Source organism: Trachemys scripta, chromosome 11, assembly GCF_013100865.1.
Source record: "Trachemys scripta elegans isolate TJP31775 chromosome 11, CAS_Tse_1.0, whole genome shotgun sequence".
Lineage (NCBI taxonomy): Eukaryota > Metazoa > Chordata > Testudines > Emydidae > Trachemys > Trachemys scripta.
In genome coordinates this window covers 36465187-36536581 of record NC_048308.1, presented here as the reverse complement: position 1 = coordinate 36536581, position 71395 = coordinate 36465187, and the positions used below count along the sequence as shown (strand labels likewise).

At 42.0% G+C, this 71395-nt stretch overlaps 4 protein-coding genes across 11 annotated transcripts in view; 1 reads left to right on the top strand and 3 right to left on the bottom strand.

The window, feature by feature from the left end:
• UBR3 (ubiquitin protein ligase E3 component n-recognin 3) overlaps positions 1 to 14422 on the bottom strand; it is a 171110-nt gene extending 156688 nt beyond the window's left edge. The window contains exons 1-5 of the mRNA XM_034786048.1: positions 14265 to 14422; positions 11617 to 11775; positions 9467 to 9610; positions 8748 to 8797; positions 2295 to 2361 (exon numbers count right to left, since the gene is read on the bottom strand). Coding sequence (XP_034641939.1) covers positions 2295 to 2361; positions 8748 to 8797; positions 9467 to 9610; positions 11617 to 11775; positions 14265 to 14385 — 541 coding nt within the window. The 5' untranslated portion in view covers positions 14386 to 14422. The remainder of the gene's footprint in view (positions 1 to 2294; positions 2362 to 8747; positions 8798 to 9466; positions 9611 to 11616; positions 11776 to 14264) is intronic.
• Positions 14423 to 34540: 20118 nt separating this feature from the next.
• Positions 34541 to 46611, bottom strand: KLHL23 (kelch like family member 23). 4 transcript variants are annotated; one of them, XM_034786251.1, is made up of 4 exons: positions 46377 to 46611; positions 44143 to 45357; positions 42044 to 42196; positions 34541 to 36779 (listed from the first exon to the last, which is right to left on the bottom strand). In XM_034786251.1, the coding sequence occupies exons 2-4, from the start codon at positions 45353 to 45355 to the stop codon at positions 36469 to 36471; spliced, it is 1677 nt and encodes a 558-aa protein (XP_034642142.1). In that variant the 5' UTR covers positions 45356 to 45357; positions 46377 to 46611; the 3' UTR covers positions 34541 to 36468. The 4 variants fall into 4 exon arrangements, with proteins under 4 accessions (XP_034642142.1, XP_034642143.1, XP_034642145.1 ...); XM_034786254.1 differs by lacking the exon at positions 46377 to 46611 and adding an exon at positions 38799 to 38884 and having other exon boundaries at positions 36695 to 36779; positions 44143 to 46057; XM_034786253.1 differs by lacking the exons at positions 34541 to 36779; positions 46377 to 46611 and adding an exon at positions 37315 to 38884 and having other exon boundaries at positions 44143 to 46057.
• A 13700-nt stretch (positions 46612 to 60311) lies between these two features.
• PHOSPHO2 (phosphatase, orphan 2) lies at positions 60312 to 63173 on the bottom strand. Of its 3 annotated transcripts, XM_034786218.1 has the most exons (3): positions 62987 to 63172; positions 61923 to 62074; positions 60312 to 61639 (listed from the first exon to the last, which is right to left on the bottom strand). In XM_034786218.1, exon 3 carries the CDS (start codon positions 61615 to 61617, stop codon positions 60892 to 60894), a length of 726 nt encoding a protein of 241 aa, XP_034642109.1. In that variant the 5' UTR covers positions 61618 to 61639; positions 61923 to 62074; positions 62987 to 63172; the 3' UTR covers positions 60312 to 60891. The 3 variants fall into 3 exon arrangements, with proteins under 3 accessions (XP_034642109.1, XP_034642111.1, XP_034642110.1); XM_034786220.1 differs by lacking the exon at positions 61923 to 62074 and having other exon boundaries at positions 62987 to 63173; XM_034786219.1 differs by lacking the exon at positions 62987 to 63172 and having other exon boundaries at positions 61923 to 62942.
• A 63-nt stretch (positions 63174 to 63236) lies between these two features.
• CCDC173 (coiled-coil domain containing 173) overlaps positions 63237 to 71395 on the top strand; it is a 14795-nt gene continuing 6636 nt past the window's right edge. The window contains exons 1-5 of one of the 3 annotated variants that reach the window (XM_034786214.1): positions 63237 to 63368; positions 64981 to 65204; positions 66565 to 66738; positions 66843 to 67036; positions 69903 to 70059. In XM_034786214.1, the coding sequence (XP_034642105.1) occupies positions 63302 to 63368; positions 64981 to 65204; positions 66565 to 66738; positions 66843 to 67036; positions 69903 to 70059 (816 nt within the window). In that variant the 5' untranslated portion in view covers positions 63237 to 63301. Of the gene's footprint in view, positions 63369 to 64980; positions 65205 to 65237; positions 65736 to 66564; positions 66739 to 66842; positions 67037 to 69902; positions 70060 to 71395 lie in introns of those variants that run through there. The other 2 variants (XM_034786216.1, XM_034786215.1) reach the window with 2 other exon arrangements.

Below are 71395 nucleotides of genomic sequence, written 5' to 3'. Positions count from 1 at the left end.
GGACACCAATAATGTATGCTGTTCACACACACTCATTATCCACTACTGAAGTGCAGCTTCCTCAGACCAGAAACATGGCAGTTTAATGGTGCATAACAACTCTATACAACAGCCTGAGGACAGGGAGGGACCACCACCAGATCCAATTTTACCTGCTGAAGAATTTAGAAAGAGGGCTCTTATCCAAGTTTGTCTAGGACATCAAAGCTATTACTCCTATGCTTGTGAAAAGTATTTTTTTTTTATTTTTTTATAAATAAAATGCAATTTTTTTATAAATAAAAAAAAATAGTGTCTATAGGGTTGAAAATGTCTTATAAATTAGATCGTTTAGATGGATGAGTGTTTTAGAAACAGCAAAACAAGACAAAGAGAAAAGAACAATTTTATAATATGCTGCTCAATACCCAAACCCACATTTTGTACCGAAGCGTCACCTAAGTCTTTTAAATCTTCTTTTTATTTTTCCTATCACCACAAAAAAAATAAATTTATAGCTGTTGAAAACTCTTCTCCTGGGATATCAGTGTTAGTATGCCAAAGTATCACGAATGCACAGACTGCTGTGAAGACTGTACCATTAAAGATCTATGCTGGGGCAGGGAATCTGCTTTTATGAAGAGGTAAAATCTGTTTTTATTCAATACTCAGTTTTCTAAAATTTTCTTTTAATACTCTTATTTTATACCCTATAGGACATAAAATACGAATACTGAAAACTTCAGAAAACTATGTAATATTTAATAAAAACAGAAACTTACCTTTCCCCCACTGGCAGACTCCCTCCTCTGGGGCTGACATTAGGAGCTATCAACATCACCAGCACAGTCCATGTTGAGATGCCTCAGAGGGGGGGAGACTACAAGCCTGGGGGAAACGAAAGGTTTAATTAAAAGAATAATTTTGCTGAAATGCCTTAAATGATGTCCATTTAGGCATTTGACAACTTCTAGGCCTGAATTTCCTGCCCCACAATACAAGTTCACTTTTATTAAGGAAACTGCATTATTTCTGGAGTCATGAGGATTTTACTTTATCTTTTAGGAACTTCGGTTAAACTGTAAAGACTCATAGAAGTGTCTTAGCTAGCGAGCTCCCTTCTCTGCTTTTATGTCTTGTCTCTGAATTGTAAGTTCCTGAAGAGCAAACTATGGTTTTCTTATAACATTTCAATACATTTCCTAAATTTTAATTGCCAATTACAAAAATTGCCATTGTTAAAACTATAGTTATGTCTTCTTTTTTAGCCTCTCTATCTCTATTCTGCCCAGTATATGTGAAACACCGTAAATTATAATTTTCATCTCCCACCATCACAACTCCTTCAAATCTCTGTGTTCACTTCCTGTACCTTTCCATTTCAAATTCAAACTCCACATCCTCACTTTCAAGTCTTTCCAAAGCTTTGTTCATGCCTTCATTACTGTTTTCCCTGCAGATATTCCCTTCTTATGCCTTGTGGCTACCCAGTGCTATCTTCCTGTCTTGTCACACCTACAAGTAATGGTATAATGTAATTTTAAAGAAAGGGAGGCATTTGTCTCTTGAAAATATCAGTATGGAAGGCATTAACCATTGCCATTAGCACCTTTTCAGAACAATGAACCTAACAACAAAAAGTGTAAGACATGGATATTCTCCCACCTACAATCCCCAAAGGGCTAAATCCTGATGTACTTTGTCAGTCATTCTTCAGATAAAACTCTCATTGACCTCAGTGGGAATTTTGCTTAAATTGGACTAGACATTGCAGGATGTGGCCTACAGAGAGGATTGATTTAAAGGCAAGATATAAATGTGAGTAATTTCAAAGGACTCTCCATTTGAAAATCTATTTCTAATGACACCTCTTTTCATAAAGTGTCATTACAGGATTGGTTTACTTTAAGACCAAAAAGGATCAGAGGGGAAGTGCTCTTGTCTGGCCCAAACTGCAATTATATTGCACACCAACATAAAGAAAGACATTGTCAGGAACAAATTAAGCTTTCCACTAGATTTTTTAATTTATTAGCATTTGAAAAACCTTCCACCTAAATACTGACAACACAATGAGTTTTTAGAAGTTCCCTTGCAAAACAAAGGTGACAAATGATCAGTTGACACCAAATACTGAATGGTGGTACTTGCTCCCTCATGAGATGAGAGCTGCAGATTAAAAATACTCACTGACAAATTAAATGCCTGTGTCACATGCAGCTTCCCAGTGCTTGAAAACAGACTAAGCGTTCTTAGATACAATAAGATAGACACAAAGCAAGCATGATAAATGGAGATCATTACGTCATAAATACCTTTGGTACTGCTGCTTAGTTTCACCCTCTTGCGCTTGCCCACACCTTGGCTTCCATCCTGGTCCTCCTGGAGTAGGGGAAGAGATTACAAAAATCAATAGCTGTACAGATTTTACTGCAGAGAGTAAATACTCTGTAATTCACTTCTGGATTAAACACATAGGTAAAAAACAACAGGAGACCCTGTACATATGTGGTAATAGGACAATGTTTTATCTACTATGGGAACCACAAACTCAATACATTTTAAAAAATGGTTTCCCCAAGGACAACATTATTACATGCGAGTTCAGACATTTTAACGTATTTTATTCATTTAGAACATAAGAATGGCCAAACTGGGTCAGACCAAAGGTCCATCAAGCCCAGTATCCTGTCCTCTGACAGTGGCCAATGGCAGGTGCCCCAAAGGGAATGAGCAGACAGGTTACCATCAAGTGATCCATGCCCTGACACCCAATCCCAGCTTCCGGCAAACAGAGGCTAGGGACACCATTCCTGCCCATCCTGGCTAATAGCCATTGATGGACCTATCTTCCATGAATCGATCTAGTTCCCTTTTGAACCACATTATAGTATTGGCCTTCACAACACCCTCTGGCAAGGAGTTCCAGAGGTTGACAGTGTGTTGCATGAAAAAATACTTTCTTGTGTTTATTTTAAACCTGCTACCTATTAATTTCATTTGGAGGCCCCTTGTTCTTGTATTATGAGGAGTAAATAACACTTCCTTATTTACATTCTCTATACCACTCATGATTTTATAGACCTCTGTCATATCTCACCTTAGTCGCCTCTTTTCCAAGCTGAAAAGTCCCAGTCTTATTAATCTCTCCTCATACAGAAGCCGTTCCATACCCCTAATAATTTTTGTTGCCTTTTTCTGAACCTTTTCCAACTCCAGTACATCTTTTTTTAGATGGGGCAACCAGATCTGCACGCAGTATTTAAGGTGTGGGCATACCATGGATTTATATAGAGGCAATATGATATTTTCTGTCTTATTATCTATCCCTTTCTTGATGATTACCAACATTCTGTTTGCTTTTTTGACTGCCGCTGCACATTGATTGGATGATTTCAGAGAACTAACCACAATGACTCCAAGATCTCTTTCTTGAGTGGTAACAGCTAATTTAGACCCCATCATTGTGTGTGTATATATATAACTATATATACACACTATATATATATATATAGTTAGGATTATGTTTTCCAATTTGCATTTATCAATATTAAATTTCATCTGCCATTTTGTTGCCCAGTCACCCAGTTTTGCGAGATCCTTTTGTAGCTCTTCACTGTCTGCCTGGGACTTAACTATCTTGAGTAGTTTTGTATCATCTGCAAATTTTGCCACCTCACTGTTTACCCTTTTTTCCAGATCATTTATGAATATGTTAAATAGGACTGGGCCCAGTACAGATCCCTGGAGGACACCACTATTTACCTTTCTCCATTCTGAAAACTGACCATTTATTCCTACCCTTTGTTTCCTATCTTTTAACCAGTTACCAATCCATGAGAGAACATTCCCTCTTATCCCATGACTGCTTATTTTATTACATTTTGCTGGCTACTTTACTTTCTTTCTGAAACGAATTGCTAAAAAATGTTTACATAGGTAAAATATTTAGATACGGTACATGTAACTATGAAGTTTAATTTTTATCCCTTTGTAGGTGTTTCTTTTGTTTTGGGTTTGTTTGTTTTTTGCACGCATGGCCTCTTCTGGCTTTTCCAGCCAAACAACAACTATGAATCTGAGATGGCAACACAAATAATTGAATAGACATTTTCTAATCAATTTAAATGTTTCTATCCAACATTGAAATAATTTAATTTGTTGGCAGCCAGTTACAATTAGAAGAGCCCTAGCAAATAAAGTAATATTTCAGATATATAAAAGGCACTTGTCAGCTGAAGTGCACAGAGCCCTTTATAAACAAGCAAGCCAGCCTTACAGAAACCAATTTAGATTAAAAACATGATCACCGCCACTTAAATGGGAAAGATAGGGCATAAAAGAAGAAAGTGACATGCAGACAGATATATGAGTTAGGATGCTGGATCCTGGCCTCCAAGTCTACTGCTCTAACAAGCAGATGACACTGCACCCACTATCATACTAGAGAAACAAGTTAAATATATTTGTCTTCATTAGAGTTTATGAAATGTGCGATTTTGTCCATTTAAGAGGATGAAAGCTGTGATCAAATTTGGGGAATAAAGTATCATTTTCTTGAAAAATATTTTCTTCAACTGAAATGTGTGCTGATTATTTGTCTCCCATGTCACAGTAGGTGAGGATTAAATCTTAATGGAAAGAGTTGAAGTTTAACAGCAATGTATCCTGAACACTAATCTTTTTAGATTCATCCTAAATACAAAAGGGAAAGTACCTTGTTGAATGCCATCTCTCTCCAATTAATCTCCCATGAACTAAAATACACTTAGAATTATAAAGGACAGAATAATTCACCACTCCTACTTATTCAGGAAATAAAAAAGTCTTACATGAGGAGAAAGCACGATCTTTTCTAACAAACTTATTTTCAATTTTGCTGTAAGGCAGTTTTGCTTTAGTGTTCTTGATGCAGAGTTACTGAAAAGTAAGTAATATTTTCCTTGCAATAATCTGCACTGTAGAAACTGAACAAGGTTAAAAGCTTGTTTATTAAAGTAGCTTAGAGTAAGTTAACTGGATTTATATTTACAAATGTGCATTTCAGGTCCCACATTTATAAAAGGCCCTTCTGTCTCTTTTTGAGTTACTAAAAAAACTGAGGGGATATGGAAGTTATTTTTACCCTCATCCCATATCATATTTACTTGTAATCTCCAATTTGTCTGAAAATATGTCAGGAAAATTAAGAAAAAAGTGTACTCATAAATTAAAATTGGTTGTGTTTTTTAATTGTTAATCCTTCTTGCTATAGATGTTTCTAAATAAAAGTCTTGGTTGAGATAAAGTGTGAAAATGCCACCCATGCTCTTTGAGATTACATTTCAATACGGTAACTGAGAACTTGACTCAGATCCCACATAAGACCAAATTTCTCAGTTTTAATAATAAAAACAACAACTGCATGCTTAACATAGCTGCTAGTTTGATCTAACATTTGGCGATTTGCAGCTTTATACTGGAGATTGGAAAGAAAGAAAGAAAGAATGAATGAAGTGTCTACAAGGTGTAACACTAACTGACAGGCATATTTCAGTTGCTGCTATTCTCTCCCCACTAACCCAGGCAATTCCTTTCCCCTGAGCCTTCCATTCTATTCCCCAACCTTCCTTTTAAACTGCTATACTTCACCCAGTGAAATAAATCCTTTTCCCTTTCCACGTACCAGTATACCTCCCTAGTCCCCAGTCACACCCCACCATCCTTTCCAAAAGGAATGCCATATCTGATCCCTCCCCAAACTACCACAATAGCGTCCATTTCCTTCCCTCACAATAGAGCAATCACAAACAAGGAGTGAGCATCATTTTGAATCAAATTCAGAATATTAAGATGAACTTTCTTTTGTTTCATTTAATATCTCATCAGTAGTATTTCTAGTTGTTATTTCATATTGTGGGGTTTTATTTGTGTAAAGATATGGTTAAAGAATAGCAAGCAGTGCTTTGAAAAATGTCAACTTATAAATAGCACTGCTGAGAGCTTAACATGCTGTGAGCTGGTGACAACAGAGGCAAACATCTGATGTAACTTATTGTAGGTATAACAAACAATAGATTTTTCACTGTTACACCTGTTCAAATAGATTTCAGGATAAACTAAAAGTCCTTGCCAACGATGATGTTTTAAAGCATTTAAAAAGTTTGTTCCGTCTCCCTGCTCAGATGTCTGAACAAGTTAGAAATGACTGTTGTCTGCTCCTGTCAGCTGGGACTAAGCTATCATCCGGAAGACGGTTAAAGGTTTAGTAAAAAAAATTAGGTCCATAAAAACAATATTTCAAGTAAGTTAAGAATACATTAATAAAGCAACTCTACAGCGACGTAACTATTCCCCATCAATTCTTTTTGCTGATTCCAGCTAACCTAAACATAGGTTTTTCTCCTTCTCCCCTACCAAACATGATTAGTAAATAAGGCCAGATCTACACCAGGGGAATTTACATAAGAAAATATTCCCACTGTTGCTATCACCAGCTCAGTTGCACCAGTGTTAGCATCGCTGGGATATCTAGTGCCTAACACTGCTCACACCTCTTTTAGCATCATTTGTATTAAACCTACTTAGAACAAGTCTAATGGACATGATGCTGAAAATGACTGCTGGAAAGAGAGAGCCACCTGTGCTAGATATAGCAATTTCCTGCCATATCCTTGGGTGATCTACTGAATTAAGTTTAAGTATCTTTGGGGCCTATGGTATTAAATTAATGGTTTATGTATTCCTGTGGGCTAGAATTGTATGTAACTTCCCGAGGGTGGGGTGGGAGAGAGATGTACTAGATGACAGACCTGGGTGTTCAAAGGACTATACTGAACAAAGTGTCAGACAAGAATGGACTTTTGCAACAAAAAGTGTTAAGTGAACTTCCTGGGGAATATCTGGGGGGAGGTAAATATAAATACTTCACCTCCAATTATGCAAATATCAAACCTTTTGAAGCTATGCTCTGAGTAGGTCACTTTCCGTTGATCACCTGTTACATGAGGCCAAAATCAAAGGACAAGCTGTATAAAGGAAAAACTGAACTGTTCAGTAATTTCCACTACATGCATCTGAGGAAGTGGGTATTCACCCACAAAAGCTCATGCTCCAATATGTCTGTTAGTCTATAAGGTGCTACAGGACTCTCTGCTGCTTTTACAGATCCAGACTAACATGGCTACCCCTCTGATACTGAGCTGTTCATGGTGGTTCTGGTTCTGAATATGAAACAGTTATGAATTTATAACCTGGGGGAAAACCCAGTTATGGACTTGAAGCTACCAGAGCTCAAGACTGGAGTCGGGTGACCTCTGGTTAAGTTTTTTAGCAAATGTAGGTTCTTTTACTCTTTTTAATGTTTTTTCTGTAATGCTTTCACTTTAAAAATAAATTTGCTTGCTTATGAAGAGCTGTGTGGTAACTTGTAACTGTGCGCAATTCCACTGTTCATAGCCATTAGCGAGAAAACAAAGCACAGATGCTGGCCTGTTTAGGCAGGCTGGCTTGCTGGGACATCACAGTGTAGGCAGGGAAGTGCACAGCCTAGAAAAAGCCAAGCCAAGAGGGAGAGAGACATGGGTCACTAATAAAGCTGCGAGTTTGTCATGGAGGTCACAGATTCCGTGACTTTCCGTGACCTCTGTGACTTCTGCAGCGGCCAGTGCGCCTGGCTCAGGGGCAGCTCAGGCAGCCCCTGCGCCAGTCACACGGGCCACTGCTGGGGCAGTCTTGGGCCCCCACATCCCGTCCCCCACCCCCACCCCTCAGCAACAGCAGAGTTTGGGTGTGGGAAGAGGCAGGGGCACAGGACGGGGTGAGGCGGGCTCCAGGAGGCTGTTACCTGAGGGGCTCCCTGGAAGCAGCGACATCCTCCCTCTCGCTCAATTGCTAGGTGCAGGCGTGGCCAGGCAGCTCTGTGAGCTGCCTCCACCCAGAGCACTGGCTTTGCAGCAATGGGAGCTGTGGGGGCAGTGCCTGGAGGGAGAGGCAGCGTGCATGCACCCTGCAGAGCTGCCTAGCCACGCCTCCCCATAGCGGCTGAGTGAGGGGGATGTCGCCATTTCCGGGGAGCCCCCCAGGTAAGCTCTGCCCAGAGCCCACCTCACCCCATCCCGTGCCCCCTCCCACACCCAAACTGTACTGTTTGGGAGGGAGGTGTAGGGCCAGGTAGGGAGCTTGCCGGCCCCACCAACCCCCACCGCCCCATCAGCAGTGGGGTTCCTGGGCTGCGATCTGCTGCCCACCCATCCCCCCGTCAGCATCTGGGTCGCCCTCCCTCAGCCCCCTCCTCCCCAAGTTTTAGTCAGGGGTATATAGTAAAAGTCATGACAGGTCACAGGCTGTGAATTTTTGTTTACTGCCTGTGACCTGTTCATGACTTTTACTAAAAATGTGACTAAATGTTTACTAAAAAGTTGCCTTAGTCACTAACCATGATGGCTGAGGACCTAGGAGCTTAGAGTGGGTGCCCTTGTTGGACCACGAGGGGAGAATACGGGTCGCAGTTGCCCTGAACTGTGACATCACATATCTATGTTGCTTACACCAGTTCAGCTGAAGCAGTATTAGCAACGAGATTTTTTTTTTTTTTAAATTAGAGTTCTTTAGTGGAGCAAGGGCATAAGGAGCTGGTCCCGTAGATCCCTACTAACAGATGTTCTCTCCACTGAACTAGACAGACATACACCGAGTATTAAAGATTTGCAGGATTGGACTAAAGTATTCTCTCTGTTTATATATTGTTACATTTCTATTTGATTTCTTTGAGAAAAAAAAAATCTCACCTCATCTGAAGACTCTCCTTGTCCTGATGTTGTTGTAGCGCCTGCTAAACCTTTTGAAATAAACATAAAATAAAATAAAGATTTCCTTCACAATTCTTGTACTGACGAGAGACACATTTTATGAGATGTAATGACTCATAAAGAAACACAAAACAATCTCAGCTATAGCCACACTGCCTCATACTGATCTCGTTAGCTCTCACAAGATAAGCAGTACTGGGCTTGGCAGTACTTGGAGGGGAGATCTCCAAGGGATATTCAGGGTACTTGAAGAAGTGATGCTTGTGATTCAGAATTAGGTCCCACCATAGTGCTTCACTGCACCGTGTTGGTGGAAAAACATTCTTTCAGAAGAGACAAACTGAGTTCCTGATCACTTCTGGCCATCAAAAATCCAGGGCACTATTGTAATAATAAGGATTTAACCCAGTTACAATCCCTAAATTCCAATATGAGTAATTACATCTTGCCTACTTGAATTCCACTAATTCTCTGATTGGATAAGGATTATTGTTCACATCCTATCCCTGAAGTACTATGTTTAGTTTTCTTGGTGCAGTTACAATGGATCCTGCATTTTGGCAGTATGTGAAGTGATCCCTACAAATAGTTTAATTCCATGAAGCACTTCAAATACTGTTTAGGACACAAGAGAAGGTTTTTTTTTTTTTTTTAAAAGCAAGATTCCCCCCCCACCCACGATGTTTTTCTACACAAACCTTGAATTGCTAAAGTGCTAGTCCCAGATGCTTGCTCCTGCATACCACATGCAAGTTTATCCTCAGGAAATGCCAGTCCAGAGCCTTTCAAAGCTATGAGGTACTTTTCATGACTTTTCTTTGCACATGCATTTTCTCCAACACCTTGAATATATATTTAAAACAACATTAAAGCAAAGACAAACAAGTATTCAGCTCATGTACTAACACAAGAGGCCTCACTTAATGAGATTCATTCCAAAAGCATTTATTTTACAAGATTAAAAATTTAAAAAGTGGTCCACAATATTTAAAAAAGATATGAACAAAAGAGTTAGAGATGCAGGTCTACAAATTTGACCCTAAACAAACACAAAGTCAGTTTGCCAGCGGATGAATTTAAATCCAAAATACAATAGACTTTTCTGATCCGTTATTTTTTCCAAATCAAGAAGCATTTTTCTTCTAATCAAGGCACCCATCATTTCCGTTGAAGCAAGACTGCTACCTACTATAATACTTCAGGCATCTTCAGCTCAACACAGGGGGGAGGAAGGGGAGGGAAGAGATAGAGACAGAAACCCCAAGTTGGTGGAAATAAAAGGATACTGAAGTGAATTAGGCCTGATATATAAAACTAATTTTAAAAATTGTCTAAATTTTGGCAGAGAATGTTCTAAGCGCATCAAACAGGAAAAAACAGCCACTTTATTTTTGGATCTCAAAATAAAAAAAAAAAAAGTTGAGTTGAGACTACTGCAGCAGCAGTAAACCAAGATTATTCCCAGAACTATAGACACTTCCACTCACATCCAAGTTGCTGGTTCACAAAGAAGTAAATAAATTGCACACATTGAATTAAAATCTTTAAAGACAAATGGCTAGGGAAAAAAAAATCAGTATTTCTCTAGCAAAAAAAAAAATTTATGGGGAAATAATTTTGTTTTCAAGTTTTTAAGCAAGCTATTAAACAATGAAAAGGCAAATGCCACAGAGATGACAACATCCTTTTTAGCGGGCCACCTGCTCCCTGCAGCCAGAGTTAACCTATGCAGCAAGTGGACCACAAAAACGCCTCAGGCCTTGCTATGTTCTGCCTCCATGGAGACTAGGTCTCCACTCATAGAGGTATGTTCCCTATTCCTGCAGGCATACTTCCTTATTCCACACAATCCTTCCCCTCTTCCAACTCCACCTCCACCCCCAGGGGGAGAAAACAAAAAACAAAAAAACAGGCTCTTCCACCTAAGCACAACATGCATAGGAAGTCTGCTACTCTGTGATGCAGGGTGAGCTTTTCCCCTGCAGAGTAAAAATTATTAAACTTCTTTCATTCAAAAGAGATCATGCTTGGCTCCCAAAAGACTTTTCCCTTAAAGCATGAAAAAGTGAATTTGGGAGAGAGAAGAGCAGGGCAAAGTACTTTTCAGCAGTATTCGTAAGTATTTCTCTTTAAGATAGAAGAGAGTGCTGTCCAAGAGTTTAGCCCGCCTTTAACCCACAGCTGCTCAAGATAATTACACTAACTTAACGCCAGAGTAACTCCTCTCTGCTTTGCAGTCATGTAGAAATAGGTTAGAAAGACTCAAAAATGAAAGCAGCAAGCTACAGAAAGCAGGGAGTTCATTTGCATCAGGTCCCCGTAACCAGTGACTGTGTAACATTTTGGGCTGGATGGGAGGGGGGAGCATCAGAGAAAGAAAATAGGTGGCTTATGTATCAGGCTATTTTTACTCTGAACAGAATACCCACAGCCTCAGGCAGCAACAGGTATTCTTTATGAGAGCAGGTCCTAAAATAAAATATGAGGCGTTTATGATCATATGTTTTTATGGTAATTAAGTGTTCGTTAAGTCAGCTCTGTTCTTGATCTTAGACCAATTATAAAAATATTTATTGAAATTATATGTCCTTATAAAAATACTTGTGCCACAAAAGACCCTACTCCACAGTTCTTACATCAGCAAAATTCCCATTGGCTTCTCAAGCCCTAAAAATAGCAATCAACTCAGATGTCAGTTTATAATTATTCTTATAATTATTTTTCTGATCTTTTTGGTGACATCGGAACAAAAGAATACAGTACACTGGGCAGCTAATGAACAAAAATGGCTTCAATTTAAATTTCTAATAATTTAAACATTTAACAACAGGAATATGCATGAACTCACCAGAGCTCAGATCTTTGTAAAACTGTTGGTTTGTCAAAACCTGGGTAAGGACTGATCGCATTGCTCCTCCCATTTTGGTCAAGTCTTCTAGAAAGGAAACATGAGGCTCCAACATCTGAAGGATTCTGTGAAGGTCTTTTTCTGATGGCAGATCAAGAGCTGGAAACCCAATAAAAGAAGTTTAAGGCAGAGAAAGACAATTGTTTCATTTCGTTTGTATTGCTTCAACAAAGGATTGTACTGAACATTTCAACAGATTAAAACACTAGTTAGGCCACCAGTAAAATGTATTTATAGACAGTCTAGTCTCCCTTAAGAATTATCTCCATTTGACAAACATACAACATTAGACAATTGGATTTATGATCAAGAGAGATCCAGGACTGAAACAACAGGGACACTAGTTAGTACTATGATGCAAAGGCAATAATACAAATACACAGTGAACTTACAGAGCAAAATGAATGGCCATAGCCAGTGTTGTCAGTGTATTACTTTCAAAGAAATAAGAGCTCTATACAACAGAAAATCGTATTTGACTGAAATGTAACCACATGAATCATGTGTATGTCAGTATCACTCCACAAGATGAAATTTCTATTTTTCAATTTGCTTTTTTTTAAAAAAAAAAAAAATAGTAAATTACATACAAAAAGCTATGTTAAAATAATATTACAATTGCTTGTGAAACCTTAATTTTGTCCCCTTGTGTGTAAGCATTACTAGAGACCTTAATTACAGTTTTAAAAAATTAGTGTTATGGAGGATGGTTAAGACTGATTCAGAGCTTTCTGTTAAATAGAGAATTTTCCAAAATGCTCTAAAATCCACATCATAGTTCAGGGCAACTGCACCTTTATTCCATCTCCACGGTCCACCAAGGGCACCCACTTTAGGTTCCCAGCTAATCAGGAGTCACCTCTCGTGGGAAGTGGCCCACATCTTTCTCTCTCTCTCCTGACTGGGAGGTTTCCAGGCTGCATCTGTACTTTGCTTTCTCTCCGAAGACTATGAATAACTAATTGCCAGCACTCAAAAAACACATAGATCTTTATAAGCAAGCCAATTTAAAATGAAAGCATTACAGAATTTTTTTAAAAAATAATAAAATAACCTGCATGCCAGTAAGCTTACCAGAAATTACCCTCTCCCCCACGTTTTAACAAGAGCTTTGATAGGAGTTAGTCCTTCAAACCCTAAAAAGGGGGTTTTCTGTGGTTATAAGTTCATAACAGCCTTAACTCAGAACAAGAAACACCATAAATAGTTCAGTCTTTCCTTTATACAGCTTGGGCCTTTGATCTTCAGATTCCAGGAACAGGTAATTGTAAGTCTGGCTTGACATGAGTAATTGGACATGGGTGAGGCCTCATGTCTTGAGAGAAAAGATTAGGGAGGTAAATGAATCAGCAGGATGGAAACAGAATGTCTGTACTAGCTAAGACAAGGGAGATACCCAAGAAGCCATTTACAATGGACAAGAGAAGTCGGGAACATAAAGATGAGGTATAGAGTAAGTAACATATGGACGGTGCATAGACAGAGCATGCTGCACAGGGATTGGTTCCTACAAAGTAACCAAGCCAATCCCAAAACATATAATGCAATATACAGTAAATGCAGTGCAACGTGTAAATGTATATAAAGGAAGAGGTCTGCTATGCAACTATGTATATGTGGTATGCCCTGCGCTCATCCCTATGCTTGAAACTGATCAACTCAAGAGTAGTTTGATTGTATGCCAATAAAGAAACTCCAGTGATGAGTTCAGAGTCGAGCTGAATTCTTGGGGAACTGAGAAGAAGAGGTCTTGGGGAAACCCCAACAATAATCAGCAGACAGTGGTCCTCTCTTTGGGATGTAGCTTCAAAAGGTTGATTTTTGCACAAAGTGGTATATTTACATCCACTTTCCCCTAGAGATTCCTCAGGAAAACTACACAACACTGTTCCAAAAGTCCATTCTTGTCTGGCCCATTCAATTACATTGTTCAATTACAGTCCTTTGAAGCTCATAACACTTCCCCAGGCTCATACATCCCATCTCTTCCCCCGCACCTCCAAAGAGGTTACATACAATTCTGCCCACAATAATAAATAAACTCTGCATTGAATATAATGGACTCCAAACATACTTCAACTTAATTCAATAAGATTCTTCAAGAATATTGCAGGAAATTGCCATATCTCTCTGACCCATGCACACAGGGAGCCTGTTATGAAATCTGATATGCCACAACAAGGATTAGAATAGACTTTATAGTGCAAATTTAGCATAGTTCTGTCAGATTAAGGAGATACAGCCTACCCCAAAGTGAGCTGATTTCAACTTTCAAAGTGCTCTGAAATACACAATACCCTCTGTTTACAGGAAGGGCACAAGCCAATGCAAGGCAAACTTAACTCCACATTAATAATTTTTTTTGTCAGTGACTAAAATTAAATTGAGCTCACCAAGTACTGGCCCATGGCACACACAAAAAAAAAAAAACAAAACAAAAAAAAAAAAAAACAGAGCTCTGATCCTTTCAACATGTGGTTAGGAAAGGATTCACTAGGTTCAGCACAGACTAAAGTTAGCATCTTCACAAAGAATTATCCAGAGACAGCAACATAAACCATGCTATCCACATGCAAATTCAAACATACCAGGTTCGTTATATCCTTCTCTTAAGTACTGAATAAGACTAAAGATGAATTGTGGAAGAACTAGTTCTGACATCATCAACAAGTCTTTTGGGACACAGGGAACATTTGAACTTGATTTCATCCGGTGGCGCTTACAAAACCTATAAGACAAATAGGAAAAATAAGTTAGCCAAGTACCAATACAGTTCAGAACAGATAAAAAACAAACAAACCCTGAGCCACCACTATTTTCAATTCCCCTTACTGAGCTGCACACTTATGTGCATAAAAGAGGGTACCATGGAATAGGTATTCTGTACAAAGTTAGTTATGATGAAGATATAATTGAGTTCACGTTCTGCCTGCCATATCCCCAGTAAAAATAAAGTTGAGATATTCTTTCAGAGGTTAATCAGAACATAGGATGATTTTCCACATTATGAGTATCTTCCAAAAAACTGGGAAGAGAATACGGTCATGGTATTTCTCATAATTAAAATGTGTTTATGCCAGCCATCCAAAATAGAAGTTGAAATGTTTTCCTCCAGTGAATCTGTACTGGTTTGCTGTATGGCTATTGATAAGCACTGAGCTGACGCAAACACCTCTTCGAAAGCATTAAAACGTTTATTTTTAAAGGGAAAAACACTTATGATCACAGATAGTTAAGAAAAATCTTAAAATCAGATGTGGGACCTACCCATTTTCACAGTCTTTTCAACTGAGAACAATTCGATATTTTATTCTCTTTGCTAAATCTGGATATTACAAGTTTGTATGTTTTGTTCACTGTGTGTAAAATAGGAGCAGGAGATTGTCACCCCACTCCAACATGCACAGGACTGATGTACAGGAACCCCCCAAACACTGAGTCCAGCCATGGGAGGATTCCCCTGGCACAGGAACTACAGAAGACAGCCATGAGGCTTATGGGGCTGACATAACTTAGACAGGCAGCCAGGGCTGTTTAAGTTGCACCAGGAGTCCCAGAGCACCCCATAATTAAGGAGACACAAAGGTGGCCAAAAGCCACCATACCCCACCTTTCCAACTGGCCTCTCGCGGTGTGAAAGGCACAGCACAGGATCACAGTCTGAGTCTTGATGTTATTTTAGTTCACGAATTTGCAGGCTTAATTCGGGGGGGAATAATCCTAAAGTATCTCTCCCCCGCACCTCCTACCAATTTTTAATTTAACCGGGGGGGGGGAGGAGAGGGAGGAATGTAACTACAAATCTCCGCTTAAATCCTTCTGTGAAATATCTGAATCACTACACAGTCAAAGAGAGGGACTAATCCTTCAGACCCTTAGGCCTTGGCCACACTTGAGAGTTACAGCGCAATAAAGGAGCCCCGGGCACACTAGCTCACCCCCGTCCACACTGGCAAGGCACATAGAGCGTTCTGACTCTGCGGCTACAGCGCTGCTGGTACTCCACCTCAGTGAGTGGAATAATGTTTGCTGCGGCACCGCTGGAGCACCACAGCGCCAGTATGGATGCCCTGGTCCTATCGTGTGCTCTGATCGGCCTCCAGAAGTGTCCCAAAACGTCTGTGCTAGCCACTCCGGTCATCACTTTGAACTCTACTGTCCTGCCCTCAGGTGACCAACAGTCAGACCCGCCCTTTAAATTCTCTGGGAATTTTGAAAAATCCTTTCCTGTTTGCTCAGCCAGGCGTGGAGTGCTATCAGCGAATCTTTCCAGGTGACCATGCTTCCACGTGCCAGGTGAGCCCCAGTATGGAGCAATGGCGAGTTGCTGGACCTCATCAGTGTTTGGGGGGAGGAAGCTGTCCAGTCCCAGCTGCGCTCCGGCCGTAGGAATTACGATACCTTCGGGCAGATACCAAGGGACATGATGGAAAGGGGCCATGACTGGGATGCACTGCAATGCAGGATTAAAGTGAAGGAGCTGCAGAATGCCTACCGCAAAGCCCGTGAGGTAAACAGCCACGCGGGTGCTCCCCCAGCGACCTGCCGTTTCTACAGAGAGCTGGATACGATACTTGGGGGTGACCCAACCTCCACTCCAGGGACCACCATGGACACTTCAGACCCCAGTGCAACAAGGCAGGAGGAGGAGGAGGAGCAGCAAAGTGGGAGCGAGGGTGCTGAGGCGGAGGAAGACCCGCAGAATCCCTAGATGCATGCAGCCAGGAGCTGTTCTCAAGCCAGGAGGAAGGTAGCCAGTGGCAGCGGACGGTGCTTGGGGAAGGACAAACACCAAATATGACAAAAAAACTGATTGGCTACTGTTTCTAAGATACTTGAGTTTTTATCTTTTGTCTATGTATATTGTGTAGATAGAGTTTTAATCATGAATTGTAAACCTAGGTTTTTTCATGTGTTTATGGTTACTTTACATGATAATATTTCACCTGTCCTGTTTATGTAACACTTTAAAAATCAGCAAAAGGGTTATATAAATAAAATGTATTATGAAACAAAAGGCAAAAACTATTATGTATATAGTTTAGTCCTATTCAGTGTCTACTCGGCGTTTCTTGGCTTGTCTCTTGTATTCATTAAATGGAGCATCTCTTGTCACTGTCCAGCAATAGTCTGCAAGCATTGATGGGCTCCATTTGCACTGATAGCGTTTCTCCATTGTTGCAATGTCCTGGTGAAATCGCTCGCCGTGCTCGTCGCTCACTGCTCCGCAGTTCGGTGAAAAAAAATCTAGATGAGAGTGCAAAAAATGTATCTTTGGTGACATGTTGCAACCAAGGCTTTTGTATGCCTTGAGGAGGTTTTCCACCAACAACCTGTAGTTGTTTGCCTTGTTGTTTCTGAAAAAATTTATTGCCACTAACTGGAAGGCTTTCCATGCCGTCTTTTCCTTGCCACGCAGTGCATGGTCAAATGCATCATCTTGAAGAAGTTCACGAATCTGAGGACCAACAAAGACACCTTCCTTTATCTTAGCTTCACTTAACCTGGGAAATTTTCCACGGAGGTACTTGAAAGCTGCTTGTGTTTTGTCAATGGCCTTGACAAAGTTCTTCATCAGACCCAGCTTGATGTGTAAGGGTGGTAACAAAATCTTCCTTGATTCAACAAGTGGTGGATGCTGAACACTTTTCCTCCCAGGCTCCAATGACTGTCAGAGTGGCCAATCTTTCTTGATGTAGTGGGAATCTCTTGCACGACTATCCCATTCGCAGAGAAAACAGCAGTACTTTGTGTATCCAGTCTGCAGACCAAGCAAGAGAGCAACAACCTTCAAATCGCCACAAAGCTGCCACTGATGTTGGTCATAGTTTATGCACCTCAAAAGTTGTTTCATGTTGTCATAGGTTTCCTTCATATGGACTGCATGATCAACTGGAATTGATGGCAAAACATTGCCATTATGCAGTAAAACAGCTTTAAGAATCGTCTTCGATGAATCAATGAACAGTCTCCACTCATCTGGATCGTGAACGATGTTGAGGGCTGCCATCACACCATCGATGTTGTTGCAGGCTACAAGATCACCTTCCATGAAGAAGAATGGGACAAGATCTTTTTAACGGTCATGGAATATGGAAACCCTAACATCACCTGCCAGGAGATTCCACTGCTGTAGTCTGGAGCCCAACAGCTCTGCCTTACTCTTGGGTAGTTCCAAATTCTTGACAAGGTCATTCAGTTCATCTTGTGTTATGAGGTGTGCTTCACAGGAGGAGGATGGGAGAAAATGTGGGTCCTGCGACATTGATGGTTCAGGACCAGAAGTTTCATCCTCTTCCTCGTCTGACTCAAGTGAGAATGATTCTGGTGCATCAGGAACCGGCAGTCCTTCTCCGTGGGGTACTGGGCGTATAGCTGATGGAATGTTTGGATAATGCACAGTCCACTTTTTCTTCTTTGACACACCTTTCCCAACTGGAGGCACCATGCAGAAGTAACAATTGCTGGTACGATCTGTTGGCTCTCTCCAAATCATTGGCACTGCAAAAGGCATAGATTTCGTTTTCCTGTTCAACCACTGGCGAAGATTTGTTGCACAAGTGTTGCAGCATATATGTGGGGCCCACCTCTTGTCCTGATCTCCAATTTTGCAGCCAAAATAAAGGTGATAGGCTTTCTTAACCATAGTGATTATACTGCACTTCTGTGATGCAAAAAAGTCACTTCACCACAAACATAGCAGAAGTTATCTGCACTGTTCACACAAGTACGAGGCATCTCTGCTCACTTTGGCTAAACAGAAATGTGTCCCTTTGCAAAATTAAACACTGACAAATAAGAGCATGAAACTGTATGATTTCTAGAGCTGATATAGGGCAATTTGTTCAGCAGAGTGATGTAAGCTTCGTTATGATTGCATCATCCATGACTTCTAGGAATAACATGATGCAATTCATATCATGTATGACACAATACCAGCTTCAGATTGCATCATTCATTGTTTTGCCTAAAAAGCAAGTACTGTCCAAACCCGGTCATAGATTTATTCATAGATCCAGTCAAAGATGTATTTTAGTCATTTCTGGTTTAAATTGAGATCCCTTCCCTTTATAACTCACTTATCCTCTGCCATTCCCAAGTCAAGGGTCGTATATACTGACCCAATAGCATATCCTGAAAACTAGAGCCAATCAACAATTTTAAGCATCATTTTCGTTCTCAGTGACCCAGAATTAGTAAAATTTGACTACATTTATTTCAGAAGCATTTTAGCTGTAGAGCAGTGTTATCGGCCAGGTCCAGCTTCTAATACAGAGAGTGGCAACGGCCCTTTAAACAGCCAAAAGTACACTCCACAGTCATTCTGCACCGGCTCAGCCTCTTGTTGAGCCGCTCCTTGCTGATGTCAAGGCTCCCTGTGTAGGGTTTCATGAGCCATGGCATTAAAGGGTAAGTGGGGTCTCCAAGGATCACAATGGGCATTTCGACTTCCCCTACGGTGATCTTCTGGTCTGGGAAAAAAGTCCCGGCTTGCAGCTTCCTGAACAGGCCAGTGTTCTGAAAGATGTGTGCGTCATGCATTTTTCCGGGTCAGTCTGTGTTAATATCAATGAAACGCCCACGGTGATCCACAAGCGCCTGGAGAACCATAGAGAAATACCCCTTCCGATGAAGGTATTCAGAGGTTAGGTGGGCTGGTGCCAGAATTGGGATATGCATGCCATTTATCGCCCCTACACAGTTAGGGAAACCCATTTGTGCAAAGCCAGCCACAATGTCATGCACATTACCCAGAATTGCAGTTCTTCTGAGCAGGATGTGACTAATGGCCCTGCAAACTTGCATCTACACGATTCCAACGGTCAACTTTCCCACTCCAAACTGGTTAGCGACCGATCGGTAGCTGTCTGGAGTTGCCAGCTTCCAGATTGCAATAGCCACCTGCTTTTCCACCGTCAGGGAAGCTCTCAATTTCGTGTCCTTGCGCCACAGGGTGAGGGCGAGCTCCTCACACAGTCCCATGAAAGTGGCTTTTCTCATCCGAAAGTTCTGCAGCCACTGCTCGTCATCCCAGACTTGCATGATAGTGTGATCCCACCATTCAGTGATTGTTTCCCGAGCCCAAAAGCAGCGTTCCACGGTGGTGAGCATGTCCGTGAATGCCACAAGCAAACTCGTGTCATATGCGTTACTCAAGTCGATATCATTGTCGGAGCTCTCACTGTCACTTTGGATCATAAGGAGTAACTCGACTGCCAAACGTGACGTGCTGGCGAGACTCGTCAGCATACTCCTCAGCAGTTCAGGCTCCATTCCCTCAGACCGAAAGGGAAAACAGAGTGCTCAGTACAAAAAAACATTGAAAGATGGCGCCAAATGTGGATGGAAGCAAAGGGAATGCTGGGATGCGAACCGATGCATCATGGGGCGTTGGGACAGTACCCAGAATGCCCCACACTCCACGCCCCCTTCCCACAAGCCACAGCACCAGAATGGGAAAAAGTGCTCTATGGGATAACTGCCCATAACGCACTGCTCCCAATGCCGCTGCAAGTGCCACAAATATGGCCACGCCAATGCGCTTGCAACTGTCAGTGTGGACAGACTGCAGCACTTTCCCTACTGTGCTCTCTGAAGGCGGGTTTAACTCACAGCGCTCTACATCTGCAAGTGTAGCCATGCCCTTAATCACAGAAGCAGGCTTGCTGACATCAGCAGAACAACTTGTGTGAGTGTAAGGATTCACACCATGCCCTATCTTTGACTGTGTAGCAATTCAGAGATATCTACAAAAGAATAATAGGCTGATCCTGCATCAACTTAACTATGCATATTGCTTACTAAAAGCCACTCCTCTTGTCCTTGTTGAGAAGCCCTGCAGACGACAGCACCGCAAGCCTGGAGGATTCCTTAGGCCACAGGTATAATCCAATGTCCACTGAAGTCAATGGAAAAACTCCCACGGATCTCAATGAGCACTGAATCAGGCCCACTTGCATTCTGCCAAGTTAGTGTTACCAAGGGTCTTCAAAAATCACACATCTGGGATGTTTACCCAGACCAGAAAAAAAAAAAAAAAAAAGGCTAAAACCCTGGAAGGAGTCTAAAAATATATGGTTTAAAAATAGTAAATTTGATTTGACAGTGTCACTTAGCAATAAACAGCTACTTATGTTTATCATCAATTGATGTATCACTGACAAATGGCTGTGCCTGAATATGCAAGTTATTTTCTAGTACTTTACGAAGAAACTCTGTTTTCTATAGAAGAAGATTCTTCAAGGAGAGGCTCCAAAGAACCAGTTAGTGTCTTATAGTGAAACAAAGTAATACAGGAAGGGGCTTACAAAAAGAAAAATCAGTTCTAAGGAAGCGGGTATCAGACTTTTAGGCCACAAACAGAGAGGCTGTCAAGTTCAAGGATCAACTGTGCATTAAGACAATTTTCAAATATTTCCCAGCTCACAGCAGCCCAGTTTCCAATAACTTCATCTTTACAAGAGTAAGTTTTCTCTCTTTATACTATTACTCATCTCATTTGTTTTCTCTTTTATTGAACAAATAATGCATTGCTTAAGTGCAACTATAGTTGAGGTTAGTCTGTTGATTTAGAGGGCTACAACTATTGCTTGTTCATCCCTGGGAACAAAAGTGCCCTCAGAGGAGGAAGACAAACCAGGTGATGTGTCTGTGATCTCTTGTCTGTGGGTTAAACACAAAGCCAGTGAAAAGGAATTTAGGAACAGGTGCACTCTGTACTCATGTGTATTACTACCTACAGATGGAGGGCCATGCTGGCAGAAAATGAACTCCTAGTAACCTTTACGTTGGAGGATCAATACCTCACTTAGAATGTTAAGATATTCAGTTTCTCTTTTATCCCAACTACACAGCCTTTTTATATGAGGTTTTTCCAAGGTCAATCAAAAAACATTTGTAAGATTTAAAGGCACACCAGCAATTATAAGTTTATTATTTAGAATGATGTATATTTTATATCCTTATCACTTTAATCAGTCCGCTGTACATTTTTAATTTTTATGTTCCTCAAATGTATTTTTGTAGGTAAGCATCTCACACTGGTGTTCTGAAGATCCTTGTAACTAAAAGCCTGCAAATATGCATGTAGAGCACAACCTCCAACCCACCCTATGCTGCTGACACCTCCTTCCCTTCTCCAGAAATAATTCTGCTCCTAGGAAGCCTTTCCAAATGTGAGATCCACTCATGAATCAGGCCCATTGCAACTAACCCACAACTGATCTACCTGGAGCTAAAGGATATGAGGCATGTCTCCTCCCTAAACGCCCCAAAAATGTGATTTATAGCAAATTTGAAAGGGTTTTTTTTTTTTTTTTTTAATATAGGCTCTGCAAGATCAAGAAGGAAAGCAAATTCCATCCACAGTGAATGACCCTTCATAAAAAAAATTTTTTAAATTTAAAATTAAATTAATAAAAAAAAGGGGACCATCTCAGCAGTCCCCTCCTATTTAAACTGAGGGAGATCCAGACATTGGATTACTTCCCAGATAACCAGATCCCAAAACTTACAGTATGTGTGCCAAAATCATTCTGTAGAAAGAGACACATTCCATATCTGTAGTTCATGGACTGGGAATATAAACATACAGTAACTCGTCACTTCAAGTCGTCCCGGTTAACGTTGTTACATTGCTGATCAATTAGGGAACATGCTCGTTTAAAGTTGCACAATGCTCCCTTCTAATGTTGTTTGGCAGCTGCCTGCTTTGTCCACTGCTTGCAGGAAGAGCAGCCCATTGCAGCTAGCTGGTGGGGGCTTGGAACCACGGTGGACCGGCAGCTCCCCCTGCCCCCCCCCCCATCAGCTCCCTGCTCCCCTAAGTTCCCTGTGCTGCAGGCTATCAATTGGCAGATCACTGTCCCTCCCCACACTGCCATGTGCTGCTCCTGCCCTCTGCCTTGCAGCTGCTCCCAGAGACTTCTGCTTGCTGTGCAGGGGTGGGAGGGCGCTAATGTCAGGGTGTCCCCATCCCCCCTGCTCCTGCACCCCGCTTACTCCTTCTCCATATAGAGCAGGGAGGGGTCTCTGAAGGAGAGAGACAGAGAGAGCTTGGGGCAGCAGCTGCTGTCTCAACTTCCTGATCCACTTAAAAAGACAATACACTTAAGAGTCGGTCAGCTTACTTAAAGGGACAGTGTGCATCTCTCTCTCTCTCTCATACACACAAGGTGTGTGTCTGTCTCTGTCTGCTATACTGTCTCCCCTCCCTCGTGTTCGTGCTGCCTTGTGCGAGAGCCTACATTAACAACGTGTTAACCCTTGAGGGCTCAGCCGAATGCTAGCTTATCATTTGGCAGCAAGGCATTCCCTGGGAAATATCCCTCCCTCGTCCACCAAATAACTTCACCACCTCAACCAAGCTTCACAATCATCATAGCTGTGAATTTGTTTGTTTAAAACATATACTGTGTGTATATCTATATAATATATAGTTTTTTGTCTGGTGAAAAAAAAATTTCCCTGGAACCTACCCTCCCCCCATTTACATTAATTCTTATGGGGAATTGGATTCGCTTAACATCATTTCACTTAAAGTCGCGTTTTTCAGGAACATAACTACAACGTTAAGCGAGGAGTTACTGTACTCTCCTCAATCCACAATGTCTATGAAAGCTTTGAACAATGATCAGGAGTAAAATATAGCCATTAAGTAGTAACTAAACTATGTTATTGTCACACTCAGCATTAATGGGAAAATATGCTGCGCTTTGTCTCTCTTCCTTTCTTCAGTTTCTCTCCCACTTCTCTGTCTTTGTATCTATCCTTTTTTCCCCCCTACACTTCCTTCCCTTCTCAATTTCCACCTCCTGAGTTTTACTCCTACCCCTTCCTTCATCCCATCTGCTGAAGTGATGAGCAATGAAACAGCTAAGCTGACATTTAGCTGACATTAGTCTTTAGAGTTGCCACTCCAAAGAGAATAATGGGGGCAGGGGAGATCACACTTCTCAGAGCCATTGTTTCAAGATGTCTGTAGATTCAGTGAGGCTTGGTCTACACGAGCAACTTACATCAGTATAACTACATTGCTCAGCACCGCTGAGCGACGCAGTTATATTGATCTAACTCCCAGGATAGACAGCACTATGTCAACAGGAGGTTGTCTCTCCTATTGACATAGCTACCGCCTCTCGGGAAGGTGGATTACCGATGCCAATGGGAGAAGCCCTCCTGTCAGCATAGGTAGCGTCTTCACCAGTGGTTCTCAAAATTTTGTATTGGTGACCCCTTGCACACAGCAAGTCTCTGAGTGTGACCTCCTTATAAATTAAAAACACATTTTTTTATATTTAACACTACTATAAATGCTGGAGGTGAAGCGAGGTTTGGAGTGGAGGCTGACAGCTCGCAACCCCCTCATAACCACCTCAATGATCCCCTGAGGGATCATGACCCCTAGTTTGAGAACCCAGGGTCTTTGCTGAAGCGTTACGGTGGTGCAGCTGCATCAGGGCAACTGCACTACTGCAGCATTTTAAGTGTACACAAGCCTTAAGACTACACCACACCAGTTCACACTCAGTTCATGTTTTCAAGGTTATCTTTGCACTCCTGAGGGCCACAAACTTGCCCTTTTATCAAAAGGGAGCTTAGATTCTGCAGTCTAAATATGCCAGATAGGCACATAAACATAAAAAGCAGGGTGGACCCAGCCCCCAGTCCAGGTGTTTGATACTCTGCTTTATAGCTTAAAGATCAACATCTTAAGTAACAGCAGAAAGCCATCAGACAGTGAAGATCACAGTAGGTCCTTGCTCCAGAGAGGAGTGGTCCTTAGTTACATCTAGTCCAGTCCATTGTTGTCTTTAAAAATCAGGACCAAGACTGAATCTAAACCAAGATAATCTAGAAAGCAAATTAAACACATGAGCCTGGTTTCAAAATAAAATAAGTTAAAGCAGCCTTTGGGTTTATAGTGCTGACTGCCAGACATTTCTTTTACCCATGTTCCAGAAAGCTTGTTCTACCACCATCTGGTACTTCAAATCCTGAAATATCGGTCCTATTCTCTATTTACAGCTCTCCTAACCTGTCATGGTTTTTTTTTTTTTTTAATGTGTATCTTAGCCAACACCCTGTAAATTGAACCAGGAACCTAAAGACTAAAAGCACGAGCTGCTACAGCTAGAGCCAGGGTTCTGTAACTTTTACTTAACACAGAGGTGGACCTATAACACTCACCAATGGGTTACATGTACAATAGATTCACTGGGAAAACAGAAGAATAAGCTATTCCATAATCAATCCTGCCATATTACTGTAAGAGCCCCATGGCTGGAGCATCAGTTAAGCAAATGCTTGACTAAATAGTCACACATTTCAAAAACACCCTGAAGACGATCAAAACTGTATTTTGATACACTAGGAAACTGAGCATATTCCACATACTGGACCTTCCACTTAGAACACTGCCACTAGTCCAAGAGTTCCAATGTTTGGAACTGACAAGAATACTGTAGCTAGTCTTCTCAAGTGCTGTAACAAGGCATTAGAGAAGTAACAGCCTCTAAGGTAGACAATATATCGAAATATATATTTTACCTTTATTTTTAGGCATCTTCCGCCATAGTGAGGCAACAGAAAACAGACTGAAAAGTAAAATTCTGTACTAGAAGACTGAGAGACAAGATAACTAATAGGTCATTCCCAGGTCTAGTTTCTATTACTACAAAGCACTCTAGTACCACAAATATCGTCTTTTTAGATAGGAAAATATATTACTTTTTATATGTCTTATGCTGCATGATTTTTCCTTTGTGAATATTTTACTGCTATAAATTCTCTGATAATCATATTTGAGAACGTGAGTATGTTAGAAAGAGACATTTCATTAGTCAGAGCTGTGCAAATCCCATTTAACGGGAGACATTTAATTGAGGGTTGGGGGGGGGGGGGTGTTTGTTTTTTTGAGTTACAAACCCAAAGACAAAGGGAAATACTGTTGTCCTTCCCTGTCCCTATTCCCTTCACCAGTAACTTGTTGAGGTTCATTTTTGTATTCTTTGCACTCCCCTTTCAGACTGGATGTTGCGGACTCTGCGCCTTGAACCATGGCCACCACCATTGCAATGAGGTGCAGTGCGTGGCTCCAGGTTTTGGGTATTCCACCAGGGGTCCGGAACACCATACAGGACCTCCCCTTTGACTGCGAGGGCCTGTTCGCTCAAAATACGGACACACGCCTGCATAGCCTGAAGGACTCGGGGGCAACTCTGAAGTCTCTGGGGCTACACACCCCGGCACCTCAGAGAAAGCCATTCCTTGGACGTTAGACGTGGCTTGGCATTTTACATTGAATGCACAAAGCCGTTTCATAAATCACCGCAGCTCTTTATTGCAATCTCAGAAAGAAAAAGAGGGCTCCTGATCTCATCACATCGCATCTCATCATGGATCATGTCCTGTATCAGGACTTGCTAGGACCTGGCTAAAGTTCCAGCCCCTCCACCAGAGTGCAGGCAGCGTCCGCAGCATTCCTGGCGTGGGTCCCTATCCAGAATATCTGCAAGGTGGCAACGTGGTCTTCAGTCCACACCTTCACTTCACACTACGCCATCACCCAGCAGGCGAGGGATGATGCTGTTTTTGGTAGGGCAGTCCTGCACTCAGCGATCAGGTGAACTCCGACCCCTCCCCCTGGGTAACTGCTTGGAAGTCACCTATTGGAATGCACATGAGCAATCACTCGAAGAAGAAAAAACGGTTACTTACTTCTCGTAACTGTTGTTCTTCGAGATGTGTTGCTCATGTCCATTCAAAATCCCGCCCACCTCCCCCCTCTGTCAGAGTATTCTGGCAAGAAGGAACTGAGCAGGCAGCGGGTCGGCAGGAACATATGTACATCGCCAAAAAGGCGCCACTCCAAAGAGTCTCCACAGCTGACCCGACGGGTACCACTGGAGAAAAGTTTTCCGGCTATCGTGCACGCGTCGCGTGCATGAGCAATCACGCGAAAAAGAATACCTTTTTCAGAAACATCCTTGAGCTAAGACCAAGCACATAAAGCTTCTGCTGAAAGAATTTTTGAGGAAGTTATAATTAATGAAAACAGAGGTTTACCATGGAAATGTCACTGCAACCTTAGTTACAATGTTTTCTCAGATTTATAATCACAATATATCGAGATTTTTCCCTGCAATTTCCTCTGCCATGTTGCACATTCAATACAGTTTATGGTATACAATAATAAATGGTATATGACAGTTCACCTTTAAAAAATAAAATAGGAATAAGAGATACTATGTATCATCAACATGATAATGTTAACATTTCATCAGAAACCTTAACTTTAGGATTTCTTGACTCGATCATTTGATTTCACAACCTTTCACATTACCCTGCCTTTTTTGTCTTTGAATTTCCCTTGTCAATTTCTAAATAAAATAAAGTGTCAGAAGCAATTTCAGGCAGACACCTGCCCAAGTCTCCACAACTGTTATAGTTTTACAAATCACATTAAAGTCCCAACAAATCCCCTCTCCACCCCCACCGCAATCAGGCAGTTCCCTCTGCATTCTCTTCTGGACAGTTGGTGGAGGAGCTTCAAAGACTCCAGCTCCCCTAACTGCCAGAGCAGCAAAAGTATATAGAGCAAGGAGCTAGGGCAAGTGCAGGGCCTGTCCAGCCGCTCCCCATCACAGGTAGACCATCAGAGCACAGGTCCATCATGAAGCCTTGTAAGCCAACTTGTCTATTAGTCTGCTAGGAACAAGTCTTAAAACTCCCTAATACACACAGCAGCAGCAGCCGCCGCCGCCACAGCCAGGGCACACTTTCACAAGTCCCAGACATTCTTATCACTGCAGCCCTCCTCACACCAGAGCCTGCACTGTCTCCAGTTTCAGCTTCATTCCACAAAACCAGACATATGATCATGCAGTTAAGTAGGCTAGTTGTTATTTTACCTTCATCTTCCCCTTCCCTCCTACTGTTCGTCACACACACTTGTTCCAAATTAGATCATAAACCTGCCAGGAACAGCACCATGTTTTCCAGTGTGTTGTACAACACCTAGCACAATGGGCCCTGTTCCTATTTATAGCCTTTGAGCACTACCAGAATCTAAATAAATAATGATTATTCATATGTTCTGCATAAAAGACCACACAAACAAGTGGGGGAAACCAACTACTTAAACTGAATTTGCACTAGCCAAGAGCACATAGTAAATGAAACAGAAAAACAGAGTAAATATTTATTTTATCTTAGTTTTAGTAATGTTAGGTGTTGCATATAATAAAGTAAAATAGTGTGATGTTTTAAATTGACTTCCTTTTAATGAAAATAATAAGCCATATAAATAACAAAATTCCATCCTGTTTATTGCACTGTTAACAAAATGCTACACTGGAAACTAATCAAAGTACTTTCTGTATTGAATAGCATGATAAGTTGCAAATAAGACTTAAGTACTAGCTTAAAAAGGGAGTTGGTGCAATATACAAACTATGAAATTCTCTTAAGCACTAAATTTCAAAACGCTTCTATACAACATAATTTGGTTTTTCATGCACATCTTCCCTATATAAGTAATAAATTCATAAGTTTTCTGCATTTCTTAACTGCTGCAATACTTCCTGAGAGTTCTTGTAAACTGAATTTCCCCCCATTTTCTTTAGTCTAAAGCATTCTCTGTATAGCTATTCAAAGTGTCTTTGCATGTTTTACAGTTCACTATTTAACTTTATGACAACTACTCTTATTTCTTCAGCACTAGATACAACTTTTTACTTCAGAAGTGGAAGATGTTATATTGGTAAATTAGGATGGTATATTAAGTGTGCTTTGTATGGGCTTGAATAAGGCCCTTTGACCAATCACTGGTGGCAAACAGCAAGTCTTCCCTAGAGAAGAGAGTAGAATAAGCCATCAATTTCTGCAGAATTTAAGATGTCATTTTAGTTAAGTTTCTAGTCCTCAGCTGTAAAGATAATGTTCCTAAAGTGAACCAATGCAGTGTTGACTTCTGAGCCTGGAGAATGCCCACTCCTGTACCTGTGCTGTTGTTCACCGCTTTCTCAAAAAGCAGGGGGATGAAACTGACATATGTGATAAGTTTCATTTCTGCAATTTAGGACTCTGTAGGAAGCCATAAAACTGACCAGAATCTGTTTCACTCTGCTGCTAATTGAGAAAGCTCTGGAGCAAAAATACAGGTATTAGAATTATAAAAGGAGAAGTGACCATGAAGTAAAGACTGGGAGAGCGATGCTCAGGAGGAGGCTTATGGAAGAGAGACAAATATCTCCTCCTTTACAAGTAAGGAAATTTCAAAATGGATGCCTACTAACCAGAGGCTAATATAAGCAGAGGTGAGGAAGAGCATCCTGGTGGCCTTTCCTCTTCTAAAATTAGGACTGGAGGTGGAGTGTTAGTCTTGTCACCAGGGCCTCCCCCAGACACACACCTTTTGTATCAGCCTCTTTTTCAAGATTTCCTGAGCTGTGGGTCATGACCCTATAAAAAATAATTCAGTAAGTGATAAAAAATTAACATACCATGTAAGCCCCATAGCTCTGGCACCTTAAGGCCACCACATTTTTGGAACCTGAAAATCCCACCTAGCATTTCAACCTAGACTAGTACATGATAAGGGCATGTGCAGCACACTGCTACAGACGCTCCAACTAAAACAGTAGGATACCTGTTGGTGTGTGTTTGCCTGGATTTTTTTTATGGAAAAAATAGTATCAGCTTCATTAAATACATGTATTAAGTACTCTGATAAATGTGGAGCTGGTATGTAATAATGTTATGAACGCTGTATGTGACCTGGTCAGCGAGGGGAAGTGGCTTATTTTAAGTTTGCTTAAGGAAATACAGTAAAGGCTGTGTTATCCGTCCCTGTACCAACCAGAAAGCTCTATAAACCGGCATTTCTAATCTTCATAGAAACTCCAGTTTATAGTCTGGTTAGCACGGGGCTAGCAGGCTCCCTGTCTGGCTTCGCGTGACTCCCCGGAAGTGGCGACATGTCCCTGCTGCTCCTATGCGGAGGAATGGCCATGAGAGGTTCGGAGTATGGAAAGGGGTGGGGGGTCCGGGATCTGGGAGGGAGTGTGGGGTTGGAACACAGGAGGGGGTGCAGGGTGCTGGATCTAGATGGCGCTTACCTTGGGTGGCTCCTCACAAGCGGCGACTTGTCCCTGCTGCTCCTAGGCAGAGGTGCAGCTGCCTCCGCCCGCAGGAGTTGCAGAGCCAGTGCTCGGGGCAGGACAGGAACAGCAAGCAGAGCCTTCTGCCACACCTCCGCCTAGGAGCAGCAGGGACATGTTGCCGCTTGCAGGGAGCTGCCCGAGGTGAGCGCCGGCCAGATCCGGCACCCCATCCCGCACCTGAGTCCCCAGCTCTGCACCCCCTCCTGCACCCAAACTCCCTCCCTCTTAGTTAACCGGAATTTGTCATTTACCGGTACCCCCCATTCCACCAACATGCCAGATAAAAAAGCTTTTACTGTATATATGTGTTGTAAGGAAAGGCCTTGAAAATTATGAGTTATTAGGCCAGAAGAAATGAAGTAGGGAGGATGTCTCGTTCAAAGAATAACTAATGAGATAAGGGGAAGTTTATAAAAAGAAGACCTCTGACTGATAGTAGTGACTGCAGATGGTTTTAAATAAAACAAAGAAAATCTGTCTTAACATGAGCCAACATGGCCTTTCTCAACCTACACACTAGCATTAAAGCCTATCTGAACCCAGGTGCGATGGAAAAAACTGCTGGTCAGCAAGAAGTAGGGGAGGAAAGACTGGGAAAAAAAGAGAGGTTGTAAATCTTATCTGTATTAAGACTGGAAATAAGAGCATACCGTCTCAAACTGGTTTATAGCTCACGTAATTGGCAATGTTATCATTTGTTTAAGGGTATAAAAAGTAAACTCTTAAAGAGTTCATTGCTATTACCTTCCTGACCACGTTAGAGCTGATCAATATAGGTCTAAGTACCCTGGGGTTTGGCTTGTATCTTGATCAAATGCTAATAAATGTTTTGTTACTGTATTGGATGTAGTGAGTGCTTATTTTTAGGATGCTAGACATGTTTAGAGCAATTGTATAAATACCATTTGGCTCTTGGATTTAGTAAAGGAATATATGATTAAACTTGTGTTTGGTGGTTTCCCATATCAATAATTTCAAATATTATTAATTCCAACAGGAAGTTACTATATATTGGGCGTAACAATGTTTATTATACACCTATAATGCACAAATTCAATGGGATCTTTAGAGGAAGGCAACACAATGGTTTCCCAGATAAGAACACCCAAGCACACACTTGAAAAACAGTGGCATCCTTCCAAGCCCTAGGCTGAAGTGACACAGCTGTTTTGACAGAGTGGGAAGCTAGAGGGCTATAAAGAATTAAAAAGTCTCTCCCCCTCCCTCTCATATTTTGTAGACCTCTAGAGTCACCAAGGACCATCAGTGAGCTCCGACAGGGTGACAAGTGGACACAGAAGCTCTGAGTAAGAATCTAGAGCTAGTCCTACTAGGATCCCCAAATGAAAGATGGTTAAGCACCTAGTAAGAGACTTGCATGTAGCATATTTTATTGTTTTTAAGATATGTTTTCTCTAAAATGCTTTTGTTCTAATCAATACTACTTTGCTTGAAGAAAGCTGTTTGGTCACTGCTTACAACTGTCATTTCCCCAGGGGGAACAAAATTGCAAGGTCTGAGCCTAAGTCAGATCTGCTAAGATTATCATGGCTAGTCCCAGGAGACTGCAACCCTGAGCCTGCTCTAAGAGCCGGAGAACTGGATAATTCCACCCTGAGCCTAGTGATGGCTAGAGGTCTGAGAGTGGGAGAACTTGATAAGACCTAGAGGGGTCGTGGTATATTTAGCCCATAACTCTGACATGTACAGCTGCAAGTATCCAAGCACACAGATTATGACCAAAATGTCACTGTTTTAGAACACTGGACAAAGCAGCTGTGATGGCACTGCTGAGCATCACACAACTGGACACCATGAGTCTTTCAGTCTTTCTTGGATCTCAGTTCTGGCCAAGGAGTGATTCAGAAAGACAGATCATTGTGCAAAAAGACAGCGGCAAGTTGTTCCATCAATGAAAAAGAAAACAGGACAACAAATATAGGACTTAGATTTATGCTGATTCAAAACCACAATAGGCAGTATTTTCTAAAGTGCTGGCTGCCATGAGAATGAAGCTTTAGAAGTCATTGCAACATTTAGAAATTTAAACATGTCACCGAAAGATGAAACCTGGGGGGGTTTTGTTTTGTTTTGTTGGGGGGGAGGGAAGGTTGAGGGGCGGGAAGGAGAGCCAGAGGGGAGGGACTCAAAACCTTAAAGAAATGAAATGAACATGATTTGGATTATTCAAACTGACAACATACATATCAATAAAAAGCAACAGAGGGTCCTGTGGCACCTTTGAGACTAACAGAAGTACTAGGAGCATAAGCTTTCGTGGGTAAGAACCTCACTTCTTGCATCTGAAGAAGTGAGGTTCTTACCCACGAAAGCTTATGCTCCCAGTACTTCTGTTAGTCTCAAAGGTGCCACAGGACCCTCTGTTGCTTTTCACAGATTCAGACTAACACGGCTACCCCTCTGATACTTACTACAAATGGACTTCCTTTTCAAATATATTAAGGGCTGTTATAGAGAGGGCAGCAATCAGTTGTTCTGCACCTCAGCTGCATGTATGATAAGTAGTTATAGGCTTAATCTGCAGCAAGGGAAATTTAGGTTAGATTTAGGAAAAACTTTCTAACTATAAGGGTAATTAAACTCTGGAATAGGCTTCCAAAGGAATCCCTATCAAACAAGGTTTTTAAGAACAAGTTAAACGAATGCCTGTCATGAATGGTCTAGTTTCATTTGGTCCTGTTGCAGCATGGGGGGATGGACTGGATGTCTTCTCAATGTCCCTTCAAGCCTTACATTTCTATGATTCTAAAGCAAAGCACAGTTGACTGTTCTAATAGAATAAAAATAAATGGTTGATCTCTGGTCCCACTTTGCTTGCACAGATGTGATCTAACGAGTTTAAGAGATACTGTCAAGTTAAAAAAAAAAAATCACATCTCTAGCTGAAAATGTACCTACTAGTGTTAGCTATTTTAGGGGCTACCTATAATTGAAAGGGTAAGGAAAGGAAATCTATATATAAACTGTTACTTGGGCACTTTGGTTACCATCCACAACAGTGCCTACGTGGAGAAGTTCTGCTTTTAGGTACTACTGCAGTCCACAAAACTGCTCAGCTACGGTCTAAACTGCTTCATTAGGTAAGTTTTTCCTTCAGGGCATGCACACTGCAGCCTCACTTTAGGCACCTATTGCCTACCTGATTTTATGCTGCTGCCTCACAATAGGGCTATGTCTACGCTGCGCACCTTACAGTCTAAAAGGCACCTCTCTCCCCCCATTTATTATAGAAGGAGCTTAAGTACCTAACTCAAGCTTTGTGGAGTGCGGTGTTGTTCCTGTGATTTTTCTAGGCAGTGCAACATTGAAAGTCATGGCACTAAAGTCCCTTTGTGTATCCGGTCTATAATTAACATCACTGTATTGTTGATTGCCCTATATCATGATCATGCACAGCTCTTCTCTTAGAGAAACTTATCTGACTATTCTCCAAGCTCTGTAACAGGGGGTTTACCAGTAACATTAGCAGGCTCTGTCAGAAGTTTTAACACCTACCTTCTTCATTAATGGTTTATACAGTATCAAAGGCTTTCGGATGTTTGAATTTTTGTTTCCATTAAACAAAAAATGGTGCAAACAACCTTCTAAACTAGTCTTGTACATAACAGGTATTTTTTAACCACAGAAATTTCTTCTGATTGTACATATATATCAAAAGAATAGTCTGAAGTCTTGTTTCTGTTTTAGTGGTGTAATGGCTCTCAGATTAATATTAAATCTATTAATATTAAAACCTATGAAATCTGTTGCATTGGGTGACTGAAAAAACGGCTATAATCAGCCTTTTGATAGTCCAGAATTCCCCCACCATAGTCCAAACAACACATGAAACATACAGCCTGGCATCTTACACCACACCCCAGCACAATCTTCTCCTATCCTTGTACAAGGACAGTCATCCCAGCACTTCCACCTGAAGTACCACCTCACTTATCCTAGCAGAAACCCCCACATCCTCTGTGCTGGGAGCATCATTGCCAGAGGAGTATCTCACTCCCCCTGGCCTTCTCACAGTTCCTCTGGGTCCAGCTCTGGAGAGGTGAGCTGATGAACTCCTTCACTGCCTTCAGTCTCCAGCATAGAGCCAGCAGGCAACTCCCCCTGCTGCTTTCTGGCATTCAACCCTCTCATCTAGTTCTCTGACTCGGGGATACTAGCCAGCAAAACCCTCTTACTGCTCTCCTACCTTCCCCCAAGAAACACCTTCTGCAAAGACACTGATGACTTACAGCTCCCCTCCTCTCACCTGCCCTTAAGTAAACCACTCCATTCTGACTCCCTAAGCTCCATTTCCCTCACTGGGTCTTGTTCTGCTGCTGAACCGCCCTGATCTTTTATAAGCCTCAGGTGCTACTCCAGTCTACCCTCTTAATTGTCCAAATTGGGAGCACTTTATCTGGCACAAAGGGCTGTCCTGCTTCATTTACTGGAGCTAGTCATCCTGTGATCCTGCTTTATGTGTAGTAATATTGCTCTTTAATCTTTCATTTAACTTTTTAAAAAATATTCTTAGAGAATAATTCCAAATAGAAGGAGAGAAGAAAATGGGGGGCAGAAATGAACTCATCGCAGATTTATGTCTCCTCATCCGTAAGCTTTTTCTAATGTCTTTGCCTTTCACTCCACTTTGTACTAACCTGTTTAGCAACCCCATTCAAAAGCACTACACAGTTCAGTTGTCAAGGGTTCTTTATATTTTATTTTCTTTAAGCAAACTATATTAAAATCATTCAATAGCTTTCCACCAGACTTTAAATAAGCATAGCTCACAATTCCCTACATGCACATGAGCCTCAGAATGGGAAGTTTGCGAACACCAAGACAAAAGTAAATAAATCTACTGTTTTAAATTGAAACTCAGAGTTTAGTGCAATATGCTTACTAGTGCTTAATGCAATAAACAGAGTAGGATGATATAAGAGGGTAGCAAAAAAAAAGAATTCAAAATTTTTACAGATTAGAGGGAAAATTACAAATTTGCGGCATATATGCTCTGAAATCTCCTAGAATATACTTACAATTTTTTGTAAATAAGGAGAATATTTTTCTACCTTTTACTCTCAATCTATCTCATATCATCAATGCCTATTTAAACATGTCCAGATACTACAGTGGTGATACTCAAAAAGAAAACAAAAGAGAGTATAATAATTACCCTGTGAGGTAGGTGTATATTTATTTAAATTATTGTATATATTATTTAAATTGTTGTATACATTATTATCATGACATCTGGGTGCATGACAGGGAAAAAGAAGCAAAATTAAACTCCCCATGTTAAAAGTAACAGTACACCATAAAAACCTCTGAAGAAATGATCAACAGTCAACCAAATGCAATTTAACAAACGTTACATCTTGTATATGCTCCCTGAATGTGACAGGGCACATTTTATACCTCAAAACATTTGTAAGAAGACTGATGATGTCTGAGTCAGAAGGTCATACGTTCAAATCTTTCATGTGGATTGTACCAGTACCTTATGCTGTGTTGAAACTACCTTGCTGCATTGTAGGGATCACAATGCAATATTGGATAGTTAAAATGATCTTTTTTCTGCTCATCTCAGACAGCTCTCCAGGCAGAAGTTAAAGATCCCAGATCACACTTCTGAAAGGAGTAATGGATAAATCTAGTGTCCTGATCAGTATTCTATCTCTAAACTTTTTGCTGAGTTCCTGTGGCTGCTGTGTTTGCCTCACTCACTAAATCATGTTTAGTGCTTTTGGAGATCCTGGTGTGAAAACAATTATATAAAATATAATTCTGTTTTTCTAGTCTGTAGCAGAGGTGTTTGTACCTCAAAGGGTCCATTAGAATCCCTGCCAGTCTTTTCCACTCTAAAATACATGTATCTTAACCAATCCTGCAATCAAGGATATAGCATTATCTGGAGTGAATCAACAATATTCCTGAATCAGCTTGAGAGGAGGTCATTGTGGAGCAATGTGAGGCCCTCTCCCATTGCTCCCTAAGTGCCTTTTCAATACAGGAATAAAGGAATGAACACATGTCTCAAACTTGAATCTTTAGTATCATAGAGCATTATTTACTTCTAGAGCACTAGGGCAAACGCCTTCTATGTTTTGTATGGGAATTTGAAAGCGGACTAGCAAAATATCCTAACAAGTCAATCAGCTTGTGACAGTCACTAAACAATAAGTGTTAATAGCCACATTCAAATTATTAAATGTTTCACTTGAAAACCAAGTAGTCCATAGAAGTGCAAAATCTTTTGTTTTTTAGTCCTCTTAGCAATGTGACAAAACCTTGAGCATGGTTCCCTCCAGTGGTTAATTAATACAAATTAGTCTTTTTACATATACTTCCTGTGGACATATAAGGAGTAATTTTGTAAAGATGATTTGTAAACCTTTTTGACAAACAATAACTGGTGAATTTATTTTGAAAATTAAATTATACAAAAGTATTGTCATAGCGTTTATATTACATGAAGTGAATTTTAATAAATACAGGTTTGTATACAGATTTATATTAAATGTGAGAGATGGGTTGTACTAAATACATTGCTGAAGAGGTATTCTGTACTGGTACAGATACTGTATTTGCTTATCTATTGCAACAGACATATAATATTCAGATTGTGTTAGACATTGTACACACAGACACAACCATGTGAACGCATAGCACTGGGAAGACTGCCGACTACTTCCCATTTATTAAGCTCAGGATCATATTTCTCAATACTTTGCAGATATGTTCCTTTTGAATAGGAATATCCTCCTGTTACATAGATGCATCCATTCATGACAACTGCACCACATTCCATCCTTCTTTCCATCATATGCGCCATCTGCCTCCATTCATTTTGTTCTAGGTCATAGCAGTCAGTGATTGCGGTTTGTCCACCCACAAGATAGAGCTTGTTTTGTAAGGCAATGGAACACAATCCATATTCTTCAGAAAGAAAGGGAAAATAGTTTAATTTAGAATAATAAAACAAACAAGCAGTACTATCTAGTTGGTGTAACTGAAGCTACATATGATAGACTCTGTGTCACAATTTCAGAGTAACTGCATCTGTATTCCCCCTCTGTGGTCCACACCCTCGCCCCCTAACAGCCCCCTGGGACTCCCACCCCCCTATCCAACCGCCCTCTGCCCACCCCCTCCCAGGACCCCCTACCCCTAACTGCCCCCCAGGATCCCACCCTCTTATCCAACCCCCCCTGCTCCCTATCCCCTGACTGCCCTCCCGACCGCTATCCACATCCCTGCCCCCTGACAGGCCCCCTGGGACTCCCACTCCCAACCCTCCCTGTTCCCCATCCCCTGACCGCCCCCCCGGAACCTCTGCCCCATCCAACTACCCCCTCCTCCCTCACTGCCCCCCAGAACCCTCCACTCCCTTACCCAACGCCCCTGCTCCCCACCCCCTTACCAGCAGCAGGAGCTCACAGCCACGACACCTGGCCAGAGCCAGCTGCGCTCCCCACGCTGCCCAGCGGGAGCGGCAGGCCAGAGTGCGGCCCCGCGCAGCGGTGTAGCTGCAGGGAAAGGGGGATAGTGGGGAAGGGGCCGGGGACTAGGCTCCCCAGCCAGGAGCTCAGGGGACGGGCAGGACAGTCCCGCGGGCCAGATGTGGCCCACGGGCCATAGTTTGCCCACATCTGCCCTACAAGCCTGTCTGCCTGTGGGCCAGCCCCTGTATATTGCCTCTTCTCCAAAGGCTGTGAACAGTGCATTGTCAGCAGTTACAAGTTACCACACAACTTTCTCAGCAAAGTACATTTATTCTTAAGATAAAAAAGCATTACAGAGAAAGCATAAAAATAATAAAAGCTCCTACACACTTCAGAAATCACCCATCCTCCACATTGGGAGTCTGGTAGGCCAACGTCCCTTTTAACACTTCAGCAAGGGTTCGGTCTTTCTTTGGACTGAATCAAAAGGAAGCCCCACAATTCAGTTCAAGCTCTACCAAAAGCCCTTTCTTTATTTTGTAGTCTCTGGAAAACCCAGCCTGAAGCAGTATATGCAGTGGGACTGGTACTTCTATGGAGCTGTTTGCAAACAGGAACTGTTAGTAATCATCCCCTACTGTTTTCAATTCCTGCAGGAGCTGTACTAACCCTCCCTCAATGGAGCTGCAAACAATCTCTGGCCCACAATGATACATAAAACATTCATAAACTTAATACACTATGGTCCCAAAAAAATACTGCATTTGGTTACAATATCAGTCACACTGGGGTCTTTTTTCAAAAGGCCATTGACGTCAATGGGAAATTCTCCATTTACTTAAATTGGTTTTGGATCAGATCTGGTTCTGAAAAACCGCAACAACTTCTGCTGTGTCTGGTCTCAGGAAGACTAAGGGCATCGTAGAAGCAACATACATTATAACCAGTGGTTAAAGAGGGTCTTTTAAAAAAAATTATGTAGCTGAACATAGGAAGTAGAGAGGGAAATCTACTCTATCTCTGTCCAGGAAGGATTGTTCCCTTCAGTTAATTTTCTTGTCCTTTATCCAATCTAGATTAGATTGCCCTATATGTTGAGGCTTCCACTACTTCTAACTATTCCACAGTCAAAAAATCAATGTAACTGTCAAGAATTTCTCATTATTAATTTCATTCCATTACATTACAGGGAGGCAGTATGTCCTAGTGGATAGAGCACAAGACAAGGCTGGGACTCAGAATACCTAGACTCTATTCCAAGCTCCGCTACTGACCTACTGGGTGATCTTGGACAACTCACTTCACCTCTCTGTGGTTCAGTTCCCCCCTCCGTAAAATGGGGATAATCATACTGACCTCCTTTATGAAATGCTTTGAGATCTACTGATGAAAGGCGCTACGTAAGAGGTACGTGTTATTACTTCTCATTCTATTCAAATGCATCATCCTCTTCCTTCTTAGGGTTTACACCTTCCATATATTGTGTCCTGTTCCTGAGTCAAAATCTTCTTACCTTTTTTGTCAATCTCCATTTCCCTAGTGTTGCAGTCTGTCTTTATGCAGACACAAGACAATAGTTGGTTGCATTGTGCATGATCTCTGCAACCAACAGAGCTAGAATTAAACTTTATTTTTTAAAATTAATATGTAGATTCTGAAGCAAAATCTGCTTGAGACTTTCTATTCTGCCAGCCAGCAATCCATGTAAACCACATTTGTCAAATACCCAAAAGGGGATGGAGTTTCTAGGAAAATAGTGTACTGTATTGATAATATAGTCCTTCCTTAGTAAAATATAAAATAGCAATATATTAATTATATGCTTAATACACTTCTGAAACGAACTAAGGCCTGATCTACACTAGAAAATTAAGTCAACATAACTACTTAGCTCAGAGATGTGAAAAATCCACACCCCTGAGGAGCATAGTTAAGTTGATGTAAGTCCCTGTGTAGACAGTGCTAGGTCAATGGAAGAATTCTTCCATCAACCTTGCTACTACCTCTTAGGGAGGGGGATTACCTATGTCAGGGGTCGGCAACGTTTGGCATGCGGCTCGCCAGGGTAAGCACCCTAGCGGGCCGGGCCAGTTTATTTACCTGCTGACGCGGCAGGTTCAGCCGATCGTGGCCCCCACTGGCCGCAGTTCACCGTTCCGGGCCAATGGGGGTGGTGGGAAGCCGCGGCCAGCACATCCCTCGCCCGCGCAGCTTCTCGCCGCCCCCATTGGCCCAGGACGGCGAATCACGGCCAGTGGGGACCGCGATCGGCTGAACCTGCCGCATCAGCAGGTAAATAAACTGGTCTGGCTCGCTAGGGTGCTTACCCTGGCGAGCCATGTGCCAAACGTTGCCAACCCCTGACCTACGCTGACGAGAGAGCCCCTCCCGTCAGTGTAGATAGTGTCTACACTGAAGTGAGACAGCGATGCAGCTGCGCAGTTGTAGCATTTTAAGTGTTGACAAGGCCTAAGACTTTGTCTACACTGGAACCTGAACGACAAAACTTTTGTCGTTCAGTTGTGTGGAAAAAAAACACACACCCCAAATGACAAAAGTTTTGCCGACGAAAAGTGCCGGTGTGAACAGTGCTTTGTTGGCAGGAGAGCTCTCCTGCCTGCAAAGCTACCGCCACTCGTTGGGGGTGAAAGTTTTTTGTCAGTGGGAGAGCTCTCTCATAAAACTCCACTCCAGCAAAGATGTGTATAACATGAGTACACAGCTGTCATCATGAAGTACATGCTGGAAAGGTTTAAAATGAAAACATGACCAGGAGCACCTTCTCCAACAAAGGGGTTTTATAGTAATTAACAACCAAGTTATACTGCTACTGAATGTATGCATTAGGGATTGCTAAAACAATAATTTATCTTCTATACTGTCTTTAATGCTAACGCCCTATTAAACTTCACAGTCATAAAAATGCAGATGCACACAAATAAGAAAACAAAAATAAAAATAAGAACAATGAAATAACACTTCACCTACATTTCAGTACACTCAGGACACTTATTTTTAAATATTGTTAAAAGTTCTATAAAGCAAATCTTTAAAATATAAAACTCGTATGTTCCCCTCCCAAACTGTACATAGAAAACAATTCAAAATGTGCATTAAAAAGTGATTTTGGTCATACATTTAGAATGTTTTCTCTGAATATTACTCTTATTTTCCCTTTCTATAATATTTTTAGAGAGACAAGATAGATGAGGTAATACTTTTTTATTGGATTGGCTTCTGTTGGTGGAAGGTACAAGCTTTTGAGCTACACAGAGCTCTTTTTCAGGTTTGGGGAAGGAAGCAAAGATACTACTTTACCTACCTTGTCTCACTCATTTCCTGAGACCAGCACAGCTACAACACAGCAAACAACTTTATAATATTTTAACACTTTTCATACTACATTAACATTAAACATTTATTTGCTGGCTTACTGATCAAATATTTTGCTAGCTATTAACCTTACAGCGATTTAGAATGCATTGCACCACTTGAAGCTTATTCTCTTTACAAAAGAACATTGTGACGGGTGGGATCACAGAAACCCCCTTGGGAGCTGCCAACTGATGTGCCAAGACTACTTCTATTCCTGTTTTCCCTGCCAGCTCAGGACTCCAGCACCCTGTCTTGCTGAGCCAGACACTCCCGTCTGCTCCAACACAGACCCAGGGTCTGAATTACTTGCCCCAAAGCCGCAGGTTTACCTGAAAACAGCTCACAGAAGTGTGCTTGTCTTTAGCACTCAGATGCCCAACTCCCAGTGGGGTCTAAACCCAAATAAATCCGTTTTACCCTGTATAAAGTTTATGCAGGGTAAACTCATAAATTGTTCGCCCTCTATAACACTGATAGAGAGATATGCACAGTTGTTTGCTCCCCCAGGTATTAATTCATACTCTGAGTTAATTAATAGGTAAAAAGTGATTTTATTAAATACAGAAAGTAGGATTTAAGTGGTTCCAAGTAGTAACAGACAGAACAAAGTAAAAGAAAATGCGCAAATCTATGTCTAATCAAACTAAATACCGATAATCTCACCCTTAGAGATGCTTCAGTAAGTTTTTTCCTCAGACTGGACACCTTCCAGGCCTGGGCACAATTCCTTCCCCTGGTACAGCTCTTGTTCCAGCTTAGGTGGTAGCTAGGGGATTCTTCATGATGGCTCTCTCCCCACCTTTGTTCTGTTCCACCCCTTTATATATCTTTTGCATAAGGCAGGAACCCTTTGTCCCTCTGGGTTTCCACCCCCCCTCACTGAAAAAGCACCAGGTTAAAGATGGATTCCAGTTCAGGTGACATGATCACATGTCACTGTAAGACTTCATTGCCCACTTGTCAGCACACACATATACAGGAAGACTCACAGCTAAAACACAGCCATCTGCAGACAATGGTCCTGGTTAATGGGAGTCATCAAGATTCCAAACCACCATTAATGGCCCACACTTTGCATAATTACAATAAGCCCTCAGAGTTATATTTTATATTTCTAGTTTTAGATACAAGAGTTGTACATTTATACAAATAGGATGATCACACTCAGTAGATTATAAGCTTTGTAATGATACCTTACAAGAGATCTTTTGCATGAAGCATATCCCAGTTACATTATATTCACTTATTATCATATTTTTATAAAACCATATAGACTGCAACGTCACAAACATTATCTAAAGCAATGACAAAGATCATTAAAACTTCCAACTAGAAGTAACCAAAGTCAAATTCTATATTCCGTAGGGAAGTGTTTCTGTTTACCTGGATGTGGACTTGTAGTGACTATTCTCCATTCATTGCTACCTGAATGGTAGCTCTGAATTTTGTCATAGGTGCAGCTTCCCCTGTAACCATAGTGGCCTCCAATTACATAGATGACTTCACACAGGACACAGGCTGTGGCATTTCCAACACCTATTTATAGTATAAAATTCACAGCACACCTTCAGATGCTGCAGAATACTCACTGCCACTTCCATCAATAATACAAAGTTGAAGTTACTTCTTAATTAATATTTTAGTATAAAATTATTCTTCAGGGTATGTAAATGAATGTGTAATAAAAGCACCAGAGAGAACTCTTATGACACCTTATCTTGTCAATATAAGGAAAAGTAAACTAAAACAATAAAGCTTCTTACAAATTTTATTGCATATTAATATCAATCCATCTTTTCAGACCACACAAAAGCCATGTGTAACCTTTATATTTTAGGTACCTCGTTTTGCAGTACTTAAAGTAACACTGACAAGGTGGGTGAGGTAATATCTTTTATTGGACCAATTTCTGTTGGTGAGCGAGACAGAGCTCTTCTTCAGGCCTGGCAAAGATATCACAGCTTGTCTCTCTCACCAACAGAAGTTGGTCCAATAAAAGATATTACCTCACCCACCTTCTCTCCAATATCTTGGGACCCACATGGCTACAACACTGCATACATTACAGAAGCACTGTCAAGGTTAGGATGGAAATTTAACTTATTTTAAAATTATTTTAATTTCATAGAGAATTTTAAATACCGTTTTAAAATAATCATTTCTTTACCAAGAAAATCTTCAATGGGAATTGAGGTTACTCAGCAATTTACAGAATCATTTCTACTATTTTAATCCTCTGAGTGACATCATTAATGATGCTGTTGTACAAACAAGGAAGTAAACAAATTGGAGACATGTCAACTTTATCTCCATTAAAAAAATAGTAACAAAAATGAATGCTTGCCAAATTAATATGGACAAAAATCAGCAAGGAAATTATATGTTTTTAAGCTTCTAAAACACAAGAGAGAAAACACCTATACAAAACAGAAAAAATAGTTCATAGTATAATTCTAATATTCTACTCCTTTATAAATTAGCAATAAATAAGATCAAGAAGAATAATGGTTTATAGTAAAAGGTATGGACATCTAAGTAATGGCTGCATGAGCAGTATGAATTTTACTGATTTTCAACATTGTCATTATCCATTTTCTAGGTGTTTTGTATTTTACAGACTGCTTATAAAAGAGAGAATATGTCATTTAAAAAAAAACATTATGCAGTGATTTAATTCAGATTTTTTTTACTTGCATTATCTTTGATAACAAGATAATACAGTTTACTCTTTGCAATAGTTCAAATTCAAAATTTAAAAATAACTAAGCAAATCAAATGTTTTTCAATCTGTAGAATAAATTGCTGGCACTTTTCATCTTTCCACCAAGGATCTAATTAAAAGCCCTGGACTGATAATGCACAGAGATGTGATAAAATTACATGAACAGAAGTTATGAGTGATGGAAATGTGGCTATAAAGAAATGGATCACAATTGTAAACATTGTGATACCTGGAATTTGTTATTCTGATCAGAAGTTTTTATCAGATAGAACTTAACTGCTGTTTGGATACAAAGTAATTACCATCCATTGGAGCTAAAGTTAAATGATATTTTCATTAGAGTACAATCTGAATCAAAATATTATGATAATTTTATTGGAACTCAGCTTCTGGTTCCACAAGTCACTTTCTGAAGGTCCATTCAGCACCAGAAGGGCTGAAATTGTATAGTGACTTTTCTATACCTTATACAGAAATTTTGCTCAAGAGAAGGTAACATTAAACTGAACATATTACCTGTAAATTTACATTAGTGTTGTTGGATACAGTACTGTACAGAGTTCAGATATTTGGATGTTTCAAGTGGTTTGGCTAATAAAGACCTGAACCGAAACCCATTAAAGTTAATGGGAAAACTCCCATTTACTTCAATGGGCTTGGTACTTCTATGGAGCTGTTTGCCCTAAATGTGGCTGTAGAGTTTACAAGTGGCAAGTGAAAAAGGACAGACATTGAGGCAACCATGGGAAAGGTTACATACCTTTGATCATGTTTGCAATGGAAACCCATTTCTTTTTTAAAGGATCATAGAATTCTGCTTCTTGTGCTGGAGCCCCTTTTCTGTAGCCCCCCAAAGCATAGACACAGCCACCCAAGGTAACTGCACAATGATAGTACCTTGCATTAAGCATGGGGCAGCCTTCTGTCCATTGGTCAGTTTCACTGTTATATATCCACACAATATCAAGGGCTTCTATGTTGTCAGTTCTATAGCCCCCGGTTACATAAATGTTGGGTCCCAAACTAGTGACCCCATAGCTCTCCCTTGTGTGATCAGGCATGTCCGTTCCCTGTATCCAAGCATTAGTTAAAGGATCCCACACATGGACTTCTGATAAAGGATGCCAGTAATATCCTCCAATCACATACACAGCTGCTGTGGGCCTTTTGGAAATGTCTTTTGGGTTGGTGTTTAATGCATTGTATATCAGAGACCTTATCTTGTTTTCATTAAGCTGGTGTTTCTTTCGTAAGCTTAAGGCTGATCTTAAATATATTTCATTTAAATCTATTTTGAGGCAGTTCAGCAGATCAAAAATGCATTCAATTCTTTTCTCCACATCATATGCTATCCATTTAACTACAGGTTCTATGGCTGCCTCTTCTTTCCAAACATTGAGATTCTCTCTGGAGAGAATAAACAGGAGTTTCTCACAGCTGATATCCAGAAATTCTTCCTGCCTCCACACTTCTTCAAATCTTGATAACAATATCCTCCTAGATTCTTTCTCTAGCTCTGAACAAAGGTGATACTCTGCGAAGGAGTGCATCCCTATGCAGTTGACAGTATCTACATGCCTTACCAGAAACTGCTCACAGGCTTTCTTTACTGACACAAACTGGAGTAGATCCGCAGCTTGGAGGAGACTTTGAACATTTCTCTCTGTTATTTGGATTTGTGATGTGTATGCATAATTCACAAGAGCCTCCAATATAGTGTGGCTGAGCCCAGGAAGTTTGATCTGATTTTTAGATTTTTCTTTCATGTCAGCTGTGAACATTGCCTTAAAATAATTGCTACAAGCAGCTAAAACAGCTTTGTGGCAAAGGAAGGTCACACCAGACGCACACTGAAGAGTAATGTCAGTAAATAAGCCATCCCGGTAAAATGTTCTGAAAGCCTGCAGGAAGTCCACAGGGTGAGAAAGATCGTTGTAAATATAGGTGTAGTCCTCTTCTCCGATCAGAGCCATCGCTGGAATAAAGTCAAACAAAAGGGGGCAGTTTTCAGTTATGCAAATTGCCTTGGGTAGTCAGCGCTGAATGTGTTAATTGTCCGTGTACATTGTATCAACGCTGCAGTCCCAAAGGCAAAATATTTCCCAGTCACTAAGCAGAATCACACGCATTTTCAAATAAGGTTTTATTCGTGGCTTTATACATATTCAACCACATCCAGAGGGATAGTAAACTCGATGCATATGGATGAGTCTCCTTTCCTCCTTCTAATAACGGGTCCATGACAGACTTTGCTATTGAAAATATTTGACTTCGTACTGCCAGAATGCGCACAGAAAAACAGATCTCTCACAACGCAAATATGGCACGTGAAGAGATACCTGAAACCCATATATCTTAACATTTTAAATCGATCTCCATGTGGAGTCCAAGCTGCCTAGAGACCAAATGTCCAACTCCAGCGCGTTGTAGGAGAGCTGGTGCCTATGTCAGTACTAAAATCGCGCGGGAAGCGCCAACGGAGAGTATTGCACAGCCCTCGGGGTGGAGTGGAGTGGCAACTGGGCGCGCGGGGAACTCAAAGGGGACGTGGAGCCTTGCAGCACTGGGTGCCAGCTCCTTGTGGCTCAGCCCACTAGCACAAAGGGGCTCCCCTTGCAGGCAGCCTCAGTCACACCACGGGCTCAGCCTGAAGCCCCGACACGACAGCTGCGCTGGGCTCGTCCTGCTCCGGGTTGGAGGAGCACGGCGGGGAAGCCCGCGCTGCTGCTGCAGACCCTGGATCGGCAGCGCCTGTCCATCCCCACGGCCAGCCTGCTGGAGCCCCTCGGCGACAGAGCCAGGAGAACGCAGGGGAATCCCGCGAGGACCCTCGGCCATCGGCCCTGCGGCAGCGGGGAGGCGGCCAGCAAAGCCCACCCGCAGCCACGCGCCGCGGGGGTGGCGCTGTCGGCTCGCAGCGCGGGCGGGGTAACGCCTCGCGCCCCAGCAGCGCTGCCCGCCCAGCGCGCGGGCCGAGACCGCCGCGCTACTTACCGCTCTGTCTGAGGCGGCCGCCGAGGCTGGGCTGCGGCCGAACTCAGGCGGCGGGCAGCTGCCCCTTGACCATATTCGGGAGAGAGGCGCCGCCGCGGCCTGCCCACGGGAGGCGGCTGATGAGCTGAGGGGCAGCTCCGGCCCCGTGTCGGTGTCGCAGCTGTCTCCCCTCCTCTCGCTGCTCCCAGCCCGGCAGCGCCCCCTCCTCAAGGTCACCGCGCCCCCGCGAGACACCAGCGCCCCGCTCCTACAGCTGCGGCTGCGCCTGGCGCAGGGGGGCAGTAGCCGGACTGTGGGGTGGGCTCCTGCCGGGGCCGCTGCAGCTTTCCCAGGCGAGCAGCTCAGTGACACGCAATCAGGCACAGTTCCGCACAGTGGCCCTCGCAGCGAGCATCCCCCCAGCACCTGCCAGGGCCCGCATCAGCCTCTCCTGCAACGCGCCCAGACGCTGCTCAGCCGAACACCGCAAACAGCGAAGGCTACAGACGCAGCAAGGTTAATTGCTCCAGGTGACTTGTAACCTGCCCCGGTGGGATCCTCTCCTCATGTGTCGAGGCACTCTGAGGGCTTGGCCTGGGCATGCGGAGAGCTCCCCACGTCATGGCTCTCAACCTCCCACTGCCCATGTGGGACAGAGTGTGACAGACTCCTCATGAGGGACACAGCAAATGATCCATGCAGGAAACCGAAGTAGCTACGGAGTTCCCTTTCTGTAGGTGTAAATGACGCTTCTCATCATGTCTAGGTGTCATGTAGACATGTCACAACTCGGTCTACTATTCTCACCATGTTGATTCTTTTTTCCTAGTGTAAATAATTATTAGCACTAGTAATCCTAAATATGGCTGGAGCAGAAGTAATTCTGGGTTTATAATGAATGCTGTCTATCAAAACCAGAGAGCCAAGGCTCCCTTGAAACTGGAAGGACTGGAGAAAAACATTCTTAGAGCAGGACAATTATTTATTTGCTAAGTGCCAGCAATGCTGTAGAAGACATAAAATAAGAGAGTTGCTGTGTCATGGCTCCAAAGGACTGGTGCTAGGACCCCAGCTTTGGAACAGTCAGAGAGCCAGGCCCTCCCTAGAGATCTCTAGGACAAGCCATGTGGCTTCACTGCCTCCTTAGGCTGGACCTCTAGTCCTTCAGCACCCCACTTCACACTCAGAGTGCCATTCAGTGAGTCCAACTAAAGGCAACCTCTTAGGGAGACATGTACAATCTTGGGAAGCAAAGTGCCTCCTCTGTGACGCTCAGCCAGCATTGTAAAACAGAAAAAAGAAAATAGAGAAAAGCAAATTACAGCATAGTCCATCCCGTTCAGCACAGAGACCAAAGCTCTGTGCCTCACACCTATCTTTGTCCAGATTCAGGTGCATCCTGATGGCTTCCTGCAGCCCACACTTAACTTCTACTCCCCAGTCCTTTGTTCCCGAGCTGGGGAGATGTTGCTCGGCCTCCATGCTGAGAGGCGGGGAAGTCCATATCTCTTTGGGTCTCTGGTTACTAAATGTCCATGTCTGGGCAATTGGATTTACTATTCTTATCAAGAGCTCCACTGACATAGGACGTAAGACCCCAGACAGTGAGGTGCCATTCACACCTGTGTTTTAGCTTGCCCAGACAGCAAACAGTCCTCCCCTCAGGTAACACTGCAGCAAATAGGGGAAACTGAGGCACCCATAGGCTTCATAAAAATATTACAGAAATTCCTACTTGATCACGTGCTGCCCCTTGGAATTTACAGTGTGAAAGACAAACACACACAAAAACCAGAAGGCATTGTGAAGCCTAAGGGATTGGATAACTTGGGAAGGGGAGAGATTTAAAATTTATTTTTTATTATTTTTGGTGCACTTCTTGTGGGTATCAGAGAAAAAGTGAATCTTAAAGAAGGGATTTAAATGGGGGGAGGATGCAGATAACACACAACTCTACTTATCCTTCAGCACATACACCACTATCACCAAGATGGCCCAGTGCTTGGACAAGCTCAGTTCATGGATGAAGAACAGCTGATTATAGCTGAACAGAAGCAAGACAGAGGTGATGCTGATTGTCAGAGGAAAGAACTGTGAGAACTTTTGCAGCCACAGTGGAGAGTCCTTTGATTGAAGTCTTATATCCACAATTGGTCAGTTCAGTCCACAGTTTACAAGGGCTCCTAGATTCATTGCTGACACTAAGCTCTCACATAGCCCCATTTACAAGTAATGCTTTCTACCATCTCTGTCTGGGTACGAGACTCCACCCAATCCTGGCAGATGACCTGGCCTTGATTATATGTGTCTTTGACTTTGTCACCTTTCAGCTGGATTACAGCAATGCAACACCTAAGCATGAAGCAATCAGCCCTTAGGAAACTCCAACTAGTACAGAATGTTGCAGTGCATCTCTTCACCAACACAGGATGCTGTGAGCACATCAGACCTGTCCTCTGCTCTCTACATTGGTTTTTGATAGAATATCAAGTCAAGTTCAAGATCTCAGTTCTTATCTTCAAGATGATCAATGTCTTGTGCACAGCAAAGCTCCATTCCTCAGGTGCAATAGAACTTTCTGTCTCAAGTGTAAAGCTTGTCTGTGCAGAGGACAGAGCTTTCTCAGGAGCCAGGTCCAGACTGTGGAGTGAATTCCCACAGGAACTAAGGACCATCATAAACCCCACCACCTTGTGCTCTAAGAGCAAAATGCATTTTTGTCCTTTCCTTCTCTAACAAACACATGACACGTGTACATATTTCATTAACAAAAATCAAACCCCACCAAAACACTACGCTGCACATCAATTTCCTTCTTGGGGAGAGGATGAGAGAGAAAATTAACCACATGTGGCACATGTTAATCACATTGATTAATGCATAACTGGAAGGTGCTTGGATATTATGGTAATGAAGGCAGTACAAAAACCTATATAGAATAGATGCTGGATGCTTCAGTGGAAATCATAAAATCTTTTCACACACTTAATTGTGGATTAACAGGAGACCTGAAAGTCCCTATGCTATTTTTCCTGTCAAACACCTTTCACAAATGCTAAGTTAAGAGATTTAATAACAAAGAATGAGTACACTTCCTGATGTAGCTATAGTTCCTTCAGTGGGTAGCAATAACTATTTTGAATACTTATCCAACCTTGGATTTTTTAGTTGTAAAGTGCCAAGCTATAAAGCCACAGCAATGTTCAAAGATAGAGGACAAATGATCACATGGACAATGAAGTATCACTGCAGAATATCACATTCTATTCAAGTATCAGAGGGGTAGCCGTGTTAGTCTGAATCTGTAAAAAGCAACAGAGGGTCCTGTGGCACCTTTAAGACTAACAGAAGTATTGGGAGCATAAGCTTTCGTGGGTAAGAACCTCACTTCTTCAGATTCTATTCAAGATCTCAGTCCTTATTGTCAAGAGGGGAAATCCTGCCCTGTTGAAGTCAATGGCAAGACTCTCCTTGACTTCAGTGGAGCCAGGGTTTCACCCAAAGTGCTTAACGATCTGGGCCTGGAACACGTGACCGGTAAATAAACTAAATCTGCAAGATGAGGATCATTGTTGACAGCTCTGTTCCTGTGGCACAATGAAACTGTCTAAATGCCAAATAAATTCTAAATAAATAATAATACCCTGATGGCAAAGCTGATTTCTAGATGAGATGGCACTTTCCCAGGGTCTAGTCGAAGACTGTTTAACAAACCCTCCACAGGATCTAACAACCATCACAAACTTTGCAACTTTCCCTTTCCTAGTTCAACATGCACTTCTTTGAGTTGGACTTTACTAATAAAAATAGAGCACAGTCAGGGCCGGTGCAAGGATATTTTGTGCCCTAGGCGAAACTTCCACCTTGCGCCCCCTCTCCTCCCCCACCCCCACAACCTCCGAAAACAAGTAAACTTAGCATTATAAACAGCCTGTCAGAATGGGTAAGGGCTTTGTAATGTTTCTTTTTTACCTTTAAGGCGTTTCAGTTGTTTGCCATTGCCTCTGATGGTGTCCCATTCAAAGTCTTACTATTGTGCAAAGCTAAACAATTGAGCCTTGCATTGCATCACCAGCCAGGTTAGGCAGGGTGACAAATCCCCCTTGCCCCTGGTGACTAATTTCTACTCCAAGTCTATAAAGCAGACTTTTAAGGTAAATACTTGACAACAGTAGACAAACTAAAAACTATATTTAAAACACAATTTCCTTCTTAGGAAAAACAGGGAAAAGAAAGAATCACACATGACAGCTAGTCACATCCCTTAATGCATTACTAGAAGGTACTCAGACACTACAGTATTGGAATTTGAACAGAACAACTTGAAATTTTAATTTAATTTCTTTTATTAAATCTAGTGGTCTGCAACTACTCTAAAGGAGAGTAGCCAGCACTGACTTTTCCAAAGAGAATAAGAGCTTCTCCATATCACACTAGATTACGAAAGCCAAAGTAGACAAAAGGAATGCATGCAAAAATATTGTTCATTGGTTGCAAACTAAACTATGTAAAAGATTCACCTCAATTTTAACACTGAGTTTCAACTGTAAAATAGGCATGAAAAGTGCTGAAGGTCATGCCTGTAGAAATGTTAACAAAATGAAGGTGAAATGTGAATCATGGAAGTGAAAATGTATGGGCAGGGTCTTTCAGATTTTATTGCTTGGGGAATTAAAGTTAATAAACCCAGTTAAATAATGCAAATTAAATAATGCAGTTGTGTTTTGTTTGGCTCCCGGTTTAAATCTTATTTTTAGAATGAAGGTTTCCAGGGCTTATGTTTATATTTTTATGAGTTAACATATACTAGCAGTGACACTGGCAATGACTATTCAATCATGTTACTTTATTTAAGGCTTAAGAACATAAGAATGGCCATAGTGGGTCAGACCAAAGGTCCATCCAGCCCAGTATCCTGTCTACCAACAGTGGCCAATGCCAGGTGCCCCAGAGGGAGTGAACCTAACAGGTAATGATCAAGTAATCTCTCTCCTGCCATCCATTACCACCCTCTGACAAACAGAGCTAGGGACACCATTCCTTACCCATCCTGGCTAATAGCCATTAATGGACTTAACCTCCATGAATTTATCTAGTTCTCTTTTAAACCCTGTTATAGTTCTAGCCTTCACAACCTCCTCAGGCAAGGAGTTCCACAGGTTGGGACCCGTTCCAAACCCCTAATCATTTTAGTTGCCCTTCTCTGAACCTTTTCTAATGCCAGTATATCTTTTTTGAGATGAGGAGACCACATCTGTACACAGTATTCAAGATGTGGGAGTACCATGGATTTATATAAGGGCAATAAGATATTCTCTGTCTTATTCTCTATCCCTTTTTTAATGATTCCTAACATCCTGTTTGCTTTTTTGACTGCCGCTGCACACTGCGTGGACGTTTTCAGAGAACTATCCACAATGACTCCAAGATCTCTTTCCTGATCAGTTGTAGCTAATTTAGCCCCCATCATATTGTATGTATAGTTGGGGTTATTTTTTTCCAGTGTGCATTACTTTACATTTATCTACATTCAATTTCTTTTGCCATTTTGTTGCCCAATCACTTAGTTTTGTTAGAAGTTTTTGAAGTTCTTCACAGTCTGCTTTGGTCTTAACTGTCTTGAGCAGTTTAGTATAATCTGCAAACTTTGCCACCTCACTGTTTACCCTTTTCTCCAGATCATTTATGAATAAGTTGATTGGTGCTAGGACTGACCCTTGGGGAACACCACTAGTTACCCCTCTCCATTCGGAAAATTTACCATTTATTCCTACCCTTTGTTCCCTGTGTTTTAACCAGTTCTCAATGCATGAAATGATCTTCCCTCTTATCCCATGACAACTTAATTTACATAAGAGCCTTTGGTGAGGGACCTTGTTAAAGGCTTTCTGGAAATCTAAGTACATTATGTCCACTGGATCCCCCTTGTCCACATTTGTTGACCCCCTTCAAAGAACTCTAATAGATTAGTAAGACATGATTTCCCTTTACAGAAACCATGTTGACTTTTGCCAAACAATTTATGTTCTTCTATGTGTCTGACAATTTTATTCTTTACTATTGTTTCAACTAATTTGCGCAGTACTGATGTTAGACTTACCGGTCTATAATTGCCAGGATCACCTCTAGAGCCCTTTTTAAATATTGGCGTTACATTACCTATATTCCAGTCATTGGGTACAGAAGCCGATTTAAAGGACAGGTTACAAACCTTAGTTAATAGTTCCGCAATTTCAAATTTGAGTTCTTTCAGAACTCTTGGGTGAATGCCATCTGGTCCCGGTGACTTGTTACTATTAAGTTTATCAATTAATTCCAAAACTTCCTCTCGTAACACTTCAATCTGTGACAATTCCTCAGATTTCTCACCTACAAAGGACGGCTCAGGTTTGGGAATCTCCCTAACATCCTCAGCCGTGAAGACTGAAGCAAAGAATTAATTTAGTTTCTCTTCGTCTTTAAGTGCTCCTTTTGTATCTAGATCATCCAGGGGCCCCACTGGTTGTTTAGCATGCTTCCTGCTTCTGATATACTTAAAAAACATTTTGTTATTACCTTTTGAGTTTTTGGCTAGCTGTTCTTCAAACTTCTTTTTGGCTTTTCTTATTACGTTTTTACACTTAATTTGGCAGTGTTTATACTCCTTTATATTTACCTCACTAGGATTTGACTTCCACTTTTTAAAAGATGCCTTGTTATCTCTCACTGCTTCTTTTACATGGTTGTTAAGCCACAGTGGCTCTTTTTTAGTTATTTTACTGTGTTTTTTTAATTTGGAGTATACATTTAAGTTGCGCCTCTATTATGGTGTCTTTGAAAAGTGTCCATGCAGCTTGCAGGGATTTCACTCTAGTCACTGTACTTTTAATTTCTGTTTAACTAACCTCCTCATTTTTGCATAGTTCCCCTTTCTGAAATTAAATGCCACAGTTGGGCTGTAGAGGTGTTCTTCCCACCACAGGAATGTTAAATGTTATTATATTATCGTCACTATTTCCAACCGGTCCTGAACGTCCTGTTATAGTTACCTCTTGGTTCAGATCCTGTGCTCCACTCAGGACTAAATCAAGAATTGCCTCTGCCCTTGAGGGTTCCTGTACCAGCTGCTCCAAGACGCAGTCATTTAAAGTATCGAGAAATTTTGTCTCTGCATTTCATCCTGAGGTGACATGTACCCAGTAAATATGGGGATAATTGAATACCCCACTATTATTGAGTTCTTTATTTTGATGGCCTCTCTAATCTCCCTTAGCATTTCATCACTGTCACTGTCCTGGTCAGGTGGTCGATAATAGATCCTACTGTTATATTCTTATTAGAGCATGGAATTACTATCCATAGAGATTCTATGGAACATGTGGATTCATTTAAGATTTTTACTTCATTTGAATCTACATTTTCTTTCACATATAGTGCCACTCCCCCCCAGCACGACCTGTTCTGTTCTTCCGATATATTTTGTACCCCAGAATGATTGTGTCCCATTGATTGTCCTCACTCCACCAGGTTTCTGTGATGCCTATTATATCAATATCCTCCTTTAACACGAGGCACTCTAGTTCACCCATCTTATTATTTGGACTTCTAGCATTTGTGTACAAGCACTTTAAAAACTTGTCTCTGTTTTGTCTGCCCTTTTCTGATGTATCAGATTCTTTTTTATGTGAATGTTTCTCATCTGACCTGGTCCATACTTTATCCTCTTCCATCCTCTCCTCCTGACTAAAACCTAGACAATCTCTATCAATAGACTCTCCTCTAAGAGAAGTCTCTGTCTGATCCATGTGCCCCTCTGCAGCAATCAGCTTTCCCCCATCTGTTAGTTTAAAAACTGCTCTGCAACCTTTTTAATGTTAAGTGCCAGCAGTCTGGATCCACTTTGGTTTAGGTGGAGCCCACCTTCCTGTATAGGCTCCCCCTATCCCAAAAGTTTCCCAGTTCCTAATAAATCTAAACCCCTCTTTGTTGTATCCACCAAGCAAAGTATTAACAACTTCAACAGAACTTTATTTACAGTGGAATTCTCTTTTCCAAGCTGTAGCTGCACACTCTGTAACTCTCCCAGCCTCCTCAACTCCTCCCCCCTCCTTCCTGTTTCCTGTCCTTTCAGACTCCCAACAGCCAGTGCTCCCAGTTCCAATAATCACATGCAGCATCTAAACACCACACTCTTCTCCACACCACTGTCTTATCCACACATTGAGACTCTGAAGCTCTGCCTGCCTACCTGGCCCTGTGCGTGGAACTGGAAACATTTCTGAGAATGCTACCATAGCGGTCCTGGATTTCAGTCTCTTTCCTAGCAGCCTAAATTTGGCTTCCAGGATGTCTCTCCTACCCTTCCCTATGTCATTGGTACCTACATGTACCACGACCACCGGTTCCTCCTCAGCACTACACATAAGTGTATCTAGATGCCTTGAGAGATCCGCAACCTTTGCACCAGGCAGGCAAGTCACCATACGGTTCTCCCGGTCATCACAAACCCAGCTATCATCATTTCTAATGATCGAATCTCCCATTACTAACACCTGCCTTTTCCTAATGACTGGAGTTCCCTCCCCCGGAGAGGTAACCTCAGTGTGAGAGGATACTCCAACATCATCTGGAAGGAGGGTCCCAAAGCCTTTCATCCTCCTTAACAGCGCAGTGGCTGTCTGACCGGAGGTGGGACAAATCTACAGTGTCCGAAAGCCTCATCAACATACCTCTCTGCCTCCCTTAGCTCCTTCAGTTCCCCTATCCTGGCCTCCAAAGCCCGTACGCGGTCTCTGAGGGCCAGGAGCTCTTTGCACCAAATGCACACATACGCCATCAGCCCACAGGGCAGGTAATCATACATGCTACACTGAGTGCAATAAACAGGATAGCCCCCACTCTGCTGCTGGGCTTCTCCTCGCATTCTCTCCTACAGCTACCTAGGTTAATGATAGGGTTTTGTTTAAATCAAGAAGTTTAGTTTAAAGGTTTTAAAGAATGGCAAGTGTACCTCGCCCCCTTCCCAATTCCCTCTTGAAACTCCCTGTTAGTGGCCCCTGGTCGCTTGCTCACTGCTTTATAAAGCCCTGGCCTTCCTGATAGCCCCCCCCCCCCCCGACTAAGGCTCAGCCAATGAACAGAGGTTTCTAGATTTCAAACCTTATTTAGAAGCTCACAGCTTCCAACTGTCGGCCACAGCACACAGTCCTTCAAACAGACAGACACACACAAGCTCAGCACACAGCAAGTAACCCCCAAATACAAAGACACATACTACAGACAGCTACTAGATCTACAGTAATTTTCAAACAACTATTTTTACACAGAGACAGGGAGTGGAAGGCTCTGGTAGCACGAATGCAAACATCTTATCTGTTGTAGCAGCATCAGGTTCTCAGTTGCCAGCTACCAGGATTTTATTTACAAGATGACCGACAGCCAGCAAACATTAAAACTTGACACCACCAGCCTTCCCATTGATCCGTGACACAACATTGTCAGCAAACAGACTGGAGAAAGTGCTTGATAACCATGCAGAGAAATGTTTTAAAAACTGATGTGTGTGGATGTTTAAGCCCTTTTTGATGCAGGGTGACAGAAATTCAGGTTCTTAGAGCTTTAAAACTGAAATCACTAAGTATACTAGGGTCTATTTGCTCCTTTATGGGAGCTGGGCATAATGGGAACAATGAGTTTGGTGATGCACCAATGGTTAGGAATAGTCATGTAGAAGTTAAATTATTTGAAATATTTGATAAAAGTATTAACAGTTAAGTGTAAATATATTTAATGTAAACAATTTCATAATTATTTTTGCATTATTGAATGCATTAAGGGACAGATTGTGCAAAGATTACTCACATTTAGCACTTATTCACACAAATATCCCCACCACATGAAATCTTGGCCCCAGTGAAATCAATGGAGTTTCACCCACTGACTTCAATGAGACTATTTGTGGGAGTAAATGCCCACCACTGTCAGAATTGAAAAATCTAGCGCTGTGTTTATTGTATTCCATAAATACCCATACTTTCTCACTATGCTACAACAGTGGCACAATATTTTCTATGGTTGCATATTATGTTTTCATCCATGATCCCAGCCTCCATCACCCACTTATTAAATATTCAAACAATCACCTGCAAGCTTTCTCCCATGTTACCCCTTGCCTTTAGAAGGAGTGCCTTATAAACATCCGCAAAACTAACTAACTCTCTTCAGCAGCGATTACTACAAAAAACTTGACAACAGATAAGCTGCTGATGTGCTGAGATCAGTTGATCATGCTGACCAATACTGTCTCAATGTTTTCTTGTATGTACTCCCCCATCTGTCTTATATTTAGATGGTATTGTGTTTTATACAGCGCATAATATAATGAGGTCCTGGTCCATGACTGAGGCTCCGATGCACTACAATACAAATCATATTTTATTCTAACCAGAAGCTACTTTTCTATAACAATGAAAATCCCAGGGGAAACACTTTCACATCACCAATTCTCCAGTCCTTTTCGATTATTTGTTAATTATGGGCTACGTTTTGCAGAAAGTTCAGCAGCAGTTTACATCAACCTGTGTAAATTGACTGGTTTGACAGAGAGGCCCTCAGCTTCACTGCTATCATAGAGGGTCTGTCAATTTTATATTTTAAACCAGGGGTGGCCAACCTGTGGCTCCAGAGCACATGTAGCTCTTCAGAAGTTAATATGTGGCTCCCTGCATAGGCACCGACTCCGAGGCTGAAACTGCAGGCGCCAACTTTCCAATGTGCTGGGGGATGCTCACTGCTCAACCCCTTGTCCTGCCCCAGGCCCTGCCCCCACTCCAACCCTTCCCGCCCCCTCCCTTGCTTGAGCCTGCCGTGCCCTCACTCCTCCCCCCCCAGAGCCTCCTGCAAGCCATGAAACAGCTGATGGGGAGGGAGAGGGAGGCGCTGATCGTCGTGCAGGAGGCGCAGGGGGGGGGGGGATGGAGCTGATGGGGAGCTGCTGACATATTTCTGTGGCTCTTTGGCAATGTACATTGGTAAATTCTGGCTCCTTCTTGGCTCAGGTTAGCCATCCCTGTTTTAGACTCTGTGTTCACAGCTCAGCCATTCTCACATTTTACTCAACCCAGCATCCAGAAAATTCATGTATGAAGCACTCACCATGAACTGAAAATAAAGTGAATCATTACTCACATTTTTGAGTCTACTGTTAGCACTGACCATCTTTCTAAAAAAATGACATGATAGCAGGATAGAAGGGATTATAAACCAGCTTTCAGTTGCTACTATAAACACCCTTCATTAATATTTAATAATTATTCTCACTTTTCCTACCAGCATAAGGTCTTTCAGTAATTTACAGCAAGACTTTTCTTTTTCATTGTACCAGGGGGCTTAATTTATTCAGTTATTTGTAGTAACAAATTATTTGCATGCCTGTCCATCAGTTAGGTAGGGAGCAAGTGTGCTTTTAACACATTTAGGTTAGTTTTGTTGAAACTTCAGAAGAGGTGAGCTGCTGTAAGGGCAAATAAGCAGGTAACTGTATCAGTACCTTGGGGCACACCTAAAAAGAGTGCTAGGCTCAATTGACTAGTCTGGAGAGTCAAGTGTATTCTTGCATTTTACATACCGAATTGCATGCTATTAAGTGTGGATAATGTGCATTTTTTTGTTTGTTTGAGGAATAAATATGCCTATGAAGTAAATCACATAGGCATGTTGTGTTTTATTTCATAAAACCTTTGTGGTGTTTTTGTCACTATATCACTTTTGAGGTTGGATAATACCCTATTTTGAAGAGGGCAGATCTAGTCCACAAATAACAGCGTGTATTATCATCCTGCACTAATAGTTATATCATATTCCAATCCACTGTGACATTTGAATACATATACACATTTTTGTTTAAACAAAACACTGCCAGTAACTGAAAAAGGGGTCAAGAACATTAAATGTTTAGGTGTTCAACCCTTCACAGACTTGTCCTCCTATCTTCTTTCTCTGCTCCCCTCCACTCCGCTTGTCTCCAATCAGCTATTTTTTCACTTCTTTCATTTAGGAGCTATAATGAACAGTTTGATATATGTGACCTGTTGTCCCTCCCTCCTACCACCACACTTATAGTTTGCTGTATTCTAGCATTTTTCAAACATAGATCCCAGAGACTTTTACAAGGGAAGGCAAGTATTATTCTCCCCTTTAATAGAGATGACACAGGAGGTAAGTGGCATAGCTACTCTACCAGAATGCAGATCTGCCTCCTAGCCCCCTACCTTATACATCAGACCATGCTATCTCTCTCAAAGTATTTGTAAATATGATGGAACTCACTAGATTAACAAATGTTTTCCCTTGCTTGGTCTGCACTGACGTCCTGCTTCTGCTTGGATACATTAAGTTCAGAATGCAAAATAAAAAAATCTCCCCTTTTGTAGTGGAGATGCACTTTTCATCCAAAGTGACTTGGCACTCTAAACATAAATATCTACAATCTAAATAAAACTGGATATGAATCTAGGCTCCAACTTGGACTCCTTCAGCTGGGAGTTCAGTCTACTTACACAAAACTATTTTTAAAGACTACCTATTTTGTACTTTTTATGGGACATTAAAGGACTGTAGTTTAGGCCCATAATTTGTCTTCAGTGAGATTTAAAAACAATCTGATTTTTTTTAGTCTTCCATTATAGGTATTCCTGGCATAGGTTCATTCTACTGCTGCAGAGCTGCAAGCAGTCAGCAGAGGGAGCACAAGTTAACTAACTAGTTATTACCCAAACTTCTAGACTCTACAAAAGATTTTGATAAATAGTGAAGATGGAAATTACAGACTGCTGTCAGACTGTAAAGGGGCAGGATTCTTCCTTCCACTTACACTGGCAATAAGGAACAAATTGAGGCAGAAAGTGGGCCAAGAGTTCATGTGAAACTGAACAGAAACTCCACTGTTTGGAGGCCTCATGGTGAAGATAGAGAAGCCATCAGAGTCAGCAGGTTCCCATGCCATCAAGAGCAAAAGTACATGGCAGAGTCACATGTCAAAACTGGAGGTCTGGTCCAGCATTTACTTCCAATAGTGGGAGTAAAGTGGTGATACTCAATGGCTTGGGAAACTTTGTATTGTCAAGAGGAGGCCCTGGGTTCTGTGGAGCAGGGTTTCTGATCCTGCACTAGCGGATAAAGGTCAGAGATCTGCATCTTTAGAAGCAGATATAACAGATTCTTGAACTACTTCTGGATCTGTGGGCATTAGCCCCAGTCCCTCCCACAAGGCAGCCAATACTACTTCACAGATTGGGGCCTCAGGGATTTTTGGGCAAGTAAGCTATCCTCTTTTACACCTTTTTCCATACTCAGCATTGATTGAGCCTAAGTATGTGGATGAGATAGGTGGAGAGTGAGAAGAGAATTACAGTGTGCAAGATAGAAATAGAAGGCAACAAACCCTCGATAGCAACAGTTGTGATTTAATTACTCTTATATTTCTGAAGAGGTGACAGCAATCATGGATAGTGAAAAACAAATAGAATCCATGACTAAAAATAATTTCCTGTGGAGTGGCTCCCTATTCACATGTGTTACATCATGTTTCTGAATGAGAAATGAAGAGGACTCTTGTTCCCATGCACATTACTCCTTAAGGAAACAAAGGAGATTCCTTTGAGTGACAAAAGGCACTCCCACCCATAAGCTTTGGGCATTTGAGCTCTAGTAAGTATGCCTCGAAAGGCAATTTAACATATTGCACAAACATACACATATTACTCTTGTTAGACAGACATTAATGTTTAGATTCAGGAATGGTGTCCCTAGCCTCTGTTTGCCAGAAGCTGGGAATGGGTGACAGAGGATGGATCACCCTCTGGGGCATCTATCATTGGCCACTGTCAGAAGGGCTAGATGGACCTTTGGACTGACCTAGTATGGCCGTTCTTACGTTCTTAAAGCCAATAAAAACTATTAGAAAACTTGCTTTGCTTAGTAAAATATTTAGTAGTTATTTTAATGTGTCTCTTTAAACCAAATATACAAGACAAACATTTATTTACATATTAAAATATTTTTGCTGCTTTAACAAATAAACAAAACCAACAGTGGCAGTACCTTGCTTTTAGTGCCTAATATAAATCTTATACATATAGATGAACCCTCCATTAAAAGCCATTATTCTGTGCAATAACCCTGCCTTTACCCTAAATATCTGACCAGAAGTAATTTGCACAAACTGGTAAAGTCAAGATTTGAAAAAAAATAGTTGTAATAAATTATCCTCTTTCCTGCCTTTCTCCCTGCTCCCTTCCCCCTGTGTGCGCCCCCCCCCTTTACATGAATGGAAAAAGCTCATATTAAGTAATTTTCCATATAATAAATAATCTGTTTCAACATGCTCACTTTCCCACTACAGTAAAGAGTAAACACAATACTTTATAGCCTGTATTTCAATGCCTTAGTTTCAGATAATAGCATCCCAACATTGTAATTGTGTGCTTTGAGACAGATATGGTTACCATTATTCACTCCACACAAGATAAAACACCTTTACCCATCTCTATAGTTTGAGTTACTCCTTTATAAGTAATTTCAAATGAGACAGAATTTCAATACCCGATGACCAAACTAGAACAGAAGACTGTACAGGATCAAGATCCTCAGACATCTGAGAAATCATTTTCTCTAATGTGTATCCTTGTCTGGGCATAGCAATATCATCCTTCTTTAAAGAAGTTACAGGACAGAGATCATTCCCACCATCACCTACATATATAATTTTTGTATATTTTACTCCTTGCTGTAACTTTTTATCTACAAATTCTTCTAACACTTTTCTTTTGCAGAGGTTTTTAGGGCACTTTGCACAATGATGAGTGTGAAAATTCTGCACAGTAAGATAACCAGCACCACTGAAAGTTGCAGGATTTGTAAACACTTCATCAAGCACTTCATGAAAGTTAGCAGCTTTTAAAATCCAGTCAATAAATACTGTATTCGAATCTGAAATTATTATGCAATCAAAGAAATCTTTGTTCTTGCCAATAAAATCTAAAAGATCTCTCATTCCTGTAGTGAAAGGAATTGTTGTCATAGTTCTTTTCATCTCATCTTCTCTTACTCCACTGTCTCCCAAATATCTAAAGACCCTGCTCATGTATTCTGTCCAATGTCCTTTTTGATAGGAGTTTCTTAGTTTGTTAGGCAGTTTTTCCTCAGGAGCACACTTCACAATCCAGGTGTCACTGTTTTCATCTATGACTGTACAGTCAAAGTCAAAAACCAGCAGAAACTTCATAGTTGTTAGATAAGAATATATTCTGAAAAAAAGAGAGATAGTTTGTTTATATAAACAGACACTTCTAAGTATTGAATTCCTACCATGACCTCCTGCTTGGAAAAATGCAATTCTGCAAGAAAAAAGTCAGCAAGACAAATGTATAAACGTAGAGAGCTGTTTATGAGTGCTACAGCTGTCAGAAACGTTGTGCTCACGCAAGCAGACGATCTGTAAAGGTCAAAATTCTAATTCACTATCCAACTACATTTTTAATTAGATAATATAAAAAGTATCTGAAATAACATAATTATATTGTTACTCACTAGTCTTCGCTGACACAAGCTCAATCTTGCATTCCTTGGACAGCATCATTTAAACAGCCAGGTGGCACTTCAGTTCTAAATTTTGCCAAAGCAACCCTCACAGCTTAAATTCTTCAGCTTGCAGACAGGAGATGGAAGCTTTTTATGAAAACCTTGAGAGAGACATTTGGAGATGCTGCTGTTGCTAGGAGTTTAACCCGTTTTCTCTCCCCCCACATGCTTAAAAAAACCCAACAACTAGTAACAATATTCAAGCAGCCACCTTGACTCAAAAATTAAGAAAGCAAATAATACTGGTGGTGAATATTAGTGTTGACTTGCTATGGGGAGATTTGTAGGTGACTGTGGTCCTGCAGCATTAGAGTTTATGGACCAGCCCCGAATTCCCTGGAAAAGGAAACACCTCACCCTTTCTTTAGTGCAGTTCTAGGCACATATTTTGTTTAGCTTAGTAATAACTTCGTTCATCACCTTTTCTTCATTCAGAAAGAAGCCAGGCAAGTCGTCAGCGGTTGTTAACAATATATAAGCTACAGCTCTAACTCTCTCTAGTCTCAGTCCCTCTATAAAGGACACTTGACACAGATGGAGAGAGGACCGTCCAGCATTAGACTATATCACTCTTTTGGAAACTGCATCCCCCGCCCCCAAACAAAGAAGACCCCCCGCCGCATGACACAGGAGCAGAGGGAGCACAAAGCAGGAGATCGGGGGTTTCAGCTGCGCTCTGGGGAGCGGCGGAGCAGCTACACCGAAGGGATGGGGCAGCCAGCAGCACGCCGCGAGGCGGCCCGGAGGAGAGGCTGGCGCTAACGGAACGGGGCGGCGGGGAGCCGGGCCAGGCCAGGCCGGAGCAGGGACTCTCTCAGGAGCCGGGCAGGCCGTTGGCATGGTGGCCCAGTGACCGGGGGAGCCCGGCGGGGATGGGGGGCCGGCGGCAGCGCTGTGCTAGCGCCGGACGCGGCGTCCCGGCCTGGCAAGGCCTCGGAGAGCCGCGTTCCGACAGGAGCCCGGGCGAGGCTCGGGGCAGCAGCCGGGAATACGCGGCCGCGCGGAGCGCTCACCCTCAGCCTCCGGGCCGAGCGGGCACAGGAACCACAAGCGGAACGAGGGGACGATCCGGGCCCGAGGGTCACGGGCAGGGCGGACACTACCCGGCGTCGAGGGGAGGCGCCCGACTGGGGCAGGCGCTGCGGCAACTCCGCTCCTCCAGCTCTGACACTGAGCCGGCCCGCTTCCGGCTCCGCCCCGCTAAGTCACGTGACACCCCTCTCCGCCAATCGCGCCGTCTGTCTCCCTCCGTCGTTCGGTTGCCTGGTAACCGCGGTACACGGTGCACGAGCGAGCCTGGCGCCGCGCTGCCCCGGCTGCAGAGGGCTATGGACGCGGCCGCCAGGCCCGCGGCGCTCTATGGGAGGCGCAAAGGCCAGAGACTGGCGCCCACGCGTGAGTGACACGAGGGTGCCGGAGCTACGCGGAGACCAAGCTCGGGGCGACACGTGCGTGGCCAGGGCCACGCGGACAGACGGGGAACGGTGCTGGAATGGGGGCGACAGGGCTGCCTAGAGGCTTCAGGGGGCCTGGGGCAAAGCAATTTAGAGCGCCCCTTCCATAAAAAAAAGTTGCAATACTATAGAATACTATATTCTCAGGGGGCCCCTGTGGGGCCTGGGGCAAATTGCCCCACTTGCCCCCCCCCCCCGGTGGCCCGGGGGGGCGAGGCCGTGCACCTCCCAGCCGTATGGTGTCATGCCCGGCCCCATGGGGCACACCCCTCCCACCTGGTGCACGGCCAGGCGAACCTGTGCCACCACCTGGGATGGGTCGGTATGCGGGAAACAGCCCCTGGCTAATGCACCACACAACCCTGGGCCCGGGGTTCTTTCCTTGAGTGTAACTGGCTTGTAACCGCAGCAGCACGCTGAGGTTTCATGGTCAGCCGAGGGAGGGGAGCCTGACCAGTAAAGCAGTTACGTGGGGGTGAAGAACAGGGGTGGCCATTGCAGTGAGGGACATTTGAGGTGAATGGTGCCTACATGTGTGACGTGGTGGTGCCCAGACAGATGGAGGATGTGGTGCCCAAACGTGGAGCTGACATGCCAGGCACAAGGAAGGGCTGATGTTCTGGCATCACAGAAGAGTGCAGGAAAAATACAGTACGACCCCCTTTATCCATTCCCTTGCTGGGTTACCCTTTAAGAAAACTGGCAACAGAGATTGTAAACAAAGAACAAACAGACATAAGATATCACTCTCAGAGAAAGCAGTATCTCACATAGTAAAAATCTTCGATCTTAAATCCCCTCACAGCTCTGGTTCCATGCAGACATACAAGTAGATTTCTAGGGCCTGTTTCTCCTCTCACAAGGGTATACATAGGAGTAACTCAACTGAAATTAATGGAGTTACAGGTATATGAAACTATTGTGGAAGTAGAGTCAGGCCACTTATATAAAGATGCAGCCTGTGATAGACAATCTTGGCTGCATACAGTATTCTACTGTTGACACTTGGGTTGTGCAAATCCCCTTGTTTAGAGGAAGACCAGGCCCAGTGCACCAGGCAAAGGGCAATTAGCAGAGAAGCAATTTTATCTAAAAGTAGGTTTTAATTTTAAACATCATTGTCAGAACAGGTAAAAGTTGTCCCCTTTTTTTAGATTTGTCATGCAGTATTCTTACAAACCAGATGGGCAAAGTTTTCTAAGATAATTTAACTTTACTCAAATATCTGTTTTTTTAAAGCAGTAATGACTAACATGAAGGCCGTTTCCTGAAAATTAATGACTGGCAGGAGGAGTTGAGGGACTGAAAAGTACAGGAAAGCAAGACACATTGGTCTGTCAAGTAACATGAGGCTCTGGATCTGAGGGTTAGTTCTGACTGTGCTCCTGGATACTAGAATTACATTACATTGTAGAATCAAACTAATATGATGCTTTACTGTCAGCGCTGGGTAGGAGTCCGAATCTTGGTGTGGGTTTGAACCCAGGATTTTCTGGCCAGAAGTGCTACAAACTGAGTGAACTCATTCTTTTGTTCTTTCTTTCACATAGCAGCAAATGGTTTGGAAGAATATAATGCTCCAGATAGTATTTTTCTTCCAAATGGAGTAGATCTTCGCCAGGTTACTGTTCTGCCAAAGGCAGAATGGGTAAGAATTCGAGACAGTGTTGACAGTGCAGCTAGAGAAGCAGCACGGATTCATGCAGAGAGGAAAGAACGGAAAGATATGCACTTACGTTCCAAAGCAGTTGTGAAAAACTGGCCCAACACCATTGCAGTAAGTGAAATGTACATTTGGAAATTGGAGGGTTACTTTTCATATACATTAGATTAGATCGACCCCCCTCCCCCAGTGTAGACCAGGCCTTAGAGTGAACTCTTCCCCTCCCTTCTCCATGTACCAACACATACAAACACACTTCCTAACAAGAGTTTCACTATAACTACTTTTTGGTGGCCCTGCCTACTAATTCTCCTGCTTAGGAACATCATAGCTTCTTCCCTCTTCACTCCAGAGAAGTATCAGGAAATTCCAGCAGCTAAAGAGAGAGGGCAGCAGTGCTGCATGCAGCAGCGCATTAGACCTGCCCATGTCATGTCATGGATAAGTTTAAAACAGGATCATAGAGAGAAGGAGCAAGTAAGGTGTGTGAAGGGAAGGTCTCCATCTTCCCTGCTGACTGCCAATGGAGCCACTTGCCCACCAGGCCTCCAGTCTTTCCCTTCTCCCTACAGGATTATTGTTCAAAATATTTCAGTGGGCAACTCTAGAGCTTCCAAATTACACATCTTAGTTATTGCAGCTCAGGTAATTACATTCTGCCTACCTAAATTTACTCTGTAATTTCAGTTGGCTATATTGTTATTTACCATAGTCTGTATTGCAGTAGTATCCAAAATGTGGATCTGAGAAACAACCATGTCTGCCCCCATAGCATACAGTCTAATAAAACATACAACAGAAAGGCTGGGGGAGAGGGAGAAGACATACAACAAAATTTTGTTGTCGTACTGGCCCCCTGTCTCAACTACTGTGCTGCCGACCCCTAACTAGTTGGCAGTCCTGTAGGCATTGTGGTAGAAGTGAATCTTGGTGAGGGATCTGAAGGCAGTTCAGTTTAGAAAGTGTGTTCCAAATGCAAGAGGTGGCATGGAAAAAAGCCCAAAGCCTGTTGTGGGAGAAGCAGACAAATGTATTGTCAAGGCTGTTGTAATTAACGGAGCAGAAATCCTTGCTCATTCTGTTCTTTATTTCCTGTCCTAAACTACCACGTAGTGCAGTGCTGTTAAACAGCTGCTGCTTTTTATCTCAGAGATGGCTGCACATCAGTGGTCATTGAAGTGATCCTTATCCTTTATCCAGTGGTGTGAAGCTTATTATAACTACTCATAAAACACTTTGGGATCTGCATATGAAATATCCTTTCTAACAGCAAAGCATTTTTATCATACCTTTAAATTTCTAATAGATATTTAAAACACAGGACAGCAGCACAAAAAGTGTTTGATAGTTCACTTTAGGTATGAGTAGGTATAATCAACTTCTTGCTGATTTGGTCTTTTGAAGAAGTTGTAAATTTTTGAGCCAGTTCTTTTCAGTGTGATCTGTAATGGAAATGAGTTTTATCTGCATTTAGGGCCAGGCACAGAGGAAACTTAAAGCCAGAAAATTGCGAGAAGAAAAGGAGGAAGAAGAAAGAAAACTACTTGATCTGGAGGAAGCACAGTTTCAAGCAGCAAAGCGGAAGGAGGCCATAGAACAGGCCAAAACGTATCAATATTATCAGAATGAGAGAGTGAAAGGGTTACATGTTTGTAGATGGTTTATTGTCTTTAATTCAAATTGTATTGTTTCTTTGCACATAATTGAATGTGTAATAAAATAAACATGAAATGTTCCAATTCTGTTTTGTAGAAAGCACTTTTACTTACTGAGGTCCTAAAGGAAAGAGATGCTCAGATTGAATTTAAAAAGACAAAGCCAGATATTTACAAAAAAAAGGAAGAAGAAATGGAACGTGAGTGTGAAAAAGCTATTCTGAAAGAGCAGGAAAAGGCATATGAACGCTATATGAATCGACAGGCACTTTGCAGAGACCACCTGGAACAGTAAGTAAAACAGGGCTGTTTCTGACTAATAAAGATTATTGAGTTAAACTGTTTCTTTTTCAACAAATCTATTTTAATCAAGTTGTTAAAAGAAACCTAGTGTTCATCTGCTAAACAAATGAGTTACCAGGAATTTTTAACAGAAACAAAATGAGCTGTTTTCTCAGTAGAGAGAAAGACCTATTAGATCATCCATTCCATCTTCTTAGCCATGCAGAATTCTACTGACATTACAGTTTCTAATATTTTGTCCAGTCCAGTTTTAAAAGCCCCACTGCTTCCTTTGGGAAGGAACTTATACTACATTCCTTGGGAGGCTATTCTACAATCAACTGATCTCGTTCCCAGGAAATGTATATAATATATGGAGATATACCTATCTCATAGAGCTGGAAGGGACCTTGAAAGGTCATTGAGTCCAGCCCCCTGCCTTCATTAGCAGGACCAAGTACTGATTTTGCCCCAGATCCGTAAATGGCCCCCTCAAGGACTGAACTCAGGCCAATGCTCAAACCACTGAGCTATCCCTCCCCAGATAGCATAAAAATTGCAACAAAATTTGGGACTCCATACTAATTCACTGAGCACATCTTCCATCCTGCATACTTTAGTAAATTTTGCTAGAAGTATAATGTCATCTGGCCCAGCCCCACTCTCTGGAAGGATACCAGTCTTTTATGGAACCAATCGCTGGATCCCATGTGCTTCTAAGCTCCCTGGATCTTGGTAGTGACTAGACATTATTTATAGCTCTGAGTTTCAAGGACACTCCCAGATGCAGACCCCATGTCTAACAACTTTCTTTGGCAGTGCCCCCACCCTTCCAGCTAACCCTTTCAGGGACAACATGGCTGGCAAACAAGGAATACAGGCTTAGAAAAGGAATTTCTTAACCAACGGTACTTTACTCTCAAACAGCACTAGAGAGTTACAGGTCTTTGGGGAACAACAAATGATCCTGAATGCACTCCCCTCAAGTTGGATTTTACCCCTCCTCTGAATCCTGGGTTTGGTCAGCCTCCACAGGTTGGGCAGTCTTTCCTGCTTTCTCTCTCCTTAGCCCAGGTTGGCTGATCCCTGGAAGACAATCAGAGTTGATGGCCCTATATTGCTATGTGCCAGCTTCTCAGACTAACTAGGGATCATGCCCCTACTACAAAATGGATGTTTTAATCCATAATGGAGATTGCAATACAACACGAAGGTCACAGTCAAAAATGAAGCTTATATTACAAATTAGAGCCCCTGAAAATAAATGGCTTTCACAAAACAAGGTGAAGTTCACAGACCTCCAGTCTGTCATAATAATTACTTAGCTTTCATTCAATAAATATAAAGTTAAGGATTTCATATTGAGTAAATGTACTTTATGTTTCAAAAGACAAAAGCTCACTCTCTTCCTTCTTAGTATCTATATTTAGGTTCCCCTTGAAAAGTTTCTAAAATTACAATAATGAGAGTTACTGGACAGCTCAATAATTTTCACTACTGGGGTTAGATAATTTATGGTATTATTTGATCATCTCAGTCTTTTTACATATATTTTCTAAAATTAGGTCTGTTAATCCTCCTCCTGAGGACAGAGTGGATAAATTGCATGTGACCTTTTTGGGTCATGTATAGGGCTGTAAAAAAAGTTTTTGAATATTATTATTATTATTCAAAAATTCCGGTTGCAGTGTTGTTGTCGTCAGTTCAACTACCTTAAAAATGTTAACAAAACAAAACGAAAATCCAAAATAATAAAAAGCCTTATTTGAGTGGCATTGCAACCCTGTGTGCCAGGTCAAAATGCCACTCACTCAAATTTGGCTCTGCCATCATGACAGAAGAGCAGCTGGGTCAAATTTGAGTTAGTGGCATTGTGATCCGGTGCACAGTGTCACAGTGTCACTCAAATTTGTGGCAACTACAAAAACTTGTGGTGTGTGTTAAAAGTTTCAGTTTCTGCAACAAATTTCAACCCATAATTTTCTTACAGCCTTAGTGATCCATTGTGAATGGAGGAACTCAAGGAAGTGAGGGAATATAATAATTAAAACTAAATGTAATTGTCAAAAGGCATAAATTTTGTGATGAAACATCTAGATGTATTAATTGTGTTTTTTGTTTAATGGTAGTTAACCACTTTCAGTAATGTGTACCAGATCTCTCAGTCATTCATGAGAATTAGCAAGGAATGTGCTGTGCTGGGCATGGATGTCTGTATCTAGTGGGAACATTGCTGCAAATAATCCTGGAAAGGAATTATCAGTGGTTCTGTCTCTTTCTTGATATCATCTGAAATCCTACTCTAAGGAGCTGCTACTAAATTTAAATGTTGCAGTGCACGGATACATTATGAGGAAATCCTGCTCCATTCTTTGAATAGAAAGGGTTTCTGGCAATGACACTAATGTAATTCTGTTGCAGAGGAGGTGGAGAGGATTTGTGGGGCATGAAAGGGGTATGCATCCTCTGCTTAATACAGAGCTTGGCTATGCAGCAACTCCCAGAATACCATTGTGGTATATCTTCCTTTCCTTCCCACAGTGGAAGGAGCACTTTAGGGCTGTGACGGTTACTGCAGTAGCTGCCTTTGTGAAATTCTGCTGCTGCCATGTGAGTTGGGGGAAAAGATTCCTTTCACAATTCCCAGAGTTACTACGTTCTCATTCTGTACTTGGGCCAAGCATTGGCCTGAGGATTTGGGCCAATGGCTTTAAAATGCATCACTTTGATTTTGAATTCTGACACTTTACCTGCCTTCAGTTCAGAGTATCAAATCTAACATTGTTTAACTTTTAGAAATGTGTGATCCTTGTCCATTATGTACTGTGTACATTTTCTTACCTCTTTAGTATGACTATTTTATTTTATGCTTTAGAATAAAGGAACATAAGCACCAAGCAGAATTAGACAAATTAGAGGCAAAAAAAGAAGGCGAAGAGATTCAAAGACTGACCAAGTTATATGAATTGGAAGTGCAGAGAGAAAATGAAAAGAAACTGGAGGAAAAACTTGAACATAGGAGGATGCATTGTGTAAGTAACAGAAAAGCAGAAAGCCCAACATTTTTCAACTGGGATGCTTAAAGTTAGGGGCTTTCATTCATATTTACATACTTAAATAAGTGGCCAGATTTTCAGAGTTGCTAAGCTCACACCTAACAGCTCTCACTGACAACAGTGGAAGCTGCTAGGTGATGTGCTCTTTTGAAAACCTGGCTCTTAGTGCTGATTTGCAGTTTGCCAAATGCCTTGTGAGCAGGTGTCTTTCCTAGCCTGCTCTAAAACAAAGTCACACACTGCACAGAGTTGGCTTGGCTTTCACAATAAATACATTCATTAAATAAATTTCAGCTGTTGCCTTATCCCCAGACCTGGCTCCTCCTGGGAACCTGCCTTAGGACTACTCAGTCAGTCTGTATTCTGAATCATTGTAAATCATCTCTGCAAAGAGCCTCTCCCATCACCTTTGTATCTGTGTAGGGTAAGGAGCCACTTGTCTCAGATGAGCCCACTTAGCCTTTCTGAGCAGGATCAGTAGCAGAGTGAGGTATTGCATCATCTATGTGCAAAATTACTAAAACCATATTGAGAATTAGCACCAACTGAACAGCTTCATAGTAATAGCTCTGATGGAATCCTTTGCACATGCTGTAGGCAGAGTCAGGTGGAAAGTAGTGACAAGTGCGTTAAGAGAGGCAAAGGAATGATTTAGGAAAAGCTCGAGTCTCTAGTGCATGATCTTCATTACTGGCAGCAGGCTGTCTAGAAGATTCATGTTTATAAAACTTTTACTCATGGGGACTGCAGGCAATAAATTTAATTATTGAAAAGCTGCACTCACCAGCAATTTCTCTCTCTCCTAGTAGTCAGGTCAGTGTAGAAGGTGATATCAGGCCTGTCTGGCTTGGCTCCACTCACTTGTAAAACATTTCCAAGTGAGATCTCTTCCACAGCTGAAACACAATGCAGGAGTGTCCTCTGGGGTTAGACCTGTGTTGTGACTCCATTCCCCACCTGGAGTGGCAATGCAGGATGGCTCCCCTCTCCTCCCAGAGAGAGAGGGGCATGGAGATCCATTTATTTTCCCCAGTCAGGAGCAGCAGAGACCTCCCTGCCCTTGGGAGCAGCCAGGTCCCCTTTCCGCCTAGAGAAGCGGAAGTGGCAGCAGTCAATACTTGGCTCAGCAACCAGGGTGTATGGGCTTGGGGTTGGCCTGGTCTACAGCACTCTTCTCATCCTGTTACACGGAGTCCTTTGCTGAATGCAGCTGGCAGGTCCCCCAAAAGCAGTGGATCTTGGAGTTAACACCCCATTGAGGTGCATGGGGAAGTTCACACCTCTCAGAACTGTTGTTCCAGGCTGTTTGCAG

Bases quoted from the DNA above. Each gene is read 5' to 3' on its own strand.
- KLHL23 (XM_034786251.1), bottom strand. From the start codon at position 45,355: ATGGCTCTGATCGGAGAAGAGGACTACACCTATATTTACAACGATCTT. The intron at 42,197-44,142 runs GTATGTAACCTT...TACTATAAATAG, and splicing joins CATTGCAAACATGATCAAAG to GTGTTGGAAATGCCACAGCC. The intron at 36,780-42,043 runs GTAAACAGAAAC...TTCTTTCTGAAG, and splicing joins CACTACAAGTCCACATCCAG to AATATGGATTGTGTTCCATT.
- PHOSPHO2 (XM_034786220.1), bottom strand. From the start codon at position 61,617: ATGAAGTTTCTGCTGGTTTTTGACTTTGACTGTACAGTCATAGATGAA.